This window comes from Vicia villosa, linkage group LG4 (genome assembly GCF_029867415.1).
Source record: "Vicia villosa cultivar HV-30 ecotype Madison, WI linkage group LG4, Vvil1.0, whole genome shotgun sequence".
Lineage (NCBI taxonomy): Eukaryota > Viridiplantae > Streptophyta > Magnoliopsida > Fabales > Fabaceae > Vicia > Vicia villosa.
Window position 1 is genome coordinate 151,737,979 of NC_081183.1, and position 71,870 is coordinate 151,809,848.

Below are 71,870 nucleotides of genomic sequence, written 5' to 3' on the forward strand. Positions count from 1 at the left end.
AAAATAATAGCATAAAACAATATAAAAATTATTATAATGAAACAAAAAAAATGAAGAGATGAAAGATTAGTGAAGGTGAAAAAGAAAAAAAAAATGTTGAGATTAGAGAAGAAGATGTGCGAAAAAAACGAAACTAAAATACGGAACATTTACATAAAAATGAGAAGGTGAAAAAGAAATAATATAAGAGAGTAGAGATTATAAAAGAGGGAAGATGTTAGGGGCAAAGAAGGTGCGATAATGTTATTAGAGATTTGAGAAGATCGGGACTGAAATTATTTGTGTAAGGATGCGAAAATTGTTCGTAATCATGACTAATGTATAATAGGTTTAAGTTTGGGTTAGATGTGAGTTAAGTAAAATTTAAGTTGCAACATAAGGCGGTTTGATTTGGTTTGGTTCGGTTTACAAAATACAAACCGCAAACCAAATCAAACCGTGCGGTTTTGGTAAAAAATGACCCAAACTAATCCGAATCAAATGCGGTTTTTTGCGGTTTCGATTTGGTTTGATTTGGTTTGATTTGCGGTTTTCTATTGAGTTGGTTTGGTTTTCAACACCCCTAGTCCTATTTATGAGATACAAATAATAAATAAATAAATAAAATAGAAATATAGGTCCTATGACACAAATAGTGAAAAATAAAATCATTAGAGGAATCCATATACAATTACTAGAGGGAGTTTATTGATAGAGGGAGGAATCCATATACAATTACTAGAGGGAGTTTACAAAGAAATGGAAAAAAAAGTATGTTCAATAAATTTATTACAATTATTTTGTTTATTGATAGATTAAAAATATAATTAGTTTGATGAATGATAATATCTGATAAAGTATTTGAAATATTTATTTTACTAATAAAGTCTAATAAATAAATAAATAAATAAATAGCAAATAATAATAAAATAAATAAAATATAACCCTAAAATAGTGAATATCCGAATAAAAATGAAAAAAGAAATGGTCACTAATGAGGAATTTTGAGATCTTAGATATTCAAGCTATCTTAGAAGATAATAAACTCACATATTAGAACCAAAATATAGATGTTTGTAATGACTTTCCAAAGTGCAATAAACCTAAAAGTTCAGATAGACAAATGGATGACATAACTAACTATAAGGATGATAAATATACCAAAACTGTAATTCATGTATCAATGAGATATAGCCGAAAGAATTATCGATGAGATATATACTATCATCATGAAGGAAACATGTAACCATATATAAAAAATAGAATCCACTTAATTGCAAACTAAGAAATACTGTCATCGTGATGGAAATATGTAACCATATATAAAAAATAGAATCCACTTAATTGCAAACTAAGAAATTAAAATGAATAATCCAATTGAAAGCATGTTGTTGTTTAGAAACAAAGTACACCACTATTCTTCGTTTATAGTTGTATATAATTTGAAATCCTACTATTAATGATATCGGTATTCTAAACTGTACAATTAACAAAAAATGTTACTCCTAAAATAATTTGGGATAGTAATCTTTCTTATAAAATATGTATATCAGTATTCCAAACATTATAATATGTAGTACGTGTTGTATAGAGACAAGAATTGGATAAAATAATATAAGATATTTATTACAGTTTCACCTAAGTATAATTGAAACAAAAAATGTAATAAAAATTGAAAAGGTATTGTTATGCAGGTTATGACAGTAAAAGAAATATGAAAGTGACCATATAACATTGACAGCTAAAATCAGAAAATATAATTTATAATGTAATAGTTTTATAATAGAAGATTTCATGGTTAACAGATTACAAAATTTAATTTCAATTAAGGTAGTCCAGAACATAAACCAAGATTTCCATATAGTTGGAAATTTCATTACAACATAAGATGATGTTTGGCATATAGTTGGAAATTTCATTACAACATAAGATGATGTTTGGCATAGTAGAAAGAATAAAAATTAGCAAAAGCAAAACAAAAATGAACTAACAATAATTGACTATTAAATATAGGGTAATGAGAGCTACAATATAATTATATGTACTATTAAATATAGGGTAATGAGAACTACAATATATTTATATCTACTACCTGATACACAAGCTAAAATAAAATTAAGCATGAGAGCTACAATATTAGTATTAACTGAACAAACTTTTGTAGGTTAACATAAACGGAATGACCCCGTCTCGTAACATTCACTATTGCATGTGTCACGAAGCAGTCGATCTGTTTTATCAACCACCTGACATTATTATTACCCTCATTATCATATCATATAAAACTATATACATAATCAAAAACAACAAAAGACTTCCAGTTTTCCAACTTGCTTCTCTATGTGAAGAATAACTTAACAACTCCAAAATGAAGAATAAGACAATCAAATATTTGATATACAGAATATGAAACATACCATTGGAATTAATTTTGGATTCACTGTCCAAAAACTTCCAGTACAGTATCCACTACTTACGCCCAAACAAATTCGAGAGCTATATACGAAAACCTACAAATCAACTCTGTCAGCGCCCTGTTCGTACATGTTAGGCTCGGCAAGCTTTGCAGCACCCTCAACCGATGCTTCTTTCATGTTATATTGAAATAGTGTTTCAAATTTATGGGTAACTTACACTTTCTGAAAATTCTGGGCTGGGAATTCCTTCAGCCAAAGATTGAAGTCAGGGGTCGCTGGAAGAGTGGAACACTCCATACTTGGTGAGCCATTTATATGTTCCTCACAATATGGTGACATATCTGCTATAGAATAAATATTGTATTAGTAATTCTGGTACATTAGCTTATTGAAAAACATTTAATTCTTGATAATTTTCAGCATATGATCACTTCAACTGAGAGGCAGAAAAAGTACATAGATATTACCTTGTTCCACTTTTCTAGTAGAAAGAATCCCTTCCATTTCAGCTCCATTTTCCTGAAAATGATCAATAGGTGTCATAAGAACAACACAAACAACCTAATCAAAGTTTATCAGTCATAATTCTGCAGTTACAATATCAATACACAAACAGCCTAATCAAAGTCTATCAGTCATAATTCTACAGTTACAAAATCAATACACAAACAGCCTAATCAAAGTTTATCTGTCACACTTCTGCAGTTACAAAATCACTTTAAAATCATGTTAAATGATAAATAAGAAGACTATTTTAACTTTCCGAAACATGCTACATTGCAGGGCAACACTGGAAATTGTGTATACTCTAACGAAGCTGGGTTTGAAATTGATAGGTTGGTGTGCAGAACCTGATGAATTGATAATATGGAAAAGAAGCCGCAACAAATCAAAAGCACCAAAATAAGTGATTACTACAAGACTTTTCACTGTCTAATAATACCATTCATTGCATATTTCCCTCATTGAATAATACAGGCACTTTGAAAATCATGTTACCAACCTGAAAATACCAGCCCCTGTCTGATAAATCAGGTTACTAATATAAAAAAGCTTACTCTTTATCCACCATTGATTTGAATTGAATATAAGAACATACAAACATCAAGAAAAATTAGATATCAAAATCAACATTATCTAGAATTACTTTTCCTGCATCAAATTTCCAGCTTCATCATAAAGAAACAAAAAATCATTTCTTATTGAAAATTGAAATCTATACCAAATTTATTTACCAAATTACTTTTCCACCACCACTGACCGCTGATTCATCTGAGTATCTCATTCTGAAGGGACACAACGCATACTTACAATTAAAAGAAATAGTGATCGAATGACTTCATAAAAACTCAAGATAAAGAAGAGTAGGACTCACAATTTTTCGTAATAATAACTTTTCATGGCTTAAATGTATAAAACCACACAACTTAATTATATAGTCTTCTATCAAAGACTGGAAAACAAACAACATTTATAAATATATGAAAGACACAAATATCTCATTTAATCTCGTCGACAATAATACTGGCACTTCATTTCTTCGAAATCATAAAATAAACAAATCTTTCAATTTAGTCCAACCAATCACTTCTTTATTAGTTTCAGCATGTCACCGACGAGATGTATGGAACCGATTACAAAGACCTGATGCATCAACAACACAAATTTTGCAGTTATATAGTATACACATCACACATGAAAAAAAGTGTAGAACATCAAGAAATTAATCTCAATTGTCAAATATTCACACATCTTCAACATAAATACAATGGGTAAATTGAAGAAAGTGAATTAAAAGCATTATAAAAAAAATCAAGTGCTTAAGCGTTATATAAGCATTATAATAGCAATATGTAGTAAAAGGAAACACTACCAATTCAAGTTCTACCAGAGTGGTCACGCGAGCTTCCAACAATTTCTTTAGCCTCTTGGTAGCCATTGTTGCTTCCTCTAATTTTCTATGAAGAACCTGGAAAAAAAAACATTGAGTGACAACAACTATTGTAAAATCCTAAATTGTGGGATGTGAAAATTAGAAGCCTTGTTCTATATGTGTATGGTTTCTACTATCTATCTACATCATTCTAATACAAAAATCACACAATTATTTCTCGCCTAATTTAGATCTAGTTAATGTGGAAAGGTCAGGTAAAAGACTAAAATAAAGTTATACACCCTATCATAAACCAAGCTATTAGTACCAAAATCATTGTTCCAACCAAAAAACTAAAACATTGGAAGCAGAAAATACAAATGCAAAGTTGAAAGAGTGAGGAAACACAACAATCATTTCATCAATAATCTCCACCTTCACCATTTAAGGCCAAATGCCTAAATAACTGATAAACAAAAACAAAAGCAAGAATACAAAAATAAGGGCAGAGTTAAAAACAAAATACAAACAAACACATGATAAACACAAGAAACAAATCCATAAAATATGAAATGGATTTAAATCAGAAACACATAAATAACACCGACATAGAAAACTCACATATTTGTCAATAACCTATCACATGAGATCCTAAAACTCGAATCCAGTCTTACCTCATGAATCTGCCAAAACAAAAATAAGGGCAGAGTTACAACTTCCCTGAAATTTCAATTTAATCAGAAATGAAGCAGAACGATTGAAATCAACGAAAAAAATTAGGTATTATGGTTTATTAGTTTCATCTATATAAACTGAAAGGAAAAAAAATCCATACCCAACCGATCTCTTTCTTCGTCAACATTAGAAAAAGAGAAGGAAGAAAGAGAAAGAAAATGAAAACGGAAGAAGAGAAAAAGGAAGAGAAAAGAGATAAGATGAAGTCAGGAGATGAAGAAGAAGAAGAAGGAGGAGAAAAGAGAGAGAGAGATAAAGAGACAAAGAAATAAGAGAGAAAGAGAAGATTGTATAGTTTTTGAATTAAAGTAAAATTTACTGTTGGTACAGTCTTGAAATCTGCAACATTTGTACTGATGAAAATTTTATGGTTCAGTTACATTACAATGCAAATTGGATATTGTACATATGTGGCCCAATGGTAACACAAACAGACCAAACCATTAGTTTCAATGCAGTCAAATTCTGAATTTAGTCACAAAAAGTAATTTTAGACACATTTTGCCCCCAAAACAATTAGGTGTAATTTTTTTAACAAAGGGCAATTGAGTATTTTCCAGGTACATTTGTTTTCTTATTTTATAGATAATTATTTAAAATAATTATAAACATAAAATTAATCATCAAAATTAATTTTCAAGGATTTAAAAATATCTCAATATACGTATTTTGAATGACTTAAATTGCATCGAATATCACAACTTAGTCTCAATAATTTTTATACTATTTGGTAGAAACTCAAATTGCATCGAATATCACAACTTAGTCTCAATAATTTTTATTGTTAACTTTTTTAAAATTGTGGCATTTAGAATTTAGAAGAGTCATAATAAAACAAAGTAGTTTATCGATCAAAAAAATTCTGTTTTCTGCAAATAAACATAGGTATAATTCTCGAGTGGTTTATAAATTATTCAGATTCAATGTTTGAGGAGCATCAAATAAAAAATATCAGTCATAAAAAAGTTAGAAAATACTATTAAAGTTGATGTTTGAGGCAACATCAACATATGGCTCTGACTTATATGCAAGGAAGTAATTGCTGAGTTTTGTAGATTAAATTCAATGACAAATACAACCCAATCCATCCATCCACCAATATCAATCAATACAACAACAGAAAGTATACAACACAATTACTAGAAGCTCATGAAGGGTAAACTTTTTCCCCCTACGGTATATTTAGTATACGTTGACGTTTATAATAGTCTAATGACACAAACACCAACTCCTTAAGTCGGAGGAAGAATAATAACCCAAGAAAAATTCAAGGGTATACACAATACACCACTAATCTTGATCATGAAACTATATGAGGCTCTACAAAAGCTGTGTTCTGGAGAAAGACTTGTTTCTTGAACGGCGAGAATTTGGCTATTGCGGAAGAACAGGAGGAGCAATCATGCGAGTATTATATGAACTGCAGTGAACGCATTTATGCCCAACAATATGGAAGGAGACTTCGGTTGTATCGTTGCAGTCATTGCAGAGTATCCAAACCTGCAATCTTATGCCCGTTAGTTTTCTCAAATTGTTTAATCGAACCATAAGGCCTATGTATAACAGAATTTGAACAAATCGCTATTATAGTGCAGTACACTGTTTATTTAGTACAGAGTGAAGTCAAGCCGCAGTTATAGCAGCCTATAGCATTATATCATAGCGGAATTTGAACAAACTTCTATTTTATGCAATCCACCGTGATTGACAACATTGTTCAACCTCAAAAGCATGTTTCATGTCAAATATGTAGATTTTAATAGTTGTTGATGAAATGGAGATACATAGAGATAGCATATGTTAAACAAGCATTTCTACAAGTGTAGGTTTGTTTACCTTTTTATTACGATAATCATCAGGCATGGTGGTTGCTTCAATCTAATACAGGAAAAATAAATCAGTAAGAAATTACAATGGTAGTGTAGAGCATTTCTACAAGTATTATTCTTGACCAAATAATTGTGGAGCATAAAAATTAAAAACCAAATCGAAAATTGAACCGAGAGGATTGTGGAGTATGGTTCAACTTCCTTAAACCGTTCAAACCTGAATGAAACTGTGACCGAATTGTCAAAACAATCAAACTGTATAAAGTACTGCTCAAGCTTTCATTTATTTGAACGGTTTGGTTCGGTTTTCGAAACATCGATTAAAACATACTAGAAACCAACTGAAAGCAATGATTTAATTTAATCAACTACCTCTGCATCAATTCTCTTCCATGTCATAGACATATCTATCACAGACTTGGAACATATGGGACAATAGTACCTGAGTCATGAACCATTTCTAGTAATTATCTAAGCATAGATAATGTTTTAATAAACCAAATAATTGCCAAATAGTTTGCATAAACTCACTTGTTGTGCTTTAACATCTCATGGTGACATTCACCATGCATTGTGTGACCACATTTCATAACAATAGTGTCTTTCAATGAGTCAAAAAGGTACTGTAACAACACAAAGAATTTACATCAGAATACTCTCTTGCTTCCCACTTTGTTGTTTAAATGAAAACCCCCGATATAAAAAAAGGAAGGAAAAATATGCACCTCATAACAAATTGGACAATGATGCCTCATGGAGTTCTCCACGCATAAATGATTATCACGCAGAGCAATTGAATAGCAAGAGCCTGTCAAAATGGAGTAATAGATTTGTAATATAAGAAAATTATTTCGGAAGCTGAAAAGATAAGACAAATTCATATGTTAGAATGAGAATCGTTAGTAACTAACTAGTACCGAAAAAAGAAATTAAACAGCCAATAGAGTTATTAAATTCGATTCGCAATAGTGTCACATTGACACGCTAACTTGAAAAAAAGAAAATGTAAAATCAACAATATTGACAAAATGAAAGCCATATCGACTATGTTGTTGATTAAACAGCCAATTGAGTTATTAAATTCAATTCACATTAGTGTTTTTAAACTTCTGGTGTCACAATGATAAGCTAATTTGAAAAGAAAAAAATGTAAAATCAACAATATCAACAAAATTAAAGCCTTGTGATGAACGCATACCGCACTTCTTGCAATGGAAATAATTCTCACTCCCGCCAACTCTGTTACCAAATTACATAGTCAAAATTAGTTGCATCTTATAAATTTGGGTAACATAAGAAACTATTTTACTCGAATAAAGCTAATGTACCTGCAGATCCCACAATCATCACAATGAAACTGTTGTTTTCCCGTCTGCGGAATGAAGTGAACAACAATAAGCATCAAATAGAAAACAATACCATTAAGATTAGTCAACAATCTTAATGAAAAGGAAAAACTTAAATCAGATACTACAGATTTATTCGGTAAATCATTACATCATCATCAAAGAATTTGCAGATATCACAGAAATATTCTCCCATTTTAATGCCACAGTTAGTGCAAACTTGAGCAACCTTCAAAACAAACATTAAAAACAACAATCAGAAAAGAACAAAAAAACACAATCTATTCAAATCAAGCTTTGAATAGAGAGATACATACCGGTTGCTCTGTGTCACAAACCGAACAAACAACCTGAAAAAACAACAAGTAACAAACAAAAACCACATGAGACTTATCATCATCATAATCATAACCTCATGAAAAATGGCACAATAATTGATAAATCATGAAAAACAAAAACCAAGGGTGCCCTTATCCTTACTTGTTCAACATCCTGACGAACGAGTTCGTGGTGATCAATAGGGTTTTTCAACATGCTCTGATAATGAAACAAATAATACAGACCCAGATCAGAAAAAATCAAAAAGACAAGATTTTTAAGATGAAAACAAGGAAAACAAATGAATACTTAAGGAAACTGAAGAAGACATACCGTTGTTTCGTTATGACAATGACGGCATGAGTAAACTTCATTGCAACAAGGAGCACGAATCCTGCATCTTCTCCTGTAATGGTTGCACCTGTATATCAATGAAAATCAAATACCCAGAAAATGAAAAGGCGTAAAAAAATGAAATTGAAATCCAAATGAATGAAAGTGAAAAACTGAAAAGAAAAAAATGGAAGGAGAAGTACCCATATCCCATCCTCCCGAAATCGAGACGTTCAACTACAGAGCCTTCCATGAGGTTTGGATGGGAGGAGAAAGGAAGGCGGAGATGGGAGTTTTGTTGGATTTTGGTTTGGTGTTGAGAATAGTTTGTCTTGATCCAGAATTGTAATAATAAAGGCCCAAGCCATTATCATCATCTATTATTTTAATCATTTCATAGAATTTTATTGGTTAAATATTCAAAATCTATAAACTTTATCCTCTCATTCTCTCCCTATTGATTATTGAAAAAGTATTATTTTCAATATATATATATATATATATATATATATATATATATATATATATATATATATATATATATATATATATATATATATATATATATATATATATATTGTGTCTATAGTTATTTTAAAAAATATTTCTTATATTCTAAAGAAATGCAATAGTAACTGTGGACATGTTGATCGATGATTTAGTAGAATTTGCACTGAAGATCGGTAGTGTGGGAGGACATGCAAGATTAATATTTCAACGTCTAAATTAGTTTAAAGTTCATAAAAAATATAAAATATAGATATCAAAAATATGTATCTTGAATCTTATGTGTGCTGGATATATACCTTGTATTGTCTCTATTGAGCCTATGCATAATTAGGCTATCAGTCGATCCAAAGTAGGATTATTCAAATTATAGAAAATTTTAAATAAGTACTCAAAGATTTCATTATCTACTATCTTATTATCAAAGATCGATTAAATTTTGAGGTGACAAAGACGTGATCCGTCGAGCCTACCAGTTTTACCCATATTTTTTTTTAGTTGAGTCAAACCTTTAGACTTGTACCCTCTATTATGTTCGCATCGTCCTGGTCTATTTTTCGATATATTTTCGAAGGTGCGACCACTATCAAAAAGACATAAATTTTAGTAGTTATGATACAGGGTCGTCAAATTTGTCCGACCCTTATTTTTCTGAAACCAAACCAAAATTCTAATTTTACGCTTCATGCCATTTTATTAAGGACAAATTTAGACGGATTTGTCCATTTGCTAATTCTATTTAAAGGATAATAATTTATTTTAAGTTGAATAAATATTTTAAAAAAATATTAACGATCATTTAAAAATAAAATAAAAAATTAAATCTTTAACATATTTAAAAATAAATAAAGGGAAAATCTAACATGTGTCCTAAGGGCACTCGTTAATAAGCTATTTATAGAAATATTTTCTTGAAACATGTGCATTCAATGTCTCAAAACTTTAAATATGACTTTATTACATTTAATTATAATTAATTTTTTTAATTTTAGTATCTCCTAAGGGCACATGTTAGGATGACCCATAAATAAATTGTAATAGAAAACAAATCATGCACTTAAAAAACAAAACAAATAAGTTTTGAAATATGTACGATAAAATTAATTAAAATAACTGATGTGAATCATAATTTTGTGATCATATAAAATACAACTAACAATTTAATCATTAAATTTCAATTTATTATTTAATTTAAGCATCTCAATTGACCCATTCTTAATCTTAATAGAAAATATACCTAACACAAATCATAGACAAACTTTATAAAAAAGTACTACGAATTCAGCTAAGCTTAAATAATGTGTCCAGTTAATATTTCTATTATCTATAGATTCTTAATCTCTATTGAAAATATACCGAACAAAAATCATAAACAAACTTTATAAAAAAAGTACTACGAATTCATATAAGCTTAAATAATGTGTCCAGTTAATATTTCTATTATCTATAGATATTAAAAAACATTATATTAATCAATGAGTTTCAATTTAGAAGATTTTAAAAGGGGGGTACCAGATCTCTGACGTATTAAAGGGGGCATAGAGAGATACAGAGAGAAGGGATAGGGTGGCATGGTATGGGAGAAGAGAATGACTTGAGAATAAATTAATATGGCCGCTGCATCAACCAATGGTATTTCATATATGGGAAAAGCCAACTAACCTTCACTAAAAATCTTTTTGTTACTTATCTTGAGGAGAGGAGTGCTAGCAACACTCTCTTTTGAACACTCTCTCAAACACTCACTTTCTTATTGGTTGAAACATGTGTGGGCCCCTCACTTTGAAAATAGGTTCCACATAAAGTAGTAGGACCCACACATGTTTCAACCAATAAAAGAGTAAGTGTTTAAGAGAGTGTTCAAAAGAGAGTGTTGCTAGCATTTCTCTACTTATCTTTGAGAGTTTCTTGGAGGAAATTTAATATAGTTGTTCCACTATTGGATATTATAGCCGTAAAAACTGGATAACCGATATTGACGGGTCCGTTAGACCTGAAAAATTATAGGTTTGAGCTTATATTTTTCAGGGAATTTCTTACCTCATTTCTTAGGGTTCTTAGGCACCATGTACATTATCAAAACTATTCCCCTGTTTTCGAAGGTGTATCTCTGGATGCACATTTATTTTATTCAACGTTGGTTTGTTTCGTAGGTGCATCTACGGAAGATTTTCTGTTATGTATCTCCATAATCATTTTTGATAAATTCGCGTCAGCGTCTCTTCTCCTTTCTCATTCTTCATTTTTTATCTTCCAACTCTCCAAAATCTCTCAAACCTCAAAAATTATTTTTCCACCAAATTTGTTTTTTTCACTCGAGTTCAACAGCGAGCATCAACTTCAACGATCAACACACTCAAAATCATTCAAAGCTCAATATAATCGGTAAGTTTTCGAGTTTCCAATGTATTTTCGAGTATTTCCCGTAAAAGAGTTAGAATATACTCTTAGGGGTAGAAATCCTTATATAGTTTTAGACACATAGTTTAGAGACAATTTATATATTGTTTGTTGTCTTAAACGGATGATCAGGGCTTAAAAAATTCGAATTTCATGGGTTAGAGACGCCAAAGTCGCAACTGATAAGTTGCAGAAGGTTCTGGAGGTGCATATACGGAACAAGTTAACGTTAGGTTTTTCCGTAGATGCAGCTCTGGAACACCCCAGATGTGAACGTTGGGTACTTCCGTAGTTGTATCTACGGAAGTTTTCCGTATGTATATATCCGGAAGTACAAATTGTTTTTTTCTTTTGTTTTTATTATTTATTTGTATCTAATTCAAATTTAATAGTTATACCTTCTAGACATTATGGCTGACAGAGAGGATCGATTGATACATGGACAGGTTACACATTTTGCATCTGTCTGACGTGCACGGAGCCAGATAGTTGCAGAGGGTTGGTTCCATAAGTGCATATGTTACAGCTGTTCCAACATAGTGTATAGCTGAGGCTACGCCTAGTGCACAGGCTAGTCTACAGCCTAGTGCGCAGGCCCCGTCCACTTCCACTTCTTCATCCCGGAGGCGTCGGGATGCTGGTGAGAGTTCATCATAGGCCCCGTCCTCCCGCAAACCTCGTCGGGATAGGTCTGTTCCACTTTCTGCAGATGATGTTTCTCTGGTGTCACCTCTAGAGGGTGATGACCCACTGCAGGAGGATGATGATGCTGATGACGGCGAGGATGCGCCTGAGGGTTTCCCAGAGGGGTTCATCTGATGTGTCCCTGCAGACAGGGTACGCCGACCATACTGCCAGACATGTCTGGGATGGAGAGGTAACATTATTGAGATTAATTCTTTTTTTTTAATTGGAAATTCAATATCTGTAACATTGTTTGTTATTAACATTGTTTTCATTGGAAATTTTCAGTGGCGTGAGGCCCACGAATTCTATAACCATGGGCAGAAGATTAAATCTTTGGAGTATCCACAGGAGACTTGGTTCCAGGATGTCCTTACAGCATCTGATCTGAAGGACCTTTGTGAGATCGGTTACAGCATGATCCACAACATGATGCTGATGGCTTTTGCGGAGATATGGCATCCTGAGACGTCCTCATTTCATCTACCTCATGATGAGATCACTATTACACTGGACAACATCTCCTGTTTATTAAATATACCGATCTGGGGTGCCCTCTTCCGTCACGGTAGGATGACGAAGGAGGAAGCGATAGAGCTTTTGGTTGAGGAGCTTGGAGTTGATCCACTAGATGCGCTTGAGGAGGTGGATAAGACTCGTGACGCTTATGTGAGGTTTTCCTTTCTAAATCATAGATTTACTGAGGCGTTCGCTGAGACACGACAGGCAGATGGTTATCCAACTGAGGTTGAGATACACAGAGAGTAGGTGCTGAGGTGCTTTTTTCTATATTTAATTGGCACTCAGTTGTTTGTAGACACGAGCTCCACGTATACCAATGTCGCTTACCTCACATAATTTTTGGATCTCACACGGATTAATGAGTACAACTAGGGGGCAGCTACGCTGACATACATGTATTTGAGGCTGTGAGAGGGATGCTTGTGGAAGATCAGGACTGCCGCAGGCAGTTGTTCACTAAATATGGTAACAATCTTATATCCTTTTACTTTTTTCACTTCTTTTCATTCCATATTTGTGATAATGTTTGATCTAAATGTTTTTTATTTTCATTTCAGAGGTGGATATTCCAGCACTTTCCTATGATATCTGGCTGGGGGTTGTGTCGAAATACATCGAGGACTAGCCGCGTGCTCGTGCCTCCATCCCCCTTAGAGGGAACTAGGCGGTCGATCCTTACAGAGTTTATCAGGATCGTATGGTTGCTGAGGACACATGTTGCGACGTTTATGCTACTTACTGAGTGACGCGCTCGTTTGATGACATCTCACTATTCTCGTGATGGTTGGCATACAGTTCGACCATCACTGTTCCATATCTGCCGGAGGGCATCATACGACAGTTTGTCTACACTCAGATGATACCCCCAACACCTTGTTGTCTCCGCTACTCTCGGCTTGACCCGTAGGCAGATTGATGAGATCTTTGCTGACTATCAAAACCACATGGTACTGGACGAGGCTTGGGAGACCAGAGCAGGGAGAGACTAGAGTTGCGTTGATGGCTACATCATATGGTTCTTCACTGTCTCACACCCCTACATGGTGTCCACTGCAGAGGGATCACCGCCTAGAGTAGCTCATCAGGAGATATTACAGGAGCAACTGTCTCAGTTGGATCACATTTAGGATGTGTTACCTCGTTGTCGTCAGATAGTTGAGATGAGGCGGGTAGGCATTGAGGCAAGTTTCTCCCCTGAGGGGTCTGGTGGCAGGCGTATAGTGGATGACATGATTGCGGTGGAACAGAGGACACTTATGTACCACAGACATCGCGCCAGGACGGATGGGATAGTAGACGGTAGAGACAGAGGAGGTGGGAGACGCAGAGGAGGCGGCAAAGCTAGATGAGAGGATGAATATATTGTCTGACACACACAGTAGTGACCGTGGTAATTACTTTGATGTACTATATTTGGATGATATTGGTGTACTATTTTTTGATGATGTTTATGACATATGACTATTTTGATGCATTATTTTGATGTACTATATAAGATAGAGTAGACATATCACTATTTTGATCTACTATATTTTGATGTATTATTTTGTTGCACGAAAAAGTTGAAGTTTTGGAGGGAATTATAGCTGGTTAAAAATATAGCAGAAAATTTCGGAGTCATATCTACAGAACATTCTAGCGCTCAGACATTATGGATATGCATCTACGGAACTTTCCCTGAGCTGAATTATTTTGTACTTTTTCTCAATGTTTACCAGTTTAAAATGCTTCCGTAGATGTAGCACCGAAAAAAACCAAATTTTGGTCAATTAAAGGTGCTTCCTGATATGTCTCCGAAAGCAAGGGGCATTAACAAAATTGCGCCAGGTGCCCAAGAATATCAAGGGGTGTATTAAGAAATTGCCATTTTTCAAGTTTATTTAGCCTATTCCTAAAAAGTCTACTCTATTAGGGCTAGTTCATATGGGTCATATTTGGTCCGCATTATTAAAAAAATTTAACAATATATAAATATTTATATTGTCTTACTCCAAAATAACACATTATTTTTCCACCTTACTAAATTTTATCTCTATTATATTTAATCTTTCTCTTTTAAATATTATACATTAATATTATCAACATTCTTTAATCGTATTATATTAGTTTTTTCTCTTATGTTAAATATTCAAGTATTATTTTATACAATATAGACATATATTATATTTAGAAACACATTATAGCATTTATAAGAGATAATACAATACTTAGAAATGTATCATGTTTAAATTAATATAATTTTTAATTTTATTTGTAATAAATAGTATGGAGTTTTATATTTTAATTTTTTTAAAATGAAAAAAGCTCATTTAGGGTAGGGTAGCCCGAAGTTCATTTAAGACCGGCTCAGATAGTAATTCGTGAGCCCATATTACGCTGGGTCAGGGCCTGCCCGTTTAAGGCACGATAGTTCATTTTAAAAGCTCTACTAGAGATGATCTAATGTGTATATAAAAAAAGTTAAATATTTTTTTGCCCCTATAAGTATTTTAAATTTTTTTGTTAGTCTCTATAAAAAATTACATGTTTTGATCCCTACAAAATTCTTATGCATGCAATTTTAGTCTCTATTTTTTTTAAAATTATTTAATTATCCTTAAACTTCTAATTGTTTTAAATAATTTTTTTCATACATCATTCGAATGTTGGGATTGGTTGAAAATATACATGTTGAAAAAGTTTCACATTAGTTAGTTTTGTGAAGGAAGAGAGAGTTTGAAATTATATATAGGATACAAGTTCTTAGCAATTTCACATCGCTTAGTTTTGTGAAGGAATAGGGAGTCTAAGACTATATATAGGATTCAAGTTTTTATATTTTTTTATACTTTTGTTTTAGAGTGTTGTGATGGGTAGTTAAATATTTGTTTTGGATAGTGCATATGTATTGGGGTCTTGGGTGGTTGAGGCATGATGATATGCTCTAGTTGTCATTTGACAACGGTCGAAGTTTTTTCTCTGATTTAGGAGTTTCCACATTAATCTTTTGTGTTGTTATTTTGTTTCTTTTTTCTATATGTTTGTTAGTTTCCCAACCAGTTGTATCAAGAGTTTTGGTTTTATAGGATATAAAATTTAGTATGCTATGTGGTTACAGTTTTGTCTAACCTTCTACATCAAAAAATAAATTTTATACTCTGTGTTGGTGTAGAAAATTTTGTTTTGCTGCAGGAAAGGTTTTGATTGCAATGTAATTCTTTCAAGTGCACTAAAGATTGACTTAGAAAAATTTGATGGGAGAATCAATTTTGCCTTGTGAAAAATTCAAGTCAAAGATGTTTTGATACATTTAAGATTACACAAGGCGTTAAAAGGAAAAGTTTCCAACATGGACAACGAGAAGTGGGAGGAGCTAGATTTGAGAGCTTCGAGTACAATCTACATGTCTTTGGTTAAGAATATTCTTGCAAATATTCTTGGTACATCAACAGCTAAAGAGCTTTGGGAGAAACTTGAAGGTCTATATCAAGGAAAGGGTATATCAAATTGGTTGTTGTTGAAGGAGCAGTTTCATAACTTGCGTATGGATGAACATAAAAAAAGTATCTGATCATCTAAGTGTTCTAAATGATATTATTTCTGAATTAGAAACTATTGAAGTCAATATTGATGATGAAGATAAAGCTTTGAGACTCATATGGTCTCTTCCACCTTCCTATGAGCATATTAAACTTGTTTTGATATATGAGAAGAAAACTTTGAGTTTTGAAGTTGCTAGTAAATTTATTTCTAAAGAAAGAAGATTGAAGGGTGAGGACAATACTCCATCTAACTCAGTGTTGGTTGTCAGAAAAATAATGAAACTAGTGTGAAATGTTGGAAATATGAAAAGATTGAATATATAAAGTATAAGTGTCCTGATGGGGAAGCGTTAGAGAAGGACTCTGAGTCAAATACTAGCAATGTTTCTCTCGTTGTGAGAGAGGATGGTCTTCTCTAAAAATTGAAAAGTGTGTCTTCATGACATTTCCGCTTTCATGGAAAAGGACGTGTCATTGCTACTTGCTAGCGCATTAACACATGAACAATGATGCAAAGTGTGTTATAATATTATGTCAATTGTTGAAGAGATTCCTACCAACATGAAAGTTGCACCATAAAGTTTCAACCTAGTTTAACTTCAAGTGAAGTATACTCTTATTTAGGTGGAATATAATAATTTTTAAAACGATGATTGTCGATGAAGACAATGTGAAATTTGTTGAAGTGGTGTACTTCAAGTGACTATACTCTTTATGGTGGAGTATGATTATTGGCGAAGACAATGAAAATTAATGTATTATTTTCAATCAAGGTGGAGATTGTCGGAATTTGTTGAAAATACACGTATTAAAGAAGTTTTACATTAATAAGTTCTGTGAATGGAAAGAGAGTTCAAGATTATATATAAAAGTTCTTAGAAGTCTCACATCGCATAGTTTTGTGAAGGAAGAGAGAGTCTAAGACTATATAAATTTAATTATTTTTTTTACAAAAACTGACCATTGTTTAATCTTCTACTCCCTTGATTTCACAATATGTGTCATCTTTCTAATTTTTATTTGTCTCAAATTATTTTTCATTTTAAAATACCAATGATATTTATTATTTATTTCCACTAACTTGCCCTTATTTATTGTATTTTAATTCATATATTTATTACTACTATTAAGGTTATTTTAATAAATGACATTTATTTTATCATTAAAATCAACACAATTAGGCTCTGTTTGGTAAGACATATTTTCGAGCTTATAGCTTATGTCTTATGTCTTATGTCTTATAAGCTCATATGATAATTTAGACTCATTTGGTAACGGTCTTTTTATCACGAGCTTATAGCTTATTTTACTAGTTTATAGCTTATTTTTCAGACGCTATTTTAAATAGCGTTTTAGCTTATGTCTTATAACTTATTACTTTTTCTTCCTTTTTTATCCTTATTATTTCAATTAAAATCCATTTTTAACCCTTATAATTTATTTTAATTTAAAATAGGGTCATGCTAACATGTGCCTTAAGGGCACATGTTAAGGATACTATAATTAGAAAAAGTTAAATGTAATTCAATGCAATAAAGTCAAATTTAAAGTTTCGATACATTGAATGCACGCGTTTCAAGAAAAAAATTTTATAAATATCTCATTAACTTGTGCCCTTAGGGCACATGTTAGCTTTTCCCTTTAAAATAAAATAATTATATATTAAATATCTTTTATGTCATTTTACATTTATAAGTTAATTAAACCGCTAATTTTACCAAACACTTCAATGAGCTTATAAGCTATCAGTCTCAACCATCCGCTATAAGCTATAAGTCATCACTCATCAGCCATCAGTCATAAGCTATAAGCTATAAGCTAGCTTATCAGTCAACCGCTATTTTTACTAAACAGACTCTTAATCATTATCTTAAAATGTGAAAATTATAAAGAGGACATCTATTGTGTGAGACGGAGAATATATTATTTGTTGTTCTAACATGTTGTTATTGAGGAACATTCTGAAATAATTAAGAAAAATGATGATGGTAAATTAATAGAGAATGATGAAGAAAAGAAAAATGATGATGACTGATAGAGCATAATGAAAAAATCGATGATGTTGATATTGTTGGTAGTGAAGAAAATAAAATTAGACAAAAGAAAATGAAAAGGGTGCGTAAATGGCGTGTGCCAAACTTATATTTTTTTATTTATTCTCCCGAATCTTTTGTTATATTTTGAGCAAATACACATATTAATTTTCGACAAAATAGAATGAATATTTATTTAGTCTGTTAGAAAATAAAATAAATAAGAATATCAATCTGATCCTTAAAATCTTAAATAGTAATAAAATTGACTCACATTTGAGATTTTTTATAGATTCATGTGTTTTATGTTAGAGATCAATTTGAGTTATTTACTCGTTATATTTATTTAAAGATGTTTTGTATCATATCATTGTAGAATATCAATTTAAAGTTGGTTTTGTATGTGCATGGAGAATTCAATGTAGATGAAGAGACTTTGGCTAAATAAGAAAAAGTTCTAGAAGACAATGTTATATCCTCTAAAACTGTAGCTGAAAGTGAAGAAAAAGTTCCAGAAGACAACGTTATGTCCTCTAAAAGACAATGTTATGTCCTCTAAAACTGTAGCTGAAAGTGAAGAAAAAGTTCCAGAAGACAATGTTATGTCCTCTAAAATTGTAGCCGAAAGTGAAGAAAATTAAGGAGATTTGAAAAATGAGGAGAGGAGGTATATATAGGAGTGAAGATAAAATATCATCCATGAAGATGTGAAGATAAAATATATTTGATTAGAATATATATTATGATAACATTAAAAGATCATTACAATCATGAAAAAAAAAAAGTATGATGTAATTTAATTGATAGTTTGATGTATAATCTTTTAATTATCTATAATATAAGCTCTTTAGCACTTAGAGATACTTTATGAAATGTTTTACCAAACGACGACAAAACACCATAATTCTATAGCAAGACATGGTTAAATTGTAGAAATGTGGTAAGCTAATGGTCTTGATAATTAAATCAAATACCACCCAAACCACGGGAAGAATTCAGTAGAATTTGAAAGTGAAATTGTACACTTCAAATTTGTACCAAGAATAATGAGTGTTATATACAATGGTGATCATTTACAAGACTATACACACAATCTTCTTCCAGCTACAGCTAATTCTGATAAAATTCTTCTGCCGCCGCATTTGGAAGGACCGTGAAGAAATAAATAAATTCGAAGTATAACGGCCCCACAATTATATTGCATGAGATATCGCATGCCAATTCAACCAGCGTTAACGGGATCTTCCTGATCATCAAACTCTCGACTCAATTTGAGTAGGGAACTTGCAGGATCTCTAGAAAAGATTATGTTTCCTTTTGAATCTCTGGAGCTTGTATTCAGAACATTAGAACTCATAACGATTCTGCATGTTGCCGGGTCATCTGATCCCATGTCAACGCCGTAATAGACTAAGTGGTCTGTGATGCTATTTCCACTCACTGACCTGTACAAAAATAAGAATACAAATTTCAGCGGGCATTGTTGAGAATAATATCGCTTTGGCCGAATCCACTGCGGTGGCAAAGTTTTCAACAAGTCTACATTTTAAGTTGCATTTTGACAACATATTGACTAACCTGCTACAGTCTGGATCCTCGCCAGATCCATCACAAATTTTCTCAACCCTGTACACAAGACTACCTAATCCAATGTTATAAAGCCATACCTGCAATGCACAGCAACTTAGATTCATGAAAAATAATAAAACAAATTGAAAACAAGTTCTGCAGGTAAGCATATTTCCGGATATATAGGTTTTGTTGTACAGATTTCATCACTTCGTTATGCAATGCCTTACCTCTCTCGGGAAGTGCTGGTATGTCTTCTGTGGTAAACGGTAATAGTATGGAGGCAAATGGGGAACAATATCATGGTCATGTGTGACTCGGATTGTATTTGGAACTAGTTGGCTGTAGAGAGATGCAAAAACACCATTCCCAATACGTGGTTGTCCAAATGTCATAACCTGAACTTGTTTTTCTTGTTTATTTACCTGTAAGAATGTAAAATCAAACAAGTAACTATGCATCATCGTATAATAGAAATATCTTGAAATGAGAATTTAAACAAGGATCTATATAAAATGACTACACTAATTTTTAGTTTGAATTTTGGACACTATTCTGATTAGTTTATAGAGACTAATAATAAAAAGATCATTTTTCCAAAATCAATATTTCTCAATGAAATTCAGAGCATGTGCCTAGGAAAAATAAAGACAATACATATGGAACAACAAAACCTTGGTGAGCAACACTGAGAAAGTTAAACTAAAGTTACCACTAAATCAAGTCCACAAAATGCAGCCATTGCTCCTCCCATTGAATGCCCTGTAGCTATAATTTGAATATCTCCATAAAACTTCTTTGCTCTTTCAACAGCCTCTAAAACTGCAGGGCGTATTGTTGTATTATGGTAAGCAGTATAAAAACCACGATGTACCTGGTGAGATTGATGATAATATTTCAGAACAGATTATACTACGGACACAAAGTAAGGCCAGAGCTTTCATGTCACATACCATTGCATCATCCATGTCTGGATAATTTATTTCATGCTGCTTCCAATATAAATCTTCGATCCAGTTCTGTAAACTACATAAAGCAGTTTCAAACAAATCAACTTCGGTATTATGAAGTTATCTCAGAAGTGAGCCAAAGCCCTGAAAGGCTTAAACTGTTTTCCTTTTAATGTATTATGCAAAAATGTTCTCTTCATAACAATAATTTACATGATCCCAAACATGACTGTCAAACATGCTTTCTTCATATACAAACAACGTAGTTTCTGACCCTTTCAAACAGAAGAATCTATGATGTACAATGTCTCAAACATGATCTGGACTATAGACAGTCTACTTCATAAGCTAAAGAATTCTGCTGGTCAATTTAGGATTTCAGAAAGACATGCTTGATGCAAGTAAAACTGAAAATAATTCATATTACTTGGTCACTTTTGCTCACTTCCTTTAAGCCAGCAATATACTGTATTAGTATTAAATCAAATAAACTGCATTTATCAACTTATAATTGCATGTGCATGAATGCGAATGTTCATACAAACTTAACATGCATGTAAAACATTTTTTCTTGTTTCTAAAATATGCAGGCACGTGCAGGCCCAAATAACACACAATTTAAGCGATCAAGAAAATCCACCTGTGTTCATTAGTTCCTCTGAATGCAATGATGATGGCAAGCGGATCCTCGGCCACTCCAACAAATGCCTGGAATAGGATGTGATAATTACATAAGGACGTAGAGTACATTAATAGAATAGATGTAATCAAGGAGTGGAAAAAGGAAATAAAGAGAATTCATTATTTATGCAGTATACTGGAATATTGATTTGTGATGATAGTTCACCAACCTGTAAGCAATGCTCCACATCAACAACCAACTCTATAATTTCAAATCCCTGTTTACATATAAAATATCTTTAGACCAAATATTGTACAAAAGACAAATCAGTAGCATACAAGAATGTAAATAATTCAAAGCTCGCTCACAACTTGAGTGACCAAGTAAAGTAATATTAATGTTTACATTCTCAGCACCTTGGTCAAACCACCACATCTAGAGCATGTCCAAGTAAAAAGTTGAGTCAAATCTGACAAGTATACCTGCAAGAACAAAATCTACGTCAGTCCATATATGGTATATAATTCATACAGAATTCCACACGGATTGCCTTGACTAAATGCATATGATGAAACTTTAGATTCACAACATCGAGCAAGCAAAATTACTTTAACTCTAAAGTCTAGGCACAGTGGTTACAATCACTCTATAAGCACGGCTTAGGTTGAGCATATATATAATTCATAAAGAACTCACCGCAGAAGCAAATTCGACTAAAATTGTAGCAAGTGTATGATTGTACTGGGCAAGATAACCCGGAGGCCTAACCTTGAGTTCTGCAGATGGAAAACGTATCATTGGTATTCAAATGTGAAGAAAGGTCCACAATAAGAGTAAAAGACTATGGTTCAGAATGTAATTTCTACAAACATGAATCAAAACCAATGATCCCGCATTATCAATAAACACACAAAACTAAACAAATCCAATGAATTCAAAGATTACACACATGAATTCAAAGAACAGTAATGCATAAGTTACACTCTTACCTCTACCATCTGAAAACGAAAAAAGGCACAACCACGTAACCAAAATCAAACACCAAATTTTCACCATACTTTACTCTGCAATTGGAAACACAGAGAATCATAAGAACATAAAATAAACACAAATCAATTCAACGTGAAGAAAACGTCAATTACTTCAGCACAAAACGTAATACCTAAATTAAATCAGGAACAACGTTCCAAAACAATAGAGTAACAATTAGGGGAAAATTGAATAGTTTAATACATGTTCAAATAAAGCACCGCGAAATTGAAGATTTTTGCCCCACCGTGGAATGGTTTTCCGATGATGGGATTTTCCGGCGAGAAGAAGTTAAAGCGTCATAATAATAATCTGGGTTTGATTTGGATATATAGGAAGGAAATTAGGAATAACAATAAGAACGAAAAAATGGAAGAAGAAGTAGCGTGATTAAGACGTTGCTGGGGTTGATTTCGTCATTTCCGTAACGTATTAGAACACTTGCTTAATGTTTATTTATTGTTTGTTTCTTTGTTTGTTGTTATTACGGTGAAGCGAAATAGCGAATCGTGCGTGTATATTCTTTTGTTCTCATCTTTTTATTTTTAGGTAGTTTTATATTTTTAATATCTATCTTTTGAATGAAGTTTCTATAATTGCACATTTGACCAAAGAAAAACATGAGTCAGTTCACTGAATGAGAAAATAATATATAAATGTATAATAATTTATTTAGACACCTACATGATTTATAAATGAAAATCTGAATCAAAATCATTTAAAATTCTCAGATAATGAAACAGATCAGATATTTGACCACCTTTAGAAGTTGGATTATCACCAGAGTCTAAATTATCATCAGAATTTGAATTTAAATCAAATTTACCTTCAGAATTAGACTCGCCTTCATATTCTCCTCCACACTCTGATTCGACTTCAGCTTCGGAGATCTCTTCTGATTCTTACTCGTCTTTAGAGGCTGAACTCCTTTCAGATTCATAAGTATCTTCAGAAGTTAACTCAAGTGTTAATGTTACACCAGAGTTGGATTCACATTTGTTCTAATCTCATGCTTCTAATTCTTTCACAATGACGACTCTGCTAACTTCAACCTTATTAGTGACTAGACAATAAAGCTTGTACGCATTTGTACTGTGGTACCCAATCAACAAAATGACTTTGCTTCTATCATCCAGCTTCTTTCTAGTCACACCTGGGACATGTTTGTAACAAACTAAACCAAATACTCTGAAATGACTCACACTTTGCTTACCTTCAGTCCAATTCTTAAAAGGAACGGTTTCCTTTAACTTCTTTGTTGGACACTTGTTGAGCACATATGCTGAAGTGGCAATAGCTTCTCCCCGCAAGGTGTAAGGTAGATTCTTCTATTTCACCATGTTCCTTGTCATATCAGGTAAAGTTTTATTTCTTCTTTCAGCAAGACCATGTTGGACACTTGTTGAGCACATATAATGAATTTGCTCAATTTGAACTTTATGCACCGACTCAAAATTTCCCAACTTTCACCAGCCATAATTTTCTCAATTTTCATTAATTTGAGGATAATTTTGAATTTGTCGGGAAGCTTAGGATGTCCTCTTCAATTATTTTCGCACTTGAAGATTTTTGTCTTTAAAAATGAGAGGGCAAATTTTAGGGTATGACAGCTGCCCCTGTTCAATCTTCTTAAACCGGGGGATGTAGAATGGTTTATGTCCCATTTGGTATCTGAGGGTAGAAGAGGATTGAACACTAGAATACCCAAAAATTTGCACTATCGGGGATGGGCTTAGAGATGCCACCAAGTTATTGAGAGAATTGATTGAGATGGGCTTAAAAGATGCCATCTGGATGTTGAGAGTATGAAGTGGGCTTAAAGATGCCACCTGCCTTGATAGGTTGAAAGTCAGAATGAGTCATACGTTAGATTGTATCTGAAAGGATAGACTTAGGATGAGTCGTACGTTAGACTGAATCCACTGTATTGATGAATGTTAAATGTCAAAGTAAGTCGTACGTTAGGCTGTACTTTAGGACGAGTCATACGTTAGACTAGGTCTAATTGCATCGATAGATATCTGGATAAGCCGTATATTAGGCTGAAGGACGGGTCGTACGTTAGACCGAGTCCGATTGCATCGATAGACGTCTGGAAAGCCGTACGTTAGGCTGAAGGATGGGTCGTACGTTAGACCTGGTCCGATTGCATCGATAAATGTCTAGAAAGTCGCACGTTAGGATGAAGGATGGGTCGTACGTTTGACCGAATCCAATTTGCATTGATAAATGTCTGGAAAGCCGTACGTTAGGCTGAAGGATGGGTCGTATGTTAGACCGGATCCAATTTGCATTGATAAATGTCTGGATAAGTCGTACGTTAGGCTGTAGGATAGGACGAGTCATACGTTAGACTGGATCTGATTGCATTGATAAATGTCTGGATAAGCCGTACGTTAGGCTGTAGGATTGGTCATGCATTAGACCAGTTCCCTGTGTTGATAATTGGCAGGATACGCCGTACGTCAGGTTGTATCCTATGATGAGTCGTACGCTAGACTGAATCCTTTGTATTGAGAAGTACCATAATGAGTCGTACGTTAGGCTGTATCTGAGCTCAGTGTGTTGAGAAGTGTTTGTTGGAGGTCGATCGTGTCAGCACCGTTCGTGATGATAGAATTAGATTTCTGAATGTCTCTTGATTATCTCTGAACTATCTCTGGAGAATACCCGGAACTAAGTATCAGAACTAAATCATTGTCTTGATTATCTCTGAACTATCTCTAGAGGATACCCGGAACTAAGTATCAGAACTAAATCATTGTCTTGATTACCTCTGAACTATCTTTGGAAGATATCCAAAATTAAGCATCAGGACTAAATCTCTGACTTGATTATCTCTGAACTATCTTTGGAAGATATCCAAAATCAAGCATCAGAACTAAATCTTTGTCTTGATTATCTTTGAACTATCTTTGGAATATATCAAAAATTAAGTGTCAGAACTAAATCATTGTCTTGATTATCTCTGAACTATCTTTGGAAGATATCCAAAATTAAGCATCAGAACTAAATCTTTGTCTTGATTATCTCTGAACTATCTTTGGAAGATATCCAAAATCAAGTGTCAGAACTAAATCATTGTCTTGATTATCTCTGAACTATCTTTGGAAGATATCAAAAATTAAGCATCAGAACTAAATCTCTGTCCTGATTATCTCTGAAATATCTTTGGAAGATATCCAAAATTAAGTGTCAGAACTAAATCTCTGTCTTGAATGAGTGTCAGAATTAAATCATTGACTTGATTATCTCTGCACTATATCTAGAAGATAATGTTCATTTGATTTGTAGGAATAGACTGAAAAAGCAACATTAGTTTTATGCAGTATCGTGATGCATGTAATGTAATGTTTCATTTTTTGAAATGAATGAGAGTGTTATGCATATGCCATGAGGCGCATGTATGATGTATGAATGCGATTTAGTGATTTTTTCTTGAATGAGAAAATAAATCTCTGTGTCATTGTGATTTTGACGCCTGATCTTGTCTTGAAGATATACAGCTGGGGATTTATGATTTCTGCTTGGGGAAAGAAGTATTTTGAAAGATTGATCTTGATATACCCTGACTGGGGATAAGGGAGATGAATAAACCCTGTTGGAGGAGGGATTGAAGATAGCTACTTGAGGAGTACCTTGTGGGGATATGATCTCGTGAAACCGACTCTAAGGGAAGACATGGATACCTTGAACATTGCCCCTAGTGATTATAGTAACTGCCATTCCTAGTCTTGTGTAGATTGGGACACGTCAATGCTTGTTGGTCGAAGTGTTAAACATGCCTTGCATAGCTTTGCACCAGCTAATAGGTATTTTGAAAAGATTCGCCTTGCGAGGACTTTATGATATGTGTACTATGGGTAACATGCCCCTGGTAATTATAAGCTTAGGACAATGCCCCACATTGATTGGGAAGTAGCTTCAGATCCACTTGGGTGTATGCCCCTGATTGATTTGTATTCTTTGAGAGATTCTCTGAATCTTGACCTGATTGCCCCAGATTGATAGGGAAGCAGCTTGAAACCCACTTGGGATGTATGCCCCTGACTGTTCGACATCCTTGAGAGATTCTCGGAATCTTGACCCGATTGCCCCAAATTGATTGGCATTCTTTGAGAGATTCTCGGAATCTTGACCTGATTGCCCCAAACTGTTTGGACAAACCATGTCGTGCCTCTTGTAGGAGATATTGCTTCTTGAAGTGATTTTGTCTGTCGGGATAACTTTTGGTCATTAGTTGTACCCTTTGCAAATTCTTCCTGCTGCTAACAATTGAAATTATGTAGCAAGATATGTTTAATAATGAAATCATGAGATAAATGCATATGTTTGTGTTGCTTTTTTTGAAAAATATTAAAATAGAGGGTGTAAAAGCGTGATGTTTATAAAAACATGATATTGGTAAGACAAGATATCAACTCAACACTTATAGTGAACCTTAAGGAGTCAGGATACCTTTTGGTGACAATATGCTTTCGAACTAACCATGCTCCAATTAGGACTTTCGAGGGTTGTAACGTGGCTTCGTTCACGGTTTAAGAAACGAAGGATAAAGGCTCAAAATTTATTTGTACCCATCCCCATCTTCGTGATGTTCTTCGATCCTATGCTCAGTTAACTTTGCGTTTAAGCCTTAGCAAAGCTTGAAGTTGTAACATTGATGTTTGATGATGGTTAAAGTACTGGAGTTTATTTGGACAGGCAGTCCTCCTTTTTTTTTTTCTTTTTGTAATTCTTTTTCTTTAGTCGAGGATTTGTAGCAACCTCCTTTTGTGACTTTGCTATCCCTAACTTTTGCCTGAACTGTTTATTTTGAGATTACAGTCAGCGGGATGTTTCAATTTTTGATAAGTCTCCTTCATAGGTTTTGACTTAACAGTTTCTTTTATTTTCTTCTTTTGATGGATGTTGACTGCTTGACTTAACGGTTACGGGAACCCATTAATATTTGTGTAGAAGAAATGTTGGCATAACTGAGTTAACTGAGTAACTACCCTGCCCCAGGTTATGATTAAGGGTTTTAATCTGTGCAAGAAAGAAAACTCCTACGCCTTAGGCTCAAAGGGGTTGACGAGGGATTAACATCCTTATATCTCCATTGTTTAAGAATGGAAACAATGCTTGTACATCGTCAGCATAGTCTGTTCAAAAGCATATTGTATGAGGTTGCGATATCGTTTTCGTCATCCTCCATCAAAAAGCTTACAGCTTAGCACGAGTTGAATATCACAAAACATATGCAAAGTAAAGACACAATTTAAGATGAGTGACAAGGAAATAATTTATTCAAGACAAACATATGCAATGCGCTGATAATGACTATTAAAACAAATAATGTCTATCATAAGTCGAATGTTTAAACAAACAGGATAGAAATTGTAAATGAAAGTAAAGGTAATGAGCCAATAGTCCATCCTTCTAGACATTAATCAGCCTTGTCATGATTAGGCATGGTAGTAGTGATCGTGTTAGGGGTTGCAGGAGGGTCGAACTCAATTTCACCTACTTCGATCATATCTTGGATCTTATTCTTCAGCGGCCAACAATTATCTGTGTCATGTCCAGGACTATTAGAATGATATGCGCACCTCGCACTGGGCTTATATCTAGGAGCGGATGTGTTAGGATTCTTAGGAGGGTCCCTCAGGGTAATCAAATTTGCCTTCAGCAAATGTTGCAAGGCTTGAGCCAGCGACATATTGATCTTTATGAACTGACGCCTAGACGTGTCTTGCTTGTTTGGACGACCTTGTTGTGGCGCCGGTGTGGAGATCAAAACTGCCCCAACATATTGGTCACGATTACTCTTCTTCTGATCATACACAACATTGGACTCTGACTTCCCATTGAATGGCCTCTTTGTAGCGCCTAAGGATGTAGCCACTTGAATCTTACCACTTCGGAAACCACTTTCGACACGTTCTCCAGTTAGTATAAAATCGGTGAAACCAGATGAAGAACTCCCAATCAAATGACTATAGAAAGGGCCAGTCAGCGTGCTCATAAACATATCAACCAACTATCTGTCAGCCAACAGGGGTTGAACTCTGTCAGCCAAGTCTCTCCACTTCTGGGCGTACTCCTTAAAGCTTTCGTTATGACCCATAAACATACTTTGTAGTTGCATGCGGGTTGGCGCAAGATCAGCATTGTATTGGTATTGCTTATAGAAAGTAATAGCCAAGTCTTCCCAAGCACGGATATTGGTATCCTCTAGTTGATAGTACCATTCGAGTTGAGTTCCAGATAAACTCTCTTGGAAAAAGTGGATCCATAGCTTCTTATCAGCAGTATGAGGTTGAATCTTCCTCACATATGATTTCAAATGCAGTTTTAGGACAAGAGACTCTGTCATACTTAGCAAAGGTTGGAGTCTTGAACTTCAGAGGGATAACGATTTCAGAGATGAGTCCTAGCTCCTCAAAATCCAGACCAAGTACTTTATGAAGTTCCATGGCTTTCATGCAATCTTCTAGCAACTTGTATTTGTCATCAGAATATTCGTCCTCAAAATAGTAATCTCCTTCTTCCTCAGAGGGCTTGACATAATCATGATTACTTTTTGCGTCAGTCTTGACACTAGCGTCGTCCTTTTGTTCCTTGTCATCCTCTTCAGAAACCTTGACTTCTTCAACTTTCTTGAGTGGTCCTCGGAATCTTCTTCCCATGTTAAGGACACCCACAAATCTTCTAGGCTTTTTCTCCTTCTTGGTTAAGAGGGTTTTCAGCTCGTCTTGCCCCTTGGCTAAGTTCAGAATCAGGGTTTGGAACTGGGTGTTCTGAGCCTGAAGGTCTTTGACTGATTACTCGAGATCCATTTATGATGAAATAAACAGCGAGGAAGGATGAGAGACCTGTTATGGAAACCTGTTATGTGATGTTATGAATGCAAATGCAATGTTTTCAAGGATCTTTAGTAATTTAGTTAGCAACATAAAAAATGATTTGGTCGCATCTTCGTTCGAAGAACTCTGATTCTTGGATGTTCTTCTATGGGAATCAAGCTCACCATATCCAGTGGGTCATAGCCTCTGATTCGGGATACTTGTACTTCTGAATTTGAAAGCATATGTCTAGAGGAAAATAAATCCCCTTGCCCCTTGGTAGGCACTGTGTCTTTGAATTGGAAGGCGTGCGGCTAGAGGAAAATAAGTCCTCTTGCCCCTTGATGAGAATTTAGTCCTTGATAATGGCACCTGAAATTGTGCGCCCTAAATTCCTAAGATCCTTGAAAGGGTTAGTTAACATGCTATGTTATGATGTTATGATGTTATGATGTCATGATGTTATGTGAGTGCAATGCATCAAGCAAAACGTAAGGTAGTAAGGACAAACGAGTCCTATAAGAAAAACCTGCAAGGAAATCAAAGGGTTAGATATCAAACAAGTCACACGATAGTCCTTAGGTTTAAAGGCTTGTATGGAGTTTATAGGTAATTGAAGGATAGAAAAACACTTAGAAAGGGGGGGTTTGAATAAGTGTAGTCTAAAAACTTGAACGATAAAAAGAAATTGCACAGTTATTTTTATCCTGGTTCGTTGTTAACTAAACTACTCCAGTCCACCCCCTTGGAGTGATTTACCTCACCTGAGGATTTAATCCACTAATCTCAACAGATTACAATGGTTTTCCACTTAGCCCGCGACTAAGTCTTCTAGAGTATCCTGATCACAACCTGATCACTCCAGGAACAATTGCTTTGACACAAGCTAAGACTTTATAGAGTATCCTGACCACCACGTGATCACTCTAGTTACAACTGCTTAGACACAAGCTAAGACTTCCTAGAGTATCCTGATCACACTTGATCACTCTAGTTACTTACAAATTAATGTAATCAAATTCTAAGAGTATTACAATGCTTATGAAAAGCTATAATCACAACAGTGATATTTCTCTTAAAGTTTAAGCTTAATCTCACTAATATATTACAACAGCAATGTAGTGAGCTTTGATGAAGATGAAGTTTGTGAGCTTTGATTTGAACAGCGTTTCAGCAAGTTTGTATTCCCAGAATTCGTCAGAATCGGTAACCTTGCTTCTCATCAGAACTTCATATTTATAGGCACTTGAGAAGATGGCCGTTGGGAGCATTTAATGCTTTGCGTATTCCGTACAGCATTGCATTTAATGTTTCACTCTTTTGTCAACTACCTCGAGCCTTGTTTACGCTGTGTCTACTGACGTTGCCTTTAATAGCTTCTAACGTTCCTTTTGTCAGTCAGCGTAGCCTGCCATCTTGTACTTGCTTCTGATCTGATGTTTGTGTATACAACGTTTGAATATCATCAGAGTCAAACAGCTTGGTGCAGAGCATCTTCTTGTCCTCTGACCTTGAAGTGCTTCTGAGCGTGATACCATAAGAACTTCAGTGCTTCTGCTTCTGAACTCAAGTTCTTCTGATGCTTCCATAGACCCATGTTCTGATTCTGCTTTGACCATCTTCTGATGTCTTGCCAGACCATGTTCTGATGTTGCATGCTGAACCTTCTGAGTCAAAGCTTCTGAGCGCTGATTTGTGCATACTCTTTATATATTTCTTGAAAGGGAAATTGCAGTGTATTAGAGTACCACATTTTCTCATACAAAATTCATATCCTTGTTATCATCAAAACTAAGAATATTGATCAGAAAAAATCTTGTTCTAACAATCTCCCCCTTTTTGATGATGACAAAAACATATATAAATGATATGAATTTGCAATCAGAATAACAGACGGCTAAAGACAATTACACAGCTAAAGCATAAGCATATAGATAATGTGTGAATGTGTCTCCCCCTGAGATTTATAATCTCCCCCTGAGATTTATAATCTCCCCCTGAGATAGATAATCTCCCCCTGAAATAAATACTAGAAGAATTTTAATAATAAAAGACTTCCCTGAGTATTTTAGTAGAGACGTTCACATATGCTTGATCTTCAGAACATTCATGACTTCTGATTCTTGCTTCCATAGGACAGCTTCAGAACTTGAATTTCTTTGATCTTCAGAACATTCACAGCTTCTGATTCTTGCTTCCATCGGACAGCTTCCGAACTTGAATTTCTTTGATCTTCAGAACATTCACAGCTTCTGATTCTTGCTTCCATCAGGACAGCTTCAGAGCTTGAATTTCTTCTTACATCACTTCATGCTAGATTGTATCAGAACATTGTTGAATGTACCAGAGCATCTCTACATCCTGAAATGTTACAGCACAACGCTAAACGACAAAAGTCAGCATGAATGAGTCAGAACACATAATATGTATCAGAGCCACGTAATGTGTATCAGAACAAATAGACATAATGTTTCAGAGCATATTCTATCATCAAAATATCTGAACATTCTTCCTTCTTGCTTCTTGCTTTTGATTCTGAAACTTCATAGCTCTCAGCTTGCTTCAGGAATCCAAGAGCTTGATTCTTTAGACTTGATTCTCCTCATGATTTTGCTTCTCATGTTGAGTTTTGAATAAGATCTTTAATTCCTGCAAATCAACACTTAAACAACACAGAACTTACAAGTTCTTGTTAGAAATGTGGGGCCTTTTTACCCGGTAACTGATAATATTAATCAGATCATTTATCACATTTTCTCCCCCTTTTTGTCATAACATCAAAAAGAATATAAAAGATTCAAATGTAGAAAACGACAAACAGAAGAACTTTTCATTGATCAAACAAACAGAGTTACAAAAAGAGGTATGCAAACAAAAGTATGCTGCAAGTAAAGAAAACTACAAGGACTCAAGGACTACAACCCTAGCTTAGACAAAATCTTAGCTAACATATCATGAATCCCATTGTTATCCTCAATTTGCCTAGCCACGAAAGCTTGAGACTCTGCATGCTTGTTTAGACGAGAAGCTCTACGGGAAGAGAATACATGAATACAAGGAGGAACTGAAAACAGTTCATAGGAAGAGAGCTAATGTCTCAAACAGGGCTTTCCCTTAACATAGAAGTCAAGTACATGATGCTTAACTTCATCCAATATCTCAAGGAAGTCTTCTTCCTTTGGATAAATGTTGATAACAGCATCACAGAACAGATCTGACTTGAGACTTCTTGGAATCTTGAGTCCCTTGTGAGATCCATCTTGAAATCAATGTCGGCAATCCCCGAGATATGTTTCTCAACCTGGAACCAATCAACCCTTCCAACAATTCTATTCAAATAGATCGACCACCTTTGAGCCTTCGTCTTCGCATCTGGTTTGAAACCATAAGCACCCAGGTCATCAGCGTCCACATGAAATTTACACAAAACTTCCATTTCTGATGGAGGAATGGAGCAAGTTTTCAGTGGAGTAACCTCTTGTCTGTTGAATGCTTGTTGAGAGGAACTTGAAGACGGATTCATGGTGAATGCTAGGTTGAAGATGGATAAACTAGGGTTTATGCGAAATGCAGATAATGAGAGAGAGAGAGAGAGAGCAAACAAAGATGACAATGAATGCAAAGAGAGAGAGAGAGAGAGAGAGAGAGAGAGAGAGAGAGAGAGAGAGAGAGAGAGAAATAAAAATAGGGAAATGAAACGTTTGAAGAATATAAAATGAAAAAGAAATAAACTGAAATGATGAATGGCATTTAATGTTACGTGACATGAGGAGAGAGACTTATGACAAATGAAGTGATTAGCACAGTTACCTAAGTAGGCGTCCCCTCAACTGCACGCATGCTTGTCCAAAAATAGTGAACACGTGTTTACCATCTGGAAAGCCGGTTACAGCTGTTTTACTTTTAAAGAGACTCTGAATCAACTTAGACAATGAAACGTTAGTAATAACAGGATCATTACTTCTAATTGATTAAAATCATAACTTCTTATAAAAGACTAATCCAATCATATTTCAGAATATAACCATACGTAAGATCTTCTCAACTTCTCATTCTGGACATAAATCCATACTAATATTTTTCAGAATGAATTTAAATCTATCTTCAGCCAGGGGTTTTGTAAAGATATCAGCCCATTGATGGTCTGTATCCACAAAGTTTAAAGATAGAACACCCTTCTGAACATAGTCCCTTATGAAATGATGTTTGATCTCAATATGTTTAGCTTTTGAATGTAATATAGGATTTTTTGATAAACATATAGCAGAAGTATTATCACAGAAGATAGGAATGTTACTCTCATATATCTGATAATCTTCTAGCTGACTCTTCATCCAGAGCATTTATGTGCTACAACCAGCAACAACAACATATTCTGCTTCTGTTGTTGAGAGAGTAATGGTAGCTTGCTTATTGCTGTACCAGGAGATCAGATGACTTCCAAGAAATTGACAACTTCCAGAAGTACTCTTTCTTTCAATTCTATCCCCAGCATAGTCAGCATCACAGAATCCTACTAAGTTGTATTCTTTAGATTTTCTGTAGACTAAACCAACATTAGTAGTACCTTTCAGATACCTCGGAATTCTCTTAACAGCAGTTAAGTGAGATTCTCTAGGGTCTGATTGGAATCTAGCACACAAACAAACACTGAATAGTATGTCAGGTCTAGAAGCAGTTAGGTATAGAAGAGAACCAATCATACCTCTGTACAACTTCTGATCTACCTTCTTACTTACCTCATCCTTACCTAGGACACATGTTGAATGCATAGGAGTTTTGGCTTCTTTCCTTTCAGAAAGATTAAACTTCTTCAGAAGTTCTTTCACATACTTTGTTTGATGAACATAGGTTCCATCAGAAGTTTGGTTGATTTGAATCCCAAGGAAATACTTGAGTTCTCCCATCATGCTCATTTCAAATTCAGCCTGCATAGACTCAGCAAACTCCTTTCCAAGTGTAGCATTAGATGTTCCGAAGATAATATCATCTACATATATTTGACATATTAAAATATCCTTTTTAAAGGTTTTACAAAAGAGAGTAGTGTCCACTTTTCCTCTAGTGAAACCATTTTCCAGAAGGAAAGAACTTAAACGTTCATACCAAGATCTAGGAGCTTGCTTCAATCCGTATAATGATTTCTTTAATTTAAAAACATGATTTGGAGACATGGAGTCTTCAAAACCAGGAGGTTGATGGACATAGACTTCTTCATCTATATAACCATTTAAGAAGGCACTCTTGACATCCATCTGATAAAGAGTGATGTTGTGTTGAGTGGCAAAAGAAATTAATAGACGAATAGATTCTAACCTGGCCACTGGTGCAAAGGTTTCTGTGTAGTCAATTCCTTCTTGCTGACTATAACCCTTAGCAACCAGTCTGGCTTTGTTTCTTACCACTTCTCCCTTCTCGCTTAGCTTGTTTCTGAATACCCACTTAGTGCCGATGATGTTAAATCCTTTTGGTCTAGGAACCAAGTCCCATACATCATTCCTTGTAAACTGATTGAGTTATTCTTGCATAGCAATTATCCAGTCTGGATCTTCTAGAGCCCTGTTTCACTCTTTTGTCAACTACCTCGAGCCCTGTTTACGCTGTGTCTACTGACGTTGCCTTTAATAGCTTCTAACGTTCCTTTTGTCAGTCAGCGTAGCCTGCCATCTTGTACTTGCTTCTGATCTGATGTTTGTGTATACAACATTTGAATATCATCAGAGTCAAACAGCTTGGTGCAGAGCATCTTCTTGTCTTCTGACCTTGAAGTGCTTCTGAGCGTGATACCATGAGAACTTCAGTGCTTCTGCTTCTGAACTCAAGTTCTTCTGATGCTTCCATAGACCCATGTTCTGATTCTGCTTTGACCATCTTCTGATGTCTTTCCAGACCATGTTCTGATGTTGCATGTTGAACCTTCTGAGTCAAAGCTTCTGAGCGCTGATTTGTGCATACTCTTTATATATTTCATGAAAGGGAAATTGTAGTGTATTAGAGTACCACATTATCTCATACAAAATTCATATCCTTGTTATCATCAAAGCTAAGAATATTGATCAGAACAAATCTTGTTCTAACATAGGTAATTACCCTCCCCACTAAAGTTTAGTTGGTTCAACCTGTCCTAGATAAAGATCGGGTTCTAGGGAATCTCATCTCGACGATCGTTCTCAAAAGAATTATCTCAGTCAACGCTCAGGTAGCTGACCGAAAACATCTTGAAAGATTGATCTCAATGAGTGTAGCTTCGAGTATCATCCAGCTTCAGTCAAGGTCCAAAGCCGGTCATCTTGCTACTTCTTAATAGGCCAAAGTCAAGTCCAACTATGGTTCTAAGGGCAAATTAGTGCTTAATGACACCACGCGGCTGCCAAATGTCTCCTCGATCATGTTCAAGGGCCATCAGGACAAACCAATGTGTCACACTAACGGTGGCCGCCAGATCAACCATATCGGGACAAGCCGTACAATCTCCTTTGTCTATTGCCACATACCTAAGGTACACTAGATCCGGGTGTAGGATCTTTCACACAAGAACATTCCCAAGCAGTACCCTTTAAAAATAAAGCAAACAAATCAAACAATTAAAGTGATCCTAGCTCTAAGGTAACCCCTCTTTTTATAAGTATCCCTAGTGAAGTCGCCAATTCTGTAACACGGTGGGGGAACTGACTTTTTGAAATGCTGCAGATAGCAAGAGTCGCCACCGACTTTTATTTTATCCAAAATATAGAAAGGCTAAAAGATCAGAAAAAACCTTTTTAAAAGACTTTGAGTTCAGGGGGTAAGTTATACAAAGGGAAGGTGTAAGCACCTTTTGTATCCATGGTTATCCATGGGCTCTTAATGGCTTAGCTCACTTTTATTTTCAAAAATGTTTGAAGTGTATTGTGTGAATAGTAAATATTTGGATAAGAACTTTAGCTTGTAAATAAGCGTAGTCTTTTTGAAAATATTCTTTGAAAAGAAGTGGAAAAAAGTATTTGAATTTGAATGATGAGTAAGTAGTTAAGAGCACCTACCCTAAGTTAGAAAAATTGTTCTTTTAGCTTTTCGGTTTGAAAAGGCTATCCATACCATAAGAGGGTAGGAAGTCCTTTCACTGGATGTAAAGGGTCATCGAGGAAGCATCGTTTGCCATAAAACTGTCTTTACCATATAGAGGGTAGGTAGTCTTTAGGGAAGGATAGAATAGTCATTTATGCAACAAGCGAGGATACCTTAGCAATGGGACAATCATCTTTATTTCCGAGGCAGCATCGAGGGACAAAATCTTATGATGACGATGATAATGAACTGAGGCAGCATTTGCTTTAGGTATCCTCGAAATCGAGGAACTTAACTATTTTAGAATCGTAATTAAAAGGCAACAGGCAGCATAAGAAGGGTTACCCTAAAGGTGTGTGTGTGGCACAATCAAGTGATTCAGTTCGAATATTTTATCTTGTAATTAAGTGGTCTAATTCATTTTAACAAGGCTTGCACTCCCTAGAATTACTAACCACAGCAGAAAAATAAAGGCAAAATTAAAAGTTCCTACGCTATTACAATAAACACAGGAATATAAAACCCTAATTAAACTATTACATCTTGTGAGCAGTTACATAATATGGCAAAAACTTGCGGGAAAACCACAAGAAATAATTAAGTAGATGATAACCCTGCAAGACACTACAGTAATAATAGTAAAGTAAACAAATAAAGACGAAATTATAAATAATAAAGTAAAATAAGAGGGCAAAATAAAGAAAATAAGTGTTTTAAAAGAATTATGGAGAAAAACTCAAATCTATGGTTAATGGGCAACACCTACCTAAGGGTTAAAAACCTACAGTTAATAAACAACTCTTACATTGTTGATAATTTTCAAGGTTTACTATAGTTTATTGATTAAGGCTAAACTTAAAACCTAATTAGAATTAAACCTAAAATTAAATCCTAATTTATTAATTAATTAGTTAATCCTAAATTAATTACCAAATTGTTAAACCTAATTTTAAATTAATTGACTAAATTAAATTAAAGGGGAAATCTAATCTTAATTAATTTAAAACCTAAATTAAAAAAATAAATATAATTTACTAAATTAATTTACTTAAATTAATCAAAACCTAATTTTAATTATTAAATAAAAAAAGGAATTAATTAAAACAAGAAAGAAACAAACAAATAAAAAAGTAAGATAAAAAAATTAAAGAAAAACAACCAGGCGAGATTCAGTGTGGCTGAGGCTCTGAAGACCATGGTGGACTAGCAACCTCAGGCGCGTCAGATCTGTTCATGGGATATCCATTGGTGGAGGTGTGAAGGTGTATTGTGGGAAAGTGGCCAACAAATTGTTTGACCTAAATAGGGTTAATGGCCAAAGGAAGTACCTGCAAAAAAGGATAGTAATAATAATGTTAATAATAAGAATAATAATATTAATATTATTATAATAATAATAATAATAATAATATAAGATAAAAAAAAGAATCGGGGTTTAGAAAATTAAATTATGACCAAAATTACTAATAACCTTAATTTGGCAAAAAACCAATAGGTTTTTGACCAAATACGAATAACCTTGATTTGGCCAAAAACCAAAAGGTTTTTGGTCAAATACGAATAACCTTGATTTGGCCAAAAGCCAAACAGGTTTTTGGCCAAAAAACACTTACTCCTTGAGGCCAAGGGATAAAGCTCCTTCCAGTTGGCCAATCCATAGGAAACCTGTTCATAAACCACTACAATGTTACAGTTAAGAAAACAAATGAAAAAATAGAAAAGTGATATAAATAAAATAAAAAAAATATAAAAATCTGATTATAAATCAAATAAAATAAGATAATGAAGCAACACATTTTTTGAGATTTTTTTGAAAATATGAAAATAGAAATTAAATCAAATAAAATAGAAAAACGAGGAATTTGCGATTTTGAGCGTCATTTTTTTATGAACTTCTGGAAAAAATTCAGAGCAAATCGAAATAGTAGTTTCAGAATTCGGCTGATAGGCTGGAAAATTTATCACTCTGCTGCAGCCGAAATTAGAGTGACAGAAGATTATTCGTAACGGTCAGAAACGACGGTAAATGTTTTTTTGTGGATGGGTGTAAAATTATGAGAGTTGTTGATTGTTAGTGTATGGGAACAGAGAATTTGGTAGAGGTGAATGGTTGGTCAATGGTTAAAAATAAGGGTTGTTAGTTATTTATAAAAAAATATTAGGTTAAAAGGAAAATGGGTTTGGACCTCACTAAGAGCTTAATTTATTTTATTTTCCTTATTTTGAATTATTTAAATGAATAAATCAAAACAATTGAAATAAAATAATTTAAGGGGTGATTGGATTAAACTGTGGCCCAATAATGAATTTGCTCAATTTGAACTTTATGCACCGACTCAAAATTTCCCAACTTTCACCAGCCATAATTTTCTCAATTTTTATTATTTGAGGATAATTTTGAATTTGTCGGGAAGCTTAGGATGTCCTCTTCAATTATTTTCGCACTTGAAGATTTTTCACTAGTGCAAAAAGATTAATATAATTTTTAAATTTACACCCATTATATTAAAAATGGGTGTAAATGAAAAACGCAATGGCAATTTTGTAAATAAAGTATCATTTTAAGTATTATCATATGACAATATACACCCTATTTTCTAAAAACGGGTTTAAATTAAAAATATTATTATAATCAAATTTCAATTACTCCCTTTAATTGAAAAAAGGGTGTAAATTTAAATAAACTACAAATTTTTATTTAATTTTATAACTTAAAATATGTAATCTATTTATTTTAATCTATGTTACATGTTAACAAATAATTTAAATATTATTAACAAATTAATGAAAATTTAAATTTATAAGATAATTTAAACATTATTATGAATATTAATGGTATAATAAATTGAATATAATAATCTAATTTCATTCTAAACCCAATTTTCAGAAACTCTCGTTCTAAACCCCAGTTTTCAACCAATTTCACCGAAAACAGAATCGAAGAAGAAAGTCGCATCAGAATTTTCAACGAATTTCTGAGTTCTTCTCATAGAGAATCAAAACCCAGTTTCATCGCATTTCACCAAACCCTTTTCACCATCGCAGTGACGACAACGAAGCTGAAGAATGTTCACCATCGCTCATTTCACAGGACGACATCGCATTGGTAAAACGAAGGTAGGGTTTTATACTTTGAGCACATGCATTGGTAGCTGAAGAATTAGGGTTTTATACTCCTGAAAATGGACTGTTGGTTCAGAAATTAGTTCCTATTGTTTGAATGTCTTGTGTTGTGTATGATTATTTTAGTAAATTTAAGCATTACTAGTTATTCAGGAAGTGAAATTGTTTTGAGTGAGCTTTTCTTGAGTCTTAGGGATCATTTTTACAGAGTCAGATTTTGGGTTGTCTTGTAGTGTGATTTCGTGTTGTTTTGCGGTTTTCCGCAGGGTGAGAATAGAAGTTATTATTGTGGGTTTTGCAGCGTGTGAATCTCGGTTCTGCAAGGGTGTGAAATGGGTTATTTGCTGCAGATGAAAAAATCTCCATGTTCTCTGTGTTGTCGGGTCAATTATACAGTGAAAGGAACCGCAACTTGTACGTGTGAAGCCAGAGAAAAGTTAGGGAGTGGGAATGGACTGAGTGGTTAGGTTCAGTACTTGAGCTCATTTATGAAATGCCTTCAATTTCGGATCTGTTCTCTATAGTAACAGGTATTAACTTCTTCTCAATACTCAAGCTTATTTCTCCTCCATCTCTTTTATAACTAAGAGCTAAATTAACTTTAAAATTATTCATTGATAGACCACTCTCGTTATTCACAGAGAAAGATGGCTTGCTGGCAGTTATGGGCTTCAAGAGCTGCATCATACCTCAGGATCTCTGTCTTACACAGAAGTTTCTCTTATGGTATGTAATCTCATTCTGTCACCTTCTTCTTTCATTTGTTTTTCGTAATTCACTTAAGATCGTATCATGGCATTTCATTTTGCAAGTTTTGGATACAATATGTAGATTGTAGATTTCGATTCATGTTCTTCGATTTGATATTATTTATTATTTTTGGTATCATAGATTCAGCTTTCAAAGGAAACCCAGCAGCAGTGTGTTTATAAGAACAAGACAGAGACGAGGAATGGTTGCAATCATTAGCTGATGAATTCAATATTTCTGAAACATGTTTTTTAACTCCAATTCATGGTACTTCTGTTCCTCGTTTTGGTCTCAGATGGTTCACTCCTACTACTGAGGTTAGGATCTAGCTTTTCATTATAAACTTTTCAATTCTCTTAAACATGGCTTATTACTATTATTAATATCATTTGGATCCTATTATATTCCAAGTTAAACTTTGTGGTCATGCCACATTAGCAGCTTCACACACACTTTTTTCATCTGGTTTGGTCCATAACAATGTTATTGAATTTGAGACACTATTTGGAATTTTAACTGTCAAAAAGATCCCTTCGACCGATGCTATCGGTACACCGAACTCGCAGAATGGTGAATCCAAGGACAAAGGAAGGAAGTTTGTTGAAACTATTGAGCTTCAAATTGGCCTCAAGAACTACGATCCACAAAAGGATAAACGTTTCAGCGGCTCCGTCAAGCAAACGCCGAGACATGGATGTCATGAAGCTGTCTGTATTCTTTTGTTTTCTTTTTCTGATTTCTTACACAGTCTTTTTTTGTCTGATTTTCTAATGGGTGTGTGATGAATTTGTATGAATCAGGATGATGACTGATTACAAAGTGGAGACCATCAATGATGGCATGCAAGAATTCTTTGTTGAATTTCACGGACCTAAAGACAGTAAAGTTCTTTTCTTTTGCATCTTTGTATCAATTTTTCAATCTTTTTTGTCTCACCATTGAATGATTGAAATGTTTTTCTTTAGATTGTATGTGTTTGAATTCAATGTGTTTGGATCAGTATTCAACAGTTGCTACTGAGTACTGTGTGCTTCTGATATATGGATTATGAGGGTCTTGCAGTTGTGCTTCAATTTTGTAGCTCAATTGTTTGCTCATTTTCCTCAATGAGGATGAATTGCATTAGGGTCTATTGTTGGTTTTTCTGTTTACTTTTAATATGTGTGCAAGTTGTAAACGGTAAAAAAAAAAAGAGATTTTGATGTTTGAATATCACATTTGTAATTTTAATGGTGGAACTGAAGTGGGTTTTTCTTCTTCTGTTTTTTGACTCACTTTTGTTGGGACTTGTTGCAGGTATTTATCAAGAAGGTGTGTGGAAGATAAGAGTGGAGTTACCTGATGGTTATCCTTATAAGTCTCCTTCTATTGGTTTTGTCAACAAAATTTACCATCCTAATATAGACGAATTGTGAGTTGTTCATAACCAACTAAACCTTCTTTGTTTTCTAACGGACATTGAATGAGTTTTAAGAAGGAAGTCTAGGGTTCAAACCCTGGAAACTAACATAACTACTAACTTAATAAAATTTTCATATCCAAAAGAAAGCTTCATTGTTTTGTATTGTATATAAGAAGCACCATTGTCTTCTGTGGAACCTGTATTGGCTGTTGCGCCTGTGCACACAAACTGTTATACTCAATAGCTGATCATGTCCACTCTACTTCAATCCTCTTTCATTTCTTCATCTTCCATCTCTCCGATCACTCCCCGTCTCGCTCGCATCTCCCTCCGTAACGCCGTCGTAAGCAACCTTCTCTCTCCACTCTCTTCCTCCGCTTTTCTTTGATTTAACTGAATTTTCATTTTCATTTTAATTTTCAGAGATGCAATAATGCCGTAGTCTTTTTGAACTCGGCGAACGGAATTCCATATCGTTCCGCTGAACTTTCAGCTAACGGTTCAACTTCCATTCCGAGTTTTCTCGTGGCGCCTAACACTCGTATCCATGATCTCGTTAACATAAATCGTCTTCGCATATTCTCCGGTACCGCCAATCCCGCACTCGCTCAGGTATCTATATCTATAATTCCAATTTTGTCACTCTTGTACTTCAATTTTGATTCTAGGAAAATTTTCGATATCTAACAACAAATTAAATTAAACACTTCTAGGTTAATCACTTATCAAATAAGTGCTTATGTCCAAGCTATTTCTATAGTCCAATAAAATGTGGTCAAGCTATTATATAACCTAGCCTATTGAAAATAGCTTGTGAATATGCCATTAGTTTTATTTCCATAAGGTCTCCCAAATTCCCTATCAAGTGCTTATACTAGTAGATAAGGCCAGAAAAATACCATGTCCTCGTAGAGATGTTTGGATTCTAAACTGAATCATGATGTAATATGATTTTGGTTAATAAAGAATGTGTAACGAACTTGTGAATACATAAACGTTTCTTGTTTACTAATAATATTTAAAAATTTATGTTATAACACTAGATAATATATGTTTATTTACTAAAATTTCTGATATGTACTTAAATAGGAAATTGCATGCTATATGGGCCCGGATTTGGGAAAAATTAAGATAAAGCGTTTTGCTGATGGTGAAATATATGTCCAACTGCAAGAGAGTGTCAGAGGGTGTGATGTGTTTCTTGTGCAGCCCACATGTCCCCCTGCGAATGAGAATCTTATGGAGCTTCTAGTAATGATATAGAAAAAACAAAGGTACAAGTACATTAAAAATGTATAATGAAATATCTTTCTTAACTAATATTTAATAAACAAAAATTCATGAAAGCTTCTTTCATAATTTAATATTAAAAATTAGGGTAGATGATATTTACAATGGTAGATACAGATAAAAAGATGAGTCAGGTTCACAACTGCCAGGAGAAAATAATTTAGAAATTTTATTTTTCTATGCCAATACAAATATTTATCTCTTGAGTCAAAATTGTATCATTTAATTGATGATAAATGTTTCTTATTGATTGCAGGGATGGATCAGAAAATGGTCTCACCTTTGCATTTCGCTTTACTGATGCTACAATATCTCTTCCTAATCAAGGTATGATAAATTCTATTAAGGCATGGGTCAGAAAATGGTCTCACCTTCATAATACTTTTGCATAGAAAAGAAAGAGAAACACCTTCGATGAACCTTTTTCTTTGCAGATAGGAAAGACAGAAGTTTTTCTGAGAGCAGGTCAAATGGCAGAACTAGATGCATGTTGTGTCGAGGTCATAGGAAGATCCGCAATCATTATTCGGAAAAAGGGTCGCACATATATTTGTCAAAAAAGTACAATTTATTGCGATTCTCTGCCATAGAACTACAAAAGGCTAATAAAGGTATCAATTATTTGAATCCATTTGGATATTCATAGTGAATAACATTGTAAATAATTTCTTTTTGAAACATACTTGACAGATTACCCTGAGACGAGTTTTCCCATTGATAGAAATTGAAGGATTGCTTGCTCTGCTAAACACACTGAGTTTCCTTTCTGATCACCGGCACTGTTAGGCATATTTTTATAAATGGAATGTTTTTAAGAATCGTCCTATGATATAATATTGCATCTGTCTTGGTTTGTTAGAAGTGACTATGAGGACTTTCTACAAGATATTGCAAAGCAATTTATGCAGCATCTTCCTTCCAGAGTTGAAACTTACATGGCGTCAACATTGCAGGTTCTTTTTCACCATACTGGGTTCAACACATGCTGATTTGCATCTTAACTTATTAAATGGTGACATGTTAAACAGAAGAGGATCATCTAGTTTAGTATCAGCCTGTGATTCAGAGAATGAGGAAAGTGACGTCGATGATTCTTTGAGTGATGAGGAGGAACAAAGCCACAAGTGTCCAGATTCTAGTGAATCAAATAGTTTGAATAATCAAAACTCTAGTTCAGGAATTCGTGCAAGATGGTTGCATGAACCAGATGAGGCAGATCGATTAGGTCTTGGTATGCAGAGATCTCAATTATTCATTAATTGAGAATGTTGATATGTTTTTAGGGTTTCTAATTGCACTAATTGTATGATTTGTACCTTTAAGAAACTTCACAGTAATTACAAGTTTTGTGTATTCTTACACGGTGGTATTATTATATCAATTTTAGATGCTTGGTTACTTGATGTCTTGATTTGATATAGCTGATGTTACTTGTTAATTACGAGAATGATGATCCAATTTGAGTCTGTGTTGTTCATGAGTAGCTTGAATTCTTCATACTAGTATGATCCATAGAATGATCCATCAAGCTATTATGGTAGTTACAGGCAGTTACATACTAGTCTATTAGTAATATACGTTGTAGTAGTGTCTAAAATATAAGCTTTGTTATAATTTTGTTGAATAGGGAATGCTCTATGTTGGAGTCACGACTTTTAGGCAATTTTTCTTTGTTGTTCTCTGTGTGTGAATTGTGCGGATCTAATAACATTAGTCACTAATTTATCTGTTGGTCAAGTTGGTGTTCTATCCTAGTCTATAGGTGCTAAACTTTACTTATTGTCTTACTCAATTTTTTAATGATGATAAAAAAAATCGGGTGTAAATAGATATAATTGTTCATTCATAAATGGCGTATTTACACCCGATTTTTATTAAAATGGGGTGTAATTAAGAACATATCTACACCCGATTTTTATTAAAACAGAGTGTAATTAAAACGTAATTACACCCGATTTTAATTAAAACAGGGTGTAATTAAAACGTAATTACGCTCAATTACACCCAATTTTTACTAAAACAGGGTGTAATTAAAAACGTAATTATGCCCAATTACACCCAATTTTTATTAAAACAGGGTGTAATTAAAAACGTAATTATGCCCAATTACACCCGATTTTTATTAAAACAGGGTGTAATTAAAAATGTAATTATACCCAATTACACCCGATTTTTATTAAAACAGGGTGTAATTAAAAACGTAATTACGTCCAATTACACCCGATTTTTATTAAAACAGGGTGTAATTAAACACGTAAGTACACCCGATTTTTGTTAAAATAGAGTGTAATTAAAAACGTAATTACGCCAAATTACACCCGATTTTTGTTAAAATAGGGTGTAACATAGAACATATTTACACCCGATATTCTTAAAATAGGGAGTAATTACGAACGTATTTACACCCGTTTTAAAATAGGGTGTAAATGCGTTAGACATTTCTCACCCTGTGGATATACACCCGATTTTTATTAAAAATAATGGGTGTAAATTTAATAAAAAACGGGTGTAAATTAACATTTTTGTACTAGTGTTTGTCTTTAAAAATGAGAGGACAAATTTTGGGGTATGACAATATGCAACTCGATAATGCACATCACACAACATATAACATAAACAACAAATCCTCGTCGCCAGGCATAAGCCTATATCACCAATTTCTTTACCAATAATTAGAGGTAAACATCGTCACTGAAACTTCCTGCAACTACGCATAAAACAACAAAATATAGCAACATACACATCGCTGATAAATCCCAAAGAAAATAGCAACCCATCGTATTCAACATAATACACGAAACAAACCAATCACAACTACCTACTAACATATACTAGTCACTCCAATAATTTTCAATTAATTTCGGACAACTAATTACACCGCTTAGTTTACTAATTCGGCTAATTCGATACTGGTTTTATGCACTATTATTACCCCAAATTAACACACTGTCTAACTATAATACTGATATAACTAATTTCTTGCACCCAGTTTACATTGACCTTCAAATTATCACCTGTTGCCCTCTCATCTTCTACTAGACCTGCTGTTATCCTTCATGCTGCTAATTTACCAAGCCTGCTAATTAACTGTCTTTGCAGTTTAACTACTGGCTTTCTTATTATATTCTATTGTTACTAAATTATTTTCATCACTATATTACTAACTTTGTGATTCCTGCTATTTTCTTCTAAGACTGCAACTAAAATTATATATATATCAGCACCATAATATTCTGCTACCCGTCGTTTATTATACTACTACTACTATATGTCCTTCAATTAACTGCTACGTGTATATACTTGAGCCAAATAAATTAATACCCAAAATAATGTACCAAAGATAATTTAAGTCATATAAATGCCTACATATATGTATTAACAGACACAAAACTAAGCATGGCCCCATGGAAAACAAGGGACGGTCGTCCCATCCCCTTAAACCCCAAGGGCGTTCGACCTCCCTTCTTTGGCACAAGGGGCGCCCGCCCCACCATATAGGGCTCCCTCGCCTTCATTCCTAACTGTACGTCGTTTTCTTTCTTCGTCTTCTTCGTCTTTCCAGGATACTTAAATTCTTCTCCTTCGATTAACAGATTCCAATTCAATTTTATTTTCTTATTGATTTATCCAATTAATTCTCAACAAAGTCCCTAACCATCACAGCTATACAGTTATTCACATATACTATTATTTTCATGGAATGATCAAAATTAACAGAACCGGTACACAATCAAATAATTATGCTACACACAATTCACACCAACAAAGATAATTCTATACAGTTCGATCCCCACATATGATTCATCATAAACCCGGTTATAGAGTTAGAACCCCACCCTTACCTTATTTAACGGTCGCTTTAACTCCGATCGAATTCATAATTTCTGGTTTCGGTTTACACTTATCGTATCCTCTCCTTCTAACCCTTGTGCTTCTAATCCTTGTACCTGTTTTAATTTTCCATGTAAACCTAATTATCATGCTTCTACTTCCTTTTTATAACACTACTAATCCAAATTCATCTTCTTGTCTCAATGGACCTAATTCCTCACATTTCTTTCTACTATTTCTAACAATAAAATAGGCTCACATAAAATAACTCTATTAATCTAATCTTATTTCCAATATTATTTCCAATAATATTCTTTAACTAAAATTAATTCATCAATAATTAATACCGATAAATTCCAACTTCTGATAATCCATTTAAATAATTCGGCTATAATTTAATTAAATAATTAATTAATTTTTCGGGCGTTACAACTGTCCCCCACTTAGAATATTTCCGTCCTCAAAAATCTAATTGACACAACCACTCTCAATGCTAATTCCACATCTAACTCCTCGATCCTTAAGTTTAGCCTGGCAACACTTCGGCCACTACTTTCTTGAGATAACCGCAACTTACTATAATTAAAATCCAATGCACACATGTAATTCTCTTGAACTTAATTGTAACACCCCAAATCTACCCAACGGTTTAAATACAAATCAGAGTGCAAAATTCCAAAAACAACATGAGGTGTCACATTACGACATTAAAGCAATCACATATCTCAGCTTGTTATAATAGATACATAGCATATATCAATAGGGAGAACTCATAGCCAAATGAATCTTCAAAACCAAATCAACTTTAAAACAATGCAGCAGAATCATAAACTCATAAATGTCAAAATGTTAGCATCTTGATCTAACTTGAAAACAAGAAGACATAATCTTCTTCATAAAACAACACATAGTTCAAACTTAAACATAACAAAAGGAAACAAGCGACAATCCCCCCGAGTGCTACGTATCAGAGCATAGGACACGGACTCGAACTAATAACGGTAATGGCTACTCCTCATCGATACCTGCACGTTACCAACAAAGGGTAACATTCAAGCAAAAGGAGTGAGATATCAAACAGTATAAAGGAACGTGTGATAATACTTATAGCGAAAATCAGATCATACACAGTTCAGAGAAATGCATCTTCGAAAACACATTTTTTTTTAAATAAAAAAATGATTTCGGAGATGTATCTCCGAAATTCTTTTTTTGCTGACTTCAGAGATGCACTCCCGAAATATATGAACATTTTAGAAATTTCGCGCGGGTTTCTAAGAAGGTTGGGGGTTGGATAACAAAATTGTCTTATATTCTGTGGGCCTTATGTTGGGCCTGGGGTACACAAAGGTGGGAAAATCTACATTTCCAAACCCATGGCGGGAAACAAATTTTTTCCTCAAAGTCATAGCCGTACATTACTTGCTTGATCGAACGGCCATAAACATCCCAATCACAAACTTTTCACCGAATCTTATAACCATAGTGACTTCAAACAACAATTATTACAAATCCCTCTTTCGTTCTCTACCGCTCTCAACACAAACCCTCGAATTCGAGATTCAATGGCGAAAGCTTCGAAGCAACAAGCTTCCTCCGACGAAGAATTCTCCAACTCTTTGAGCTCATCGGAGGAAGAGCAAGGAAATGAACAGATCAACGAAGAAGAAGACGAAGAGGAGCTGGAAGCTGTAGCTCGTGCGGCTAGTTCCGATGATGATGAAGTTGTCGGTGATAATCCGGTGGATTCCGACGAAGATGCTGCCGCTGAAGACGCTGATGACGATGAACAGGTCTAACTCTTATTTTGCTCTTTTTTGTGTCCAGTTAGCTTTGCTCTTTTATACTCTAGGGTTTATATTGATTAACTATGCATGATTCGCTATTGAGATTGTGAGATGAATTTAAATTGAATTTTCGTTGACTTGATTTGAAAATTCTGCGAAAATTTGCATACTATACTACAGTGAGAGTGAGAGATAGAGCATGTGTGTTTTTGATGAACTTGGTTACGAGCTGCTTTTGTTGTGCGGCTTTAGGGAGGAGACGATGATGCTCCTGAAATCAGCAAACGTGAGAAGGCTAGACTAAAAGAAATGCAGAAAATGAAGAAACAGAAAATTCAGGAGATTTTGGATACTCAAAATGCTGCCATTGAAGCTGACATGGTGCGTTGGTTGTGGTTACTCTAAATTACTTTTTTTGTGTTGTAATAATCTCTGCTAGAATGATTAGTCTAATATAATTATAATGGAATTCAGAACAATAGAGGAAAGGGAAGATTGAAGTATTTGTTACAGCAGACTGAGCTGTTTGCACATTTTGCAAAAGGCGATTCATCATCATCTCAAAAGAAGGGAAGAGGGAGGTACGTTTCTAAGATTCACGTGTCCTATGCGATGATATGATATGTTATGCTATGTTTTATCTTTTTCTGTTTTTGCTATGAATTTGATTAGATTTACCATCCATATTACATCATAGATAATACCTTCATCGCGTCTAAGTTTCAAGTTCTTTTAGGTTTTTAATGGTGTAACCAAATTTTTCTATGCCAAGGAAATTGTTGAAACAAACTCCTCATTAAATAATTGAGTATCAAGGTGGAGTTCCTAGTCTCTTCATTCAGTGATTCAGATTGTCTAGCATAGTCATTTATCTTTTTAAATCAACATCATAAAATTGTCATAAAGTTTCCCGTTCAAATCCAATTTATGTAATTAAGTTATTATGTGTCATTAACTCTCCTTTAATAAATTAATACTTAAGAAGTGTTTGCTACCTAATTAAAATAAATATTTTCTCTACCTATGCCGGTGTTATGACTTTGATTTTCAGAGAAACAGCAAAGAGTTGTGACTGATCTAGCATTAACTTTGTACTATATAAACAAACTTAACTGGCATTTAATGTTGTCTGTTGTAGTGGCCGCCATGCGTCAAAAGTGACTGAAGAAGAGGAAGACGAAGAGTACCTAAAAGGAGAAGAAGATGGCGTTGCAAACACTCGTCTGTTGACACAACCATCATGTAAATGTTCTATGTGTTTGCTTGCATGGGTTACGCCATATTGTATTTGCCTTTGAAATTTATCTTTAGTTTTTTTACATATGTGATGCATGTTTATCTTTTTCTCCCACTTTTCTGCAATCAATGGCTGGGTAAGGATGTGAAGCTGTGCCTTAATAGCATAAAATTCACAGGGAACTTTTAGATTTACCAAGCATTTTACTTGATTCTTATTCTGGCAGTAGACTTCAGTGGGAGGAGGGTGCTTTTCAGCTAAATGCGCAAATTTATATTTATGGTTAACATTATTGAAATTTTGGCTCATATGAATGTGAATTAAGTATTTGTTATTTATTTTAGGTATTCAAGGGAAGATGAGGGATTACCAGTTGGCTGGACTAAATTGGCTAATCAGATTGTATGAGAATGGAATAAATGGAATTCTGGCCGATGAGATGGTATGTGTTTAATTTTGTGCTTGCAGATGTGTCTCATAATGGTTATCATTATCAAGATCTAGATTTAAATAGTAAAATCTTAAGATTATGCAATTCCACTCTGCCTATCCAATAAAAATTGCTCACAAGATCCTGTTTTAGGGCAAGATGAGTGCAAGATCGTATCGAAATTGTTTTTAGATCATGAAATCATACGATTGTGTGCGATCTTGAGTATTTATAGGCTTGGATATACTCAGGCCATGCACGTCCTGGCTGGGTAAAAACAAAAACCCTATTTTAAAATTGTGAACATAATTTGAACAAACTGCTATTGTTGCATGATACACTATTTAGTTCAAAATATTGTTTAACCGCTATCGCGTAGCAGAGTTTTAACAATATGCTATTTTCTGCAATTTACAGCAATGACACACACAAGTATTTTTGTTTTGGTGGGATCTTATGATCACGGTTATCTTATGTTTTGCAATCTTCTACCCCCTCCAAATCTTGGTCAAAACCCCTATCTTGACAACCTTTCTCACTATGTTGGTTGTCTCAGTTGCACAACACCGGTCCCCTAAATTGCTACAGTGGCATAGCAGACAGTAGGATAACCGCCATTACTGAGACTAAAAATCAGTTTACAAAGTTAACATGAATACTTCCGAAATAGGAAAATGCACATAATTAACAATACCATCATACTTGATAGTTAAAGAAGTGGAATTTAAGTAGAGAAGACCAACATTTAAGAACTGAAGTAAAAGTAGGAAGAAGATTCCCATTGTTTGTGAGCAAGATCATAACAGAATAAAGGCCATATCATCACTCTTAAAGGGGTTTGGATTGAAATTTATAACCTTAAAAAAGTATTTTGAGGAATTTAACCCCGAAACCCTTATAAAAAACAGGATACTGGTTTGGGGATGCAATTTTACCGTAATTAGTGGCTGCAACAACCACCATTGTTGACGGTGGTACGCAAGCAAAAAGCAATGCACTGAACCCTATCACGGCTTCACTATTCCTTGCTATTGACAACATAGCTTTCTCATTAAATTAACTGCATGTGGATTAACTATGTTGTTTGTAGTTTGATAAACTGAGTTGATTTAGATGCCTTATTTGGCTTCATTGTTACTGGTGAGCTGATTTTTATTAATTATGACAATAAATGTGATTTGCAGGGGCTCGGTAAAACATTGCAAACTATATCTTTAATGGGTTACTTGCACGAGTTCAGAGGAATTAAAGGTCCTCATATGGTGGTTGCCCCAAAATCAACTCTTGGGAATTGGATGAATGAGATTCGTCGTTTTTGTCCTATTCTACGTGCTGTAAAATTCCTTGGCAACCCTGAAGAAAGGGTATGTCCAGCTTTGCTGGGTTGGAATATTTTTACAATAGTAACAATTGATGCTTAATTGTAGTGCTTTTTTGTTAATGATTTTAAATTACTGCAGAGACATATAAGAGAGGAATTGTTAGTTGCTGGGAAATTTGATGTTTGTGTTACAAGTTTTGAAATGGCTATCAAGGAGAAGTCTACTTTACGTCGATTTAGTTGGCGCTACATAATTATCGATGAAGCTCACAGAATAAAGAATGAGAATTCATTGCTCTCTAAAACAATGAGGATTTTCAATACAAATTATCGTCTCCTCATTACTGGCACGCCACTTCAGGTATAGTATATTGTATTATAATAGTTTAGTCATGTGAAAAATGACATTTTCTTATTTTAAAAAAAAATTCAATTCAGTGATCTATTATAATTATTGAGGTGGTTCCATACCAATTTTTGCAATGCAATCATAAATGGTACATTGGAATGATGTCATCTATATCAATCTCATTAAATCTTCAAATGAAGAAACTGTTAGAAGCGTTGGAGGGTGTGTCTGCATTGTTAATTTTGTATTGTGCCTGGTTTTATATATCTTCATTGGTTACAGTAGCCCATACCAATTTTGAATATCTGCTTTAATTTTGGGGGGAGAAGGTATGCAAAGCTGCTAAAATGGGCTGGGCCAAAAAGCCTGCTAAATAGTGGGCTTGAACAAGAAAATTAGGGCCCATTTATAAACCAGGCTTTCTAGCCTGGCCCGTTGAAGCACATAGTTTAACCAGGCTAGTCTGCCCGGGTTGCAGGTAACCTACTTATTTTATAAAAATAAAAAAAGGCAAAATTTTTAAACACACTAGTGCAGTGGACTCACTCACAGCCTCACACACTCACCTTAAAGTGCACAACTTGGGAACAACTTACAGTAATTTATTAAGAAAAAGAAAGTAACCCAGCAGTCATCACACACTCAAAACGGCAACACACAACACTAATCTGATATTTCTTGTATTTTAGTCTTTAGTTTTTACAATGTCCTGTATTTTTCTAAATAAAAATTACTTTATCAATTTTAAAAATAAATATTAAATATAAACTGGGTCGGTCTGAAAAATCGCAGCCTGCAAAGGGCCTGGATTGGACAATAAAAATGTAGCCTGTTTGTATCCCAAAAAGCCCGAATCTGTCACAGGTTGGGTAATCCTTTTTACCAGCTCTAGGTGCGAGTGAGCATTAACGCATTATTTATCAAAACTGCAACTACATTAAGGAAAGAATTTAAAATTCCAGTTAAAAATGTATTTAAATTTTTTTGGCTATTCTTCCAGTCTACAATGGAACCTTTTGTATATGGTATGCAGAAATTTCATTAGGGGCAAGGCATTTTGCATTGTGTTGCTGCTGAGTTTTTTTGTTAGATAATGTAACTTTGCATTGATTTAAGTTTTAGTATTGCTATTTAGTGTTATTGTTGGTTTTTTAATTGCTTTTCTTGACTTCTTTTGATTGCAGATTTAGACTCCCTTCCCATCCTAGTGTTTTTTGTTTGTTTGTTTGTATATATGTGACCCAAGTATTTACTTCCATTCATGACCTCTTTTAATGGTACAGAATAATCTTCACGAACTTTGGTCTCTTCTCAACTTTCTTCTGCCCGAAATTTTTAGTTCTGCTGAAACCTTTGATGAATGGTTTCAAATCTCTGGTGAAAATGACCAACAGGAGGTTGTTCAACAATTACACAAGGTAACTTATAGAACTCTTTTTTGATCACCGTCTTCACTGTTATTCTGATGCATAATTGACACTTTCATTTCTTTGTATATCAAGGTTCTCCGACCATTTCTCCTTCGAAGGTTGAAGTCGGATGTTGAGAAAGGGTTGCCACCAAAAAAAGAAACCATTCTTAAAGTTGGCATGTCACAGATGCAGAAACAGTATTATAAAGCATTACTGCAGAAGGATCTCGAGGTTGTCAATGCCGGTGGAGAACGGAAGCGCCTCCTGAATATAGCTATGCAACTACGCAAATGTTGTAATCATCCGTATCTATTCCAAGGTGCTGAACCTGGTCCTCCCTATACAACAGGAGATCATCTCATTACCAGTGCTGGTAAGTTCTGTTCACTATAAAAGTTCAGAAGTTCTTTCTGGGTTGATTAATAAAACACATGCTTTATTTTAATAATTTCATCTGCAGGTAAAATGGTTCTCTTGGATAAGTTGCTTCCTAAATTAAAGGAGCGTGATTCTAGGGTCCTTATATTTTCACAGGTTTGTTCTGTTGGAATCTGGCTCTTGTCCTTGATGATTGTAAAGTTCTTAAATGCTGCAATCCATTTGTAATAGTTCTCATTTTTACTTTTCAATTTTCCTCTGTGCTTAATTTCCGGTTCTTTCCCTCAGATGACTAGGCTGCTAGACATACTTGAAGATTACTTAATGTTCCGTGGATATCAATATTGTCGCATAGATGGCAATACTGGTGGGGATGATCGTGATGCCTCCATTGAAGCTTACAACAAACCGGGAAGTGAGAAATTTGTCTTCTTGTTATCAACTCGAGCTGGGGGTCTTGGTATCAATCTTGCTACTGCCGATGTCGTCATTCTGTATGATAGTGACTGGTCAGTATTTCCAACAGTTGTGGATGCAGCCATCTGATTTGTACCTGTGCCATAATCATTACTACTTGTTAATGGTTTATGATTTTGCAATAGGAACCCACAAGTTGACTTGCAGGCTCAGGATCGTGCTCATAGGATAGGTCAGAAGAAAGAGGTTCAAGTGTTCCGTTTTTGCACCGAGGTTTGCAATTTTAAACTTCATTTGGTCATTCCATTTTATATTTACTGTTTGTGTTGTTATCTCATCGCATCACTGTTATGGTACAGTATACAATTGAGGAGAAAGTCATTGAAAGGGCTTACAAAAAGCTTGCACTTGATGCTTTGGTGATTCAACAAGGGCGGTTGGCTGAGCAGAAGAGTAAGGACTTGCTGGGCAATCTTTCTTCTTTCTTTTCTAGGTGTACTGTATGATTCATCTGATATGGATTCCATTGGCTTATATATGCAGCTGTAAATAAAGATGAGTTGCTTCAAATGGTTAGATTTGGAGCTGAAATGGTTTTCAGTTCCAAGGATAGTACAATTACAGATGAGGATATTGATAGAATTATTGCCAAAGGAGAGGAGGCAACTGCAGAGCTTGATGCCAAGATGAAGAAATTTACTGAAGATGCGATCAAATTTAAAATGGATGACAGTATGCAATTTATCACTATATTCTAACCTTTAAACAATTATGACTTGATGCTTAAAAGTTTTATGCTTTCAGCTGTTTATTAATTTTAAGTCACTAATTACTTCTACTTTCTTCTTGTAGCTGCTGAGTTATATGACTTTGATGATGATAAGGTAAAGTTACATTTTATTGCCTTTGATAACTATTTTAATTAGCTTTACATGAACCTACTCTCCCTTGCCCCCTTATTATTCAACTAACACAGACAATTACTTTTATTTCCTTAAATAAAGGATGAGAACAAATTTGATTTCAAAAAAATTGTGAGTGAAAACTGGGTTGAACCACCAAGAAGGGAGCGGAAGCGCAAGTAAGGATTTTCCTTTACATTTTATGTATCCAGTTTTATTGAACTTATTTTTATGACACGGTATGCTGGTTCTTGGGGGATTTTAGTTACTCAGAGTCTGAATACTTCAAGCAAACCTTGCGCCAAGGTGCCCCCACTAAACCAAAGGAGCCCCGCATTCCCAGGATGCCACAGTTGTAAGTTATGCACTTAATTTTTCCTTTTAACGTAGAGCTTCTGCTGTTACTGATAGTTTTTTGTTCTTCCCCAGGCATGATTTCCAGTTTTTCAACACTCAAAGACTGAGTGAGCTGTATGAAAAGGAAGTGCGTTATCTCATGGTAGGTATATGTATGTAAAATGAATGTGTTTATTTATGTTTTTTTAGGTTTAGCTTGTGTAGATCCTACTCAGTACCTAATAATTTATAAAATTTCAGCAAGCACATCAGAAGAATCAGGTGAAGGACTCGATAGATGTTGATGAACCAGAAGGTACATAGTATTCTGAAGACTAATGCTCTGACTTCTTTTTGCCTGTATATTTAATTTTAATTATGATGTACTGGGTGTATAGAGGCAGGAAATCAATTGACTGCTGAAGAGATGGAAGAAAAGGAACGTCTGCTAGAACAGGTGAACAGTTGCCTCCTTTTTGCCAACTAGACTTTCGTATTGACATATTGTTGAGTTTTGTTATATGGTCAATATAGGGATTTTCATCATGGAGCCGGAAAGATTTTAATACTTTCCTCAGGGCCTGTGAGAAATATGGTCGAAATGATATACAAAGTATTGCTTCTGAGATGGAAGGAAAAACTGATGAGGAAGTTGAAAGATATGCTAAGGTCTTCAAAGAAAGATACAAGGAATTAAATGGTATGTTACAGGCTTACAGCCAATTTGAGTGCATCTGTGAAACAAGCTTTTGCTTTATGTATGTGTGATTTATCAATCCTAGCTTGAAGTTAGTTTCTAGTTAGAATGTGAATGTCAAGGTTCTGCCTAATCTGTTCATTTGAATAATTTTCTGCAGATTATGATAGAATTATCAAAAACATTGAGAGGGGAGAGGCTAGAATTTCTCGGAAGGATGAAATCATGAAAGCTATTGGAAAGAAATTGGACCGCTACAAGAATCCTTGGCTAGAGTTGAAAGTACAGTATGGACAAAACAAAGGGAAGCTATACAATGAAGAATGTGACCGATTCATGGTAGGAATTTTATTTATTTCTTGATACCCACCACTGTCCTTCCATGGTTTCAAAAATCTTACTTTTCCTGCTATAAATTTGCAGATATGCATGGTTCACAAACTTGGCTATGGTAACTGGGATGAGTTGAAGGCTGCATTTCGAACATCACCTTTGTTTAGATTTGATTGGTTTGTTAAGTCTCGCACAACCCAGGAACTTGCAAGGAGGTGTGACACTCTTATTCGGTTGGTAGAAAAGGAAAACCAGGAATATGATGAGAGAGAAAGACAAGCTCGCAAAGAAAAGAAGCTTGCCAAGGTTTCTTTATGTTTACACAAAAAAATTGTTTACTAATATTGTATTCATTGTGATTTTCTTTACTGTACTCAAGTTTGACAATCTTTCAGAACACGACTCCAACAAAGCGGGCTTTGGCAAGACAGACTGAGAGTCCATCTTCTGCAAAGAAGCGGAAGCAGACAACTATGGATGATTATGCCTCGGTATGCATACTTGCAACTGTACATTGTATTCTTTCTTATTTGCTCAAGTTTCTCTATGCTTTTTTACTGAAACAGATCATTCTATTGTTGCAGGGTAAGAGGAGAAAATAAATGGACATCCTAAATTGCAAAGGAGTGGTTGGGGTAGGGTTTAAGACACTATGCAATGTTTGTAAACCCACTTACCAATCATTTAGATTTTAATAGGCAGTTAAATGAATGTATAATTATAATTATATAGTAGTTATGCATTAGGCTAATGTTTTGAAAGCCGGGCTGGCAATTGAAATTGTAAGGGGAAAATCCTCAAGGGTTTGTTGTCAAATGGAGGCTATATGCTTCTATAAGTTAAACTTTTATAAGACAATATTATAAGACATTAAAACCATGGTTACTGCCGGTAATTGAAATATCTTTTTGGTAAGGAAGTATTGTAAATGTAAGTGCACTGTAAATTCAGTAAGACAAATGTCATAAATAATTTCACTTGTAAACTACTAAAATCTGTTGTAGGCAAGTAAGAAAAGACTTGTCCAACATAACCTTAATCTCTACAATAAGTTATATGTGGCTTTATATTACATTACCGGTGTCACTAGCCACGTTTATAGACAGTGTCTCGCTTTGTCTTTAATAGTTTTCTGTTAGGCTCTGATTGAAGATTAAAGTCTGTTATACTCAAGGGTCAAAACTGTTAATATTTGTATGTAACATATTCCATAGAATATTCTTTAGTACATTTAAAATAGAATAGAATATACTGTAGTATATTTTTTATTTCTTATGTAATTAATTTGACAAGATGTATATTTTAATATATAATATGACTTCTGTAGTGTTATGCGAACATACTTGTAGTGTTATCACATACGATTTTATTCAAATGTTTTTAATTCTCTCATATTATGACATGGTATCTAGAGTTTTGAAAGATAATTTTTTCATTGTGCTTACTCGAATGATCTAGCGTCTTATCACAGTTTGTCCTTCTCTTAATGTTGTAACCCATTCCAGTCTATTTTCATCATTTTTTGATCAGTTATTGTTGATTTTTTGAAAAATCTCTATCGCCAACATTAGTGTCTTAGCTGACCGACCTTTATTCAAACGCTCACCACCGACCACACACCCTTACACGCATCCACAAGCACTGTGCACGGGCCTTACGCGCCACCACTATAGCCACACGTGACAGCGTGTTTGACTGTCGTTCAGGTTGTCGTCTTCGCCGCTGTGGTCGGTTTTTCCACTGAGTTTCAGATTTGTCTTCTGCTTTTATTTTTCATCCAAAGAAAAACATGCTTTAGTTGAAACAACCACTGTTTGCATCTGCTCACGCGATTTTTTCCTTCTTTTGAGTGGACTCAATTGGTTCGAAGAACATTTTCACCAACTGAGTTACCTCTCCACCTTCTCTAGAAAAATTGATTGAGTCCAATTACAATAGTTGTGCTGTTGACATTAAATTATGAATCCATGGTCAAGGCTACAATGATCACCTCACTATAACTTAAAACACAATGACTGCAGCTGAAAAGCCAAAATGGAAACAAATCGATGCCCAACTATGCAGTGTAATCGAGTCCACTCTTCATCCTTTTATCAAATCGATCTTCCATCCCCATATCATGTGTGAATCGATTTGGACGCAGGCAAAACAACTACACGAATGATACTCAATGTCTTTATGGAGTGTGTCACATATTATTGAATATTATTACTCAGCGAAAAGTTGAAGGGTCTCTGTCAACATATATTTGTCAAATTTATATTACACTTATATGATATTAATGAATTCCCATCTCTTGTTGGATGCACCACATGTGATTAATAAAAGTCACGTGAAACGATCTCTTGGTGTCCATACACATTGCTCTCCTTACATCCATTGGCAATAATCAGAATTACATTCGAGGAAGGCTATCCAACTCCAAACCTCGTCCCAAGTGTGAACATTATAACCGACTTGAACATACTATTTACCTCTATTGGAAATTGCATGGCCAACCTCCACGCTAGGTGAATGTGACCCAAATTGATCATTTAGACATTCTTCAGACCTCACCTACTACGATGATTTTATCAGGCGGTGTCAGAATAATCAGAATTCTGATTATACTATTTTGGTTACACACACTAGTAATTCATATGTTTGCTTCTCTCAATCATTTTCTCTTAGTCTTTGGGTCCTTGATGTTGGTGCATCTGATTAGGTTACCAGTAATAAAGGTCTTTTCTATTTCCTCTCCACCCATGATTTCTTACCTACCTTTTGCAAATGATTCTCAAACCTCATCCCAAGGAATTTTTACTATTCAAATTCTAGATTCTTTCTCAATCACTTATGTTCTCTATGTACCTAATTCTCCATTCAATTTACTTTAAACCAGTCGTTTAACTCGTTCTTTTGATTGTGCTGTCACCCTCTGTAGCTGTAATGTTACCTTGTAGGACTAGAGTTAAGGACACATGATTGATGTCAAATGTCAGTCTCAAGGCCTTTACTATCTCTTTGTGTCATCTAAGACTTGTTCAACCACTAATTCTCCACTCAGTATCCATGCTCAGTTAGGTCATCGAATTTTTCACAAACTATAGAAGTTGGTGTCAAGTTTATCTAACTTACATTGTGGGCCGTGTCAGTTAGGAAAAAATACTCATAATTACTTTCCCAATCAAGTCAATAAACGTGCTTCACCCCTTTTGCTTTAATTCACTCCGATGTTTGGGGTCCCTCGTGTAATATCTTTACTTTTGAGTCTAGGTATTTTTCTTCCTTTATTGACGACTCTTTACGTTCCACGTGATTATTTTTAAATGAAATACATATTCGAACTATTTTCTATTTTTGAACAATTATCAATAAAAATTTAATTTGGTGTGGCTATTCGTACCTTAAGAAGTGATAATATCGATGAATAATTATCATAACAATTTCAAAATTTTATGTTCTACATTATTATACTTCACCAAACTTCTTTCCCTCACACTCCTCAACAAAATAGAGTATTCAAACGCAAAAATGAGCATCTCGTAGAAACCACTCAGACCCTACTTCTCCATCGTAATGTTCCACTCAGGTTTTGGTGGGATGCTTTGCTAATGACTTGCTCTACCTTATAACTTCATGCCCTCATTTGTCTTTAACAATAATATGTCTCATTTAATTCTTTTTCCCTATTCCTACTTCACCTAATTCCTCCATATGTCTCTGGGTCTACATGTTTTATTCATAATCTCTCTCATGGACTTGATAAACTATCAGCTCGATCATCCAAAATGTGTCTTTCTTGGTTATCATCGATCCTAAAAGGTTATAATTTCTATTCTCCTACTCTACGATACTTCATATCAACCAATTTTACCTTCTTTGAGTATGTTCCATATTTCGAGTCCAACAACGTAACTCTAGAACCCCTTCAAGAATCACGTCTCTTTTGGAAGTTATTAATGTCTCGTCTACCATAATTCCCTATTAGTCTATGGAGTCTGACTCACTAGATATTCCTATGGTTGACCACTACTTCTCAACCACTACAAACATATTATCTTCATCACCCAACATCATTCGTATTTGTTCTTGAGGTCATTGCAGGCTCTCCTCTGATGCTGCCTCCATCACCATATCTAATTTTCATTCTGAGTTTGATCTTTCGATTGTCCATCGAAATGGTACAAGTCACACACGAAATCCATCTCCACATTATATTGATTTATGTTATCACTGTGTTTCTCCTTTGCATTATTCTCGTATGTCTTCTTTATCTTCTGTTTCTATTTCTAACACTCTAGGTGAAGCATTAACTCGCCCAAAGTGGAGGTAATCTATGATTGACGAGATGTGTGCTTTCCAAAGCAGCGGTACTTAGGAACTAGTTCCTCTACCCCCCTGGGAAGTCTTATGTAAGTTATCATTGGATTTATACTATGAAGGTTGGTCCAACTGACAAGATTGATCGATTTAAAGCCTCCTTGGTAGCCAAAGGATATACTCAAATTTTTGGGTTGCATTATACTGATACTTTCTCACCTGTAGCTAGGATGGCATCAGACAGACTTCTTATAGCCCTTGAAGCCATTCAACACTATCCTCTTCATCAACATGACATCAAAAATATATTTTTACACAATCATTTTGAAGAGGAAGTATATATGGAGCAACCACCCGAGTTTGTTTCTCAAGAGGAGTCATCAAATATGATTTTTCGGCTACATACATCTCTTTATGGTCTTAAGAAATATCCGAGAGATTGGATTTGTAGATTCAACACTGTAGTACAACAATTTGGTATGGTTCGTAGTGAAGCCAACCATTCTGTTTTTTATCCTCACCCAATATAAGGATGTATTTATCTTATTGTGTATGTAGATGATATTGTCATAATTGGTAGTGATCAACATGGAATAATATAGTTGAAACAACATTTTTCGAATAAATTTTAGACAAAAAACCTTGGTAAACTCTGGTATTTTTGGGTATTGAGGTAGCCTAAACTAAAGATGGTTTGGTAATTTCTCAATGTAAATATGCTATGAATATTTTGGAAGAAACAAATTTGTTGAACCCTAAACCAATTCATATTCTTATGGATCTAATTGTTAAATTCCAACCCAATCAAAGAGAGCCTCTATCTGACTCATGGAGGTATAGGAGATTGATTGAAAAATTAAATTATCTCACAGTCACTCGTTTGAATATTTCTTTTGCATTTAGTGTGGTAAGCCAATTCTTAAATCCTCTTTGCTAAGAACACATGAACGTTGTTATTAGGATTTTAAGATACATCAAAGGTGCTCTAGAAAATGGCCTCATTTATGATGATATAGGACATACTCAGATAATTGGATATTTTGATTGTGATTGGACATGTTCACCTATTGATAGACGATCCACCTCTAGGTATTGTTTACATGTTGGAGGAAACACGTCATCCTAGAAAAATAAGAAACAAAATGTAGTTGCAAGATCAAGCGCTAAATAAAAATATAGGCTATGACACTGGTAACATGTGAGCTCGTTTGGTTGAAGCAGCTACTATGAGAACTTTAATTTGAAAAAGCAATACCAATGACATTTATTTGTGATAACTAAGCTGCATTATATATTTATTTGAATCCAGTTTTTCACGAGAGAACCAAACACGTTGAGATAGGCTGTCATTTTTCGTCAGAGAGAATATCGAGTCAAGCAACATTGTCACAAGATTTGTTAACTCTTATGATCAATTGACATATGTTTTTACAAAATCACTACGAGGTCCTAAAACTAATTATATATTTGGCAAGCTTGTGAACACGTTTGACCTATATGCTCAAACTTGAGGGAAATGTTAGTATTTCCATAGAATATTTCGTAGCGGATATATAATAGAAATAATATACTGTAGCATTTATGTAGTTAATACAATGAGTTGTATATTTCACTATTTAATACAACTTTTATAGTGCTATTCAAACACACGTTTTCATTCAAATGTCTCATTCTCTATTTTAACAAAAACTATATTTGATCTCAAAATTATTTGATTCATATGACTAAAAGAAGGTATTTCGCCTTCCTTTGCGTCTTATCTTAAAAGTCCATTAAAAACCCTAACTCTAATGCAACTTTTAACATTTTAATGTGGGGATTACTTTTTCCACCCTAAAAAGTACCCCTTTTATATATATATATATATATATATATATATATATATATATATATATATATATATATATATATATATATATATATATATATGGGACGACTCAAGTGAGAACACTTGGTTATTATGAGAAATGAGAACAATGAATCACGACCATTAAATTTTGATTTTGTTGATTTTAATGGACTGACTGAATTGGTTTCTCTTTCTATGATTCTTAATATTTGTTTTAAATCAATATAGAAAGAGAAACCAATCCAGTCCATTAAAATCAACAAAATCAAAATTTAATTGTCGTGATTCATTATTCTCATTTCTCATAATAACCAAGTGTTCTCACTTGAGTCGTCCCCATATATATATATATATATATATATATATATATATATATATATATATATATATATATATATATATATATATATATATATATATATATATATATATATATATATATATATATATATATATATATATATGAAGATGCATTTCCGAACACATCTAAAATCACACCAACAAAGACGTTACAAATGAGTCATCTCTATTTTGCTAAAATTTTGTCCAAAAATATATCTCCGAATTACGGAGATACACTTCTGTAAAATGTTGCCACCATTAAATTCTCACCCTCCCCTCCCCTCCAAACTCCAAAACATTGCCTTGCATTTTTTTCAATTAGGCTGTCCGTAAGTTGTCAAAGGATAATATGCTTCGGATTCATTCATTTGTTTAATAAAGGCATGCCCATTCTGAGAAACTTTCACTTCATTCAGTAGAAACACAGACCAACTTACTCAACTCCAACAAAGTCATACAAACCAACTTACTCAACTCCAACAAAGTCATACAAACCAACTTACTCAACTCCAACAAAGTCACAACATGGCCGTTGTAAATCTCCGGTGTACACACAATTGCCATTTCATGAGAATAGATAATAATAATAATAATAATAATAATAATAATAAAATAAATAGATACAATAAACTATTTTTTTTTTTTTGTATATAAGCCGAAAACATAAGAGACTCGGACATAAAATATAATAGATATAACTGTACGAGATAATAACATGTGACAGCAATGAAACCCACAACCAAATCCACTAAGCCAAAAATTAGACGCCTATGATGATGATACTCTATGCAACATGAACCTACAAATCTTTAGTAAATAGACAAGGATGCAACATGATTGCATTTTTAATACCCCAAATCCACACTAACTTACATGTCTCCCCCAACCTCTTTTTTTTGTTTTTTTTTTCAACTGTGAACTAACTACTATAAAATGATGTAGGAGAAAACCAACACAGATTCTCCTCTGACTCAAAAGCAACCTAATTTGGTGATGTAATGTGATGTGATGTTTGTTCATTCATTTGTACCATCAAAGCTTCCCATTGCATTTGCTCTTTTCTTCTCTCTCCAATTCTCTCCCCATACTCTTGCTTCCGCCACTGCGCGTTCTCTGTCCAGGTCACGGTTCCTTGGAGTCTCTCTAGCTCTTCCGGTATTTACAGGGCTATCTCTCTGAGAATCATGCCTTTCCAGATCATCCATTCCTCCCCATTTTCTCCCTGACCCGCTGCCACCGGTGTCAACCCTGCTTAATTCGCTTGGATCCCTGCTGTCTCTCTTCCTGAAGTCAGGTGAGTTTCTGTGGGTAGAAGGAGAACCAAGCTGTCTGCGGTCGGGACTATCCATACTGTCTGTCCTCATCCTAGGAGTTGAGGAACCGAGCCTGTTTGACTGAGTGGCTGCATTCGGATCGAAAGTCTGCGAGGCGAGATATGTGAGAGCAGTCACAACATCTCCTATAAGAGGTCTTGTGGCAGCTTGTTCCTGTAAACACATTGCTGCAACTGCTAGTGCCTGGTACAGTCCCCGCATTGGATATCGACCTTGAAGTAGTGGATCAGCCATTTTGGGAAACTTCCTGCGGTCTTTAAATAGAGGTCGTGCCTGCATAGTTCCATACCCAAAGAATACGAAGGAAATATTGGTAAAAATATCAACATAAGGTTAACATGTACACTAGAATGATCAGGTTAAGATGTACTTACCCATGCCACGAGATTATGCTCACCGTGCCCACGAGTATTATCAATAGCCTTGCGCCCAGTAATGAGTTCAAGGAAGACAACTCCGAAACTATAGACGTCAGATTTGAGAGTTAGTTGACCTGTCATAGCATATTCTGGGGCACAATAGCCATATGTTCCCATTACTCGTGTAGATACATGAGTCTTGTCACCAACTGGACCGAGTTTTGCCAGCCCAAAATCTGATAACTTAGGATGAAAATCATCGTCTAGGAGGATGTTGGATGATTTTAAGTCTCTGTATATCACAGGGGGGTTTGCTTTGTCATGCAGATATTCCAATCCCTTTGCTGCACCAGCTGCTATTTTCATCCTTGTGTTCCAGTCTAGAGGTTCTTTGTCAGGAGGAAGATCTGGAAAGAGAAAGAGATTCAGAGTCACAGAATGGTGATAAAGCTGGATATCATGTCATAGTATCATGCTATTAGGAATTCACTACTACCATCGCCGAAACCAAATTTAATTAGAAACATCAATTAATCCTACAATTCTACGTCGCAGTTTAAGACTTTGCTTTTAATGACTACACAAACACCACCACTATATCAATTCCACATAAACAATCTGGTTCTAAAGAGAGTATCATTCATCCAACATTTTTGCTTGGCAATGAGAAAAGCATTAAAGAATCCATATGGCTTTCCTATTTCATTAAAAATGATATTTTCCATAATCACCAAATGGGAATGGCTACTCCAATGTACTAGTAGTTAGCTGCATACAAGAATAATCTAGGTTTATGGAAAATAATGAAAATTAGTATTCTTTGTTAAATTACTTTTATTATCTCAACGCCTAAATAAACAAACCAAAAAACAGAAATCCGACAAGTCAACATTGAGTCAAAGAGCAGTCACCGAGTCACCATTGGTCAACTTCCTAGTCTACTCATAGTCTCATACATGATTTTCTTGTAGAGTTATACGAAATGAGTTCTAAAATTTTATAGCCTCGTAATAAGAAAACACATTTAATCACGAAGTGTCAAAGCAAAAGTTTCAGTTAAAAAGGAAAGTAATCTGACCATGTAAATGATCCTCCAAAGATCCCAATGGCATAAACTCATAAACGAGAAGCCGCTGATCACCATCGGCGCAATAACCAATTAAGTTCACAAGGTTTGGGTGATGTAAGAGGCTGAGCATGAGAACTTCCACCAAAAACTCTCGATTTCCTTGAAGTCCATTTCGGTCAAGCTGTTTTACAGCAACTACCTGCAAAGAAAATTATTCATCCACAAAAGATAAAAAGGAGAGATAGAGTTATTTATACTACCTCCATCCCTATATGTAAGACCCTTTTGCAAACTTTTATTGTCCAACTTTATATTACTCTTTTCAAATTTACAAGATGCATGAATTATTTTTTCACAAAACATTAAACATCCCAAATTAAATGAAGAGAATTAAAAGATCAACCAATTCACCTCTTAATAAATGAAGGATACTTTTGGAAAATGAATGATCATTATTGACAAATTTAATGTCTAAACTATTTTTCCTAATTTTGGTGCAACAGTCAATATGGTCTTACATATAGAAACAGAGGAAGCAGTAATAAATCAATAATCAAATGGAAGACTGGTGATTGAGCAATAAACTTTACAAGCCCAAAATGTTAAATATTAAGAGAAAAATGAAAAATTGTTTTCATAGCAACAGCATTAAGCGGAGGTTCGTTATATGATAAGTCCGAAGTTTTTGTAGCAACAATCACAACTTACCTGTCCCGTGCTCTCAAGGCGACCTTTGTAAACACGTCCAAAACCTCCTTCACCTAATAAACACTCTGGCTTAAAATTCTTTGTAGCAGCTGCAAGCTCTCGAAATGTAAATGTCTGTGCAGCAATATGTGCCGTTGGTCCATCCTTGGGAGCTGGCGTTTCCTTCTTAGAATCTGATACACTTCGCGACTTCGATTTATCTACACCAGTAATTAAAGATAAGTAGGAGTCAAAGCAATAAAAAAAATCATCTTAGATGAATTAGATTATAGAATAACATAAGGAAGCATGTCATGGTATTCACGCTCCTAGTCATTATGCTCAGTCAAACAAGGCATAATAACACATTAAAAACAGCCTTAAGACCATATGGCGATTAACCGTAAACTACACCAGCAACTACCTCAGTGCTAAATCACTCAATAATGTTTTCATCCTTAAATCATATATCACATCCCACAATCAATTACAATGCTAATGAACCTAATTATTCCATAAGGGCTATCTACTACATTGAAGAACACTTTGCCGAAAATGACCATTCATAAACAATGTGATATACTGCTGATATCATGTGCAGATTTTACTAAGGAACAGATCATCAACAATGTTACTAGAACTTCCTAATAAAAATGAAATTCAATTATACAATTAGGTAAAAGCAAAACCTATCATCAATATTCACTACCATCAAATCATCAAAACCCCAACTTCAAATGAACCAGATCAAACCAACAAACAACCTAACCACAAAAATTAGGTCACAAAAACCACTAAAAACCCAAAATTGAAAAAAATTGAAGCCAACCCAACAATCAAACAAAGAGGGCATAACAAAAAAAAAAACAATTTTTTCTCAAAATTCAGTCTCTAACCTGAGCTAACCCTAGTGGGGTGATGAGATTGAGCAACAGAACCTTCTTTAAACCCCTCTTTCTTCGCAACTTCCTTCACACCTTTAGTGTCCTCCTTGTTGGATGATCCAAAACAAGGAAAACACCCACCCATATCACAAATCTAACAAAAACAGCCACTTTTCACAAAACCCAACAAGAATCAACTCTCATAAACAAACCCTAATCACTTTCACCTTCAAAACATAGTCAAAATCAAAAACCCAAAATTCAGCACCAAGAACAAAACTTTTTTTCTCACTCTAGAATTCTCTCTCTCTAGATTATGAGTAGTTGAGGTTGAAGTTGATCTTCATCGGACATTAAAGGGGGAAGATCGAGAGTAGGGTGGTGGAGAAGCAGATCAACCAATTGAAGAAAACTGAAAGACAAAGAAGGTAAAGGAAGAAAAATAAAATAAATAAATAATATAGAAGAATAACGAAAAAGGCAAAAAAAATTAAATTAAATTAAAAACGTGGTAAGAATTTCAAAATAGGATAATTTTATTATTATATATTTTTTTAGAATCAAAATAAGATAAGATAATCTAAAAGTTAATTTTAATACGAAAACATGGTGTTACAAATGGCATGTAATATTTTTAAAAAGAAAATTGTGTTACACAATCCCTATATTTATGAGAATCCATTTGTACAAGGATGGGATTGCCATGAAGTTTTAACTTTTTTTTTTTGTTTGTTGAGTTTGAGTAGTAAAAATTAAATTTGAAACTAGTTGGACTTTTTAGTCAATTAATCAAAAATGAAAAATTGGATCAGATTACCAAGCTTAGTGCCCACATTTTTATGTGTTTTTTTATAAAAATATTAGTAAAAGATTTTAATAATTATTATACTATTTTTTTTTAAATTATTATTAAAATATATAAATATAAATAAAATAGATATAATTACCTAAAACTATACGGAATCGTTAACAGTTTGATCGAGCTGATTTTTGACACACAAGGTTCGTAAGGCTAGGTGTTACACTTTTACAGTTCAGATCGTCAAAACAAAGTTTGAGGAAGGAGATATCGTGTTTGCATGACACCAATTTTTTTAGGGATGTTCTACTAGAGTTTAGAAGAAAACCTAATTGGCATGAGCTTCTCTGGTGTTGGCCACCAGCATTGAGACATTCCATGGTCGGCTCTTCTTCTTCTGACTCATATGTCTCAACCCTAACTCCAAACACAAAGAAGTCTTTTGGACAAGCTCTTCAAAATACATGTGACATATCAGTTTCTAATTTTGTCAAGTCTTGCCTTAAAGTTAATTGTCTCTCGATCAAACAATTAAGATACTTGGAGAGGCATACAAAGCAATACTCAAATGTTGCAGTAATAATTTACATAAGAGATTGATAGTAAAGGTAATGTGTCAATGAAGGCATAACAATTACGTGGCAAACACATAAGATTATGGAGTCCAATCACTAATTAGGGTTTAACTTCTTTGGGACATGGCTATTTTGATTTTCATTCAAATAAATGAAGGATCTTAACAAGATTTGTAGTGTAGGGACATGGAATGTTAAGCCCTTGCTCATGCGTTTGTTTGCATGGACGCCATATTTTAGAACTAAAAGTATAAAGATTACACATGCTCAAGTGTGGCTGAGGATGTATGGTCTGTCCTTAGAGTATTGATAACCTAATACTTTATTTGCAATTACTTACGTTATTGACACTTCTTTATCAATTGATGAACTTACAAGAAAAAGAACTTGACAACATTTTACGCGTGTAGAGATAGACCTTAAATGTCAGATGTTATCAATGACCGTATTTTGGTCAAACAAGAGGGTTGTGCGTTCTTTGTTGAGTTGGAATATGAGAGTTTACCTATTTTCACTACTACAAATACTACATTTCCTAACAAAAACTTACCTCAGTTATCTAACCAATTGAGGTACAATTACTTCTATTAGGCGTCTTAATTTAAATTTATGTTTTCAATTAAAAAATATATCACTAACTTCCTCGATTTAGAAATCCAAACGAGAGAAAATGAGGTTAGGGACCTCATTTTGAATCTCAGCTCTTGCAGTTTTACTTTTATTTTTTATAATGTATCTATTTTACTTCCACAAGGGTTTTTCTCTTCTTTTTTTTTTTTTTTTAAATTTAACTTTATCTATTATTTTTTAATTGACGCATTTTTTTTAAAATTTTAAATGTATCTATTCCTTCGATTGGTCTATTCAACATAGAGTAAATATAAGTTATATATTTAAAAGTGCACCTTTTTTTATATTTTAAATGTATTTATTCTGAGTGGAAATATCTTTTGCATATATTTCCTAGAACTAGACTCTAAGTATTCATTTACTTGTCAACACTCATTCATCTTCATTCTCTTACAAAACTGAACTATTTTTTTACGAAAATATATCCTAGGAAATTTTCATCTTCATCTTCTCCATCTAAACGCCTTATCATCTAAATTCATATTTCATAATTGTTTTTTGAAACTTCATCCCTTCCAATACACGTAAGTGTTTGAACATTAACTATTCCAACACACATATGTTTCATCGCTTCGAACACCATAACGCCATTGAAGCTCAAGTGTAACTTGAAACGAAGGAAAGAAAACCGAACATCAACAAAGCTATCCCCACTATTTTTATCTTTTTTATCACATACTCGATACATAACTCACTCACTTTATCCACGTACGTAACTTAAAAATGTTAATTTTTGTTGTGTGAATTGCTCATGGCTTATAGATTTTGTTATTATGATTATGTTGATAAAAATGAAAACAAATTTTTCCTTTTATGGGTTGATGTTGGCAAAATAGGTTTTGCACATATGTACCATAAGTTAAGTAATATAGGTTTTTATTTCTTAGTGTTGATTTTGTTGATGTTGTTTTAAATAAGATGTTTATGATGCTATTCTAATAAAGTGTAGTTGAGAATGAGTTAAGTAATATATACCATATGTACCTTGTCTTAAGTACATCTCATATGTGCCATGATGTTATTTTATTTAGTAAAATATTTATTATCGTCATTGTTGTTTAAATAAAGATGGATAATTTAATCACCACCTCTCCTACAACCCCCATCCCTCCTACAACAACCACATTTCCTACAATTTCCACCTCTTCTACAATCATTTCTACTAAGACTAAAAGTAAAAGAAATTCTAAAAGTGCTACAATGATGGCCAGGTTGACAAAATCCCACAACACCGATGTTAAGTTGTCGACCAGTTTTTGTTTACAAAGTGGTAAGTGTTATGGTGAAAATACTATGACTTTTAAGAGTTATGTGGCATTACTTGGTAGAAGTAAAGTGAGAATTTTGTTAGATGATTGGATCTAAGTTGTTGGTGGCTTAAAAGCAAGTATATGGAAAGATCTTGAGGTGTTTTTTTTTTTTTTAACTTTCACGATTTGTTTTGCAAGTATATGGTTTGTTTAATATTACTAATACCAGTTTTATTATGTAAATATACAATATTTTTATTCTTCCAAATGATGATAAGTTGGCAAAAAATGGATATCATATGATGGCAAGCGTTGGAATAGCTTTAAGACACAACTCACAACATACTATATTTTAAATCCAAAGAGTCCCGACTTAACGCCTCCATATGTGACTTATAATTATATTGATAAAGACATTTAGGATAGGGAAAACATATATATATATATATATATATATATATATATATATATATATATATATATATATATATATATATATATATATATATATATATATATATATATATATATATATATATATCCTTCAGCAGTGAATTGCCCGAAGATTCGATAAGAACTCCTCCTTATCCGTAGCCTTCCACAGTCACTACTATGGCAATCTAGAGAGAAGAACCTCATTCTTTTCACACTGGAATTTGTCAGGACCAATGAAAACTTCTCAATCTTGCAAGAATCTGAAATTATTTACCTTATATCTATGAACGATTAGTTTCAAGACAGTGTCTCCTCCAATCAATCAAAAATCTCTCATTATCCAGATCTGAAAAACAAAACTGGGGTTGGAGATGAAAGAAATTCGAATGTAAGGGTTTTGAACTTTTTCAAAGTGAGAGAGAGTTGAATTGGCAAAAAATCACAAAACGATTATGAAATTTGTTTCATGAAAAGTGTTGAGAAAGGTTTTATATGTGCTTCAAATTACTCACAAAAATGTGTGGTAAAAGTTGGTTAGATTCGAATCAAGAACAATACATGGTTTGAGTCAAATGAGCAAGTGAATGGTATAAAAAGAAATTAAAAATTTGACCCATTTCTCGCTTGATTTAAATCAAGTGCAAAGCATGATTCGAAGTAAAGACGCTGTAATTCGAATAATGTATAAAATATGATTAGAATCAACAACAACAAACCCTTGAGAAAATGCAGAAAAAATGTGCGAACCGAATCTAGTGAAAAATTTAATTTGAATCAAATTGAGCAGAGGTGACCAGTAAATTACTTGATTCGAATCAT

The 71,870-nt window shown here is 34.2% G+C and overlaps 5 protein-coding genes across 7 annotated transcripts; 2 read left to right on the forward strand and 3 right to left on the reverse strand.

The window, feature by feature from the left end:
* Positions 1-6,040: 6,040 nt before the first annotated feature.
* On the reverse strand, positions 6,041-9,190 carry LOC131595532 (E3 ubiquitin-protein ligase MIEL1-like). The gene is made up of 12 exons (XM_058867896.1): positions 9,034-9,190; positions 8,831-8,918; positions 8,660-8,716; positions 8,497-8,529; positions 8,331-8,408; positions 8,162-8,205; positions 8,032-8,072; positions 7,559-7,641; positions 7,365-7,456; positions 7,206-7,275; positions 6,841-6,882; positions 6,041-6,504 (listed from the first exon to the last, which is right to left on the reverse strand). Exons 1-12 carry the CDS (start codon positions 9,081-9,083, stop codon positions 6,379-6,381), a joined length of 804 nt encoding a protein of 267 aa, XP_058723879.1. The 5' UTR covers positions 9,084-9,190; the 3' UTR covers positions 6,041-6,378.
* Positions 9,191-19,401: 10,211 nt separating this feature from the next.
* Positions 19,402-23,111, reverse strand: LOC131599961 (lipase-like). Of its 3 annotated transcripts, none has more exons than XM_058872197.1 (11): positions 22,872-23,111; positions 22,628-22,702; positions 22,335-22,414; positions 22,055-22,120; positions 21,868-21,915; positions 21,657-21,724; positions 21,020-21,092; positions 20,779-20,940; positions 20,297-20,491; positions 20,076-20,164; positions 19,402-19,942 (listed from the first exon to the last, which is right to left on the reverse strand). In XM_058872197.1, the coding sequence occupies exons 2-11, from the start codon at positions 22,692-22,694 to the stop codon at positions 19,720-19,722; spliced, it is 1,071 nt and encodes a 356-aa protein (XP_058728180.1). In that variant the 5' UTR covers positions 22,695-22,702; positions 22,872-23,111; the 3' UTR covers positions 19,402-19,719. The 3 variants fall into 3 exon arrangements, with proteins under 3 accessions (XP_058728180.1, XP_058728178.1, XP_058728181.1); XM_058872195.1 differs by having other exon boundaries at positions 22,801-23,111; XM_058872198.1 differs by lacking the exon at positions 22,872-23,111 and having other exon boundaries at positions 22,044-22,120; positions 22,628-22,685.
* Positions 23,112-41,860: 18,749 nt separating this feature from the next.
* On the forward strand, positions 41,861-43,079 carry LOC131598085 (ribose-phosphate pyrophosphokinase 1-like). The gene is made up of 3 exons (XM_058870720.1): positions 41,861-42,159; positions 42,240-42,428; positions 42,906-43,079. Exons 1-3 carry the CDS (start codon positions 42,067-42,069, stop codon positions 43,077-43,079), a joined length of 456 nt encoding a protein of 151 aa, XP_058726703.1. The 5' UTR covers positions 41,861-42,066.
* Positions 43,080-48,421: 5,342 nt separating this feature from the next.
* Positions 48,422-57,455, forward strand: LOC131595533 (ISWI chromatin-remodeling complex ATPase CHR11). Its single transcript, XM_058867898.1, has 25 exons — positions 48,422-48,730; positions 48,977-49,105; positions 49,199-49,305; positions 49,863-49,966; positions 50,306-50,403; positions 51,576-51,755; positions 51,852-52,073; positions 53,345-53,479; positions 53,564-53,846; positions 53,934-54,007; positions 54,140-54,360; positions 54,454-54,541; positions 54,628-54,721; positions 54,812-55,000; positions 55,121-55,152; positions 55,273-55,349; positions 55,436-55,525; positions 55,600-55,669; positions 55,768-55,822; positions 55,905-55,963; positions 56,041-56,206; positions 56,364-56,542; positions 56,627-56,842; positions 56,932-57,027; positions 57,121-57,455. The coding sequence occupies exons 1-25, from the start codon at positions 48,503-48,505 to the stop codon at positions 57,136-57,138; spliced, it is 3,210 nt and encodes a 1,069-aa protein (XP_058723881.1). The 5' UTR covers positions 48,422-48,502; the 3' UTR covers positions 57,139-57,455.
* A 6,253-nt stretch (positions 57,456-63,708) lies between these two features.
* LOC131595534 (serine/threonine-protein kinase PBL27-like) lies at positions 63,709-67,799 on the reverse strand. Its single transcript, XM_058867899.1, has 5 exons — positions 67,375-67,799; positions 66,500-66,699; positions 65,801-65,990; positions 64,738-65,129; positions 63,709-64,636 (listed from the first exon to the last, which is right to left on the reverse strand). Exons 1-5 carry the CDS (start codon positions 67,505-67,507, stop codon positions 64,046-64,048), a joined length of 1,506 nt encoding a protein of 501 aa, XP_058723882.1. The 5' UTR covers positions 67,508-67,799; the 3' UTR covers positions 63,709-64,045.
* Between the last annotated feature and the right edge of the window lie 4,071 nt (positions 67,800-71,870).

What these genes read in the sequence shown, in the direction of transcription:
- LOC131599961 (XM_058872197.1), bottom strand. Translation starts at nt 22,694, where the DNA reads ATGGTGAAAATTTGGTGTTTGATTTTGGTTACGTGGTTGTGCCTTTTT. An exon ending in CAGACATGGATGATGCAATG is followed by an intron (nt 20,941 to 21,019) that starts GTATGTGACATG and finishes CAATCTCACCAG; the next exon opens with GTACATCGTGGTTTTTATAC. An exon ending in TTTGTGGACTTGATTTAGTG is followed by an intron (nt 20,492 to 20,778) that starts GTAACTTTAGTT and finishes ACATTCTTACAG; the next exon opens with GTAAATAAACAAGAAAAACA.
- LOC131595534 (XM_058867899.1), bottom strand. Translation starts at nt 67,507, where the DNA reads ATGGGTGGGTGTTTTCCTTGTTTTGGATCATCCAACAAGGAGGACACT. An exon ending in TTTGGAGGATCATTTACATG is followed by an intron (nt 65,130 to 65,800) that starts GTCAGATTACTT and finishes TTCTCTTTCCAG; the next exon opens with ATCTTCCTCCTGACAAAGAA. An exon ending in AGCATAATCTCGTGGCATGG is followed by an intron (nt 64,637 to 64,737) that starts GTAAGTACATCT and finishes GGAACTATGCAG; the next exon opens with GCACGACCTCTATTTAAAGA.
- LOC131595533 (XM_058867898.1), top strand. Translation starts at nt 48,503, where the DNA reads ATGGCGAAAGCTTCGAAGCAACAAGCTTCCTCCGACGAAGAATTCTCC. An exon ending in GCGGTTGGCTGAGCAGAAGA is followed by an intron (nt 54,722 to 54,811) that starts GTAAGGACTTGC and finishes TTATATATGCAG; the next exon opens with CTGTAAATAAAGATGAGTTG. An exon ending in AAGAATGTGACCGATTCATG is followed by an intron (nt 56,543 to 56,626) that starts GTAGGAATTTTA and finishes ATAAATTTGCAG; the next exon opens with ATATGCATGGTTCACAAACT.
- LOC131598085 (XM_058870720.1), top strand. Translation starts at nt 42,067, where the DNA reads ATGTCCACTCTACTTCAATCCTCTTTCATTTCTTCATCTTCCATCTCT. An exon ending in TCTCCCTCCGTAACGCCGTC is followed by an intron (nt 42,160 to 42,239) that starts GTAAGCAACCTT and finishes TTTAATTTTCAG; the next exon opens with AGATGCAATAATGCCGTAGT. An exon ending in CCAATCCCGCACTCGCTCAG is followed by an intron (nt 42,429 to 42,905) that starts GTATCTATATCT and finishes GTACTTAAATAG; the next exon opens with GAAATTGCATGCTATATGGG.
- LOC131595532 (XM_058867896.1), bottom strand. Translation starts at nt 9,083, where the DNA reads ATGGAAGGCTCTGTAGTTGAACGTCTCGATTTCGGGAGGATGGGATAT. An exon ending in GCAAATTCTTTGATGATGAT is followed by an intron (nt 8,206 to 8,330) that starts GTAATGATTTAC and finishes TTCATTCCGCAG; the next exon opens with ACGGGAAAACAACAGTTTCA. An exon ending in GAGATGTTAAAGCACAACAA is followed by an intron (nt 7,276 to 7,364) that starts GTGAGTTTATGC and finishes TTCATGACTCAG; the next exon opens with GTACTATTGTCCCATATGTT.